Below are 72,089 nucleotides of genomic sequence, written 5' to 3'. Positions count from 1 at the left end.
CTGCAGCGATTTGCACTGTCCAACACCACCCTCGGTGTGCAGGGACAGTGGAAGTTTTTTTTTTTTTTTTTTTCCCCTCAGCGCTGTAGCTCATTGGGCTGCCCTAGAAGGCTCCCTGATAGCTGCATTGCTGTGTGTACGCCGCTGTGCAAACCAACTGCTTTTTTCAAAGCACAAATCCTCTTGTTCCTTCCTTTCTGCACAGCTATCTTTTTTGTTTGTCCACACTTTTTATTTCATTTGTGCATCAGTCCACTCCTTATTGCTGCCTGCCATACCTGGCTGAGATTACTGCAGGCAGGGAGATAGTAGCTGCCTGCCATACCTGGCTGAGATTACTGCAGGCAGGGAGATAGTAATTGTAGGACATTCCCTGTTTTTTTTTTTTTTTTTTTTTGGTGGGAGATTAAGATTGGCAATTTGGCATTTCTGCTAGAGTGCCATCCCTGTGTGTGCCATCTCTCTCACATAGTGGGCCATAGAAAGCCTTTTCATTTTTCTGTATTTTTTTTTGTGGGGTGTATAAATTCTCCCTGATAAAAATACAGTGGGAGATTAATATTGGCCTTTGGGCTTGTGTGCCAGTCCTGAGTGTGCCATCTCTCTCACAAATAGTGGGCCATAGAAAGCCTATTTTATTTTTTTTGGGGTTTTATAAATTCTCCCTGAAAAAAAGGGAGATTAATATTGGCCTCTGGGCTTGTGTGCCAGTCCTGAGCGTGCCATCTGTGCCAGCCCTGAGCGTGCCATCTCTCTCACAAATAGTGGGCCATAGAAAGCCTATTTATTTTTTTTTTTGGTTTTATAAATTCTCCCTGAAAAAAAGGGAGATTAATATTGGCCTCTGGGCTTGTGTGCCAGTCCTGAGCGTGCCATCTGTGCCAGCCCTGAGCGTGCCATCTCTCTCACAAATAGTGGGCCATAGAAAGCCTATTTAATTTTTTTTTTGTTTTATAAATTTTCCCTGAAAAAAGGGAGATTAATATTGGCCTCTGGGCTTGTGTGCCAGTTGTGAGCGTGCCATCTGTGCCAGTCCTGAGCGTGCCATCTCTCTCACAAATAGTGGGCCATAGAAAGCCTATTTAAATATTTTTTTGGTTTTATAAATTCTCCCAGAAAAAAAGGGAGATTAATATTGGCCTCTGGGCTTCTGTGCCAGTCCTGAGCGTGCCATCTGTGCCAGTCCTGAGCGTCCCATCTCTCTCACAAATAGTGGGCCATAGAAAGCCTATTTTATTTTTTTTTTGGGTTTTAGAAATTCTCCCTGGAAAAAAAAAGGGAGATTAATATTGCCCTTTGGGCTTGTGTGCCAGTACTAAGCGTTCCATCTCTCTCTCTCTCTCTCTCTCAGTCAGTGGGCCATAGAACGCCTATTTTTGGTTTTATTTGTTTTATAAATTCTCCCTGAAAAAATCATTTTATTTTATTTGGTTTCTAAATTCTTCCTGATAAAATCTTTTTTTTTTTATTATTTTTTTTTCTAAAGTCTCCCTGAAAAAAAAAAAAAAAAACAGTGGGAGATTAATATTGGCCTTTCTGCTTGTGTGCCAGTCTTGACTCCTGGGTGTGCCATCTCTCTCTCTCTCTCTCTCTCTCTCTCTCTCTCTCTCTCTCCAATTGTGGTCCATAGAAAGCCTATATTTTTTTTCCTTGATTTGGGTTCTAAAATCTACCAGAGAAAATAACTACATCAATCATTGGTAGAAAAATATTGGCCTCTGGGTTTGTGTGCCACTCCTGACTCCTGTGTGCGTCATCTCTCAGTCAGTGGGCCATAGAACGCCTATTTTTGTTTTTATTTGTTTTATAAATTCTCCCTGAAAAAATCATTTTATTTTATTTGGTTTCTAAATTCTTCCTGATAAAATCATATTTTTTTTATTATTTTTTTTTCTAAAGTCTCCCTGAAAAAAAAAAAAAAAAACAGTGGGAGATTAATATTGGCCTTTCTGCTTGTGTGCCAGTCTTGACTCCTGGGTGTGCCATCTCTCTCTCTCTCTCTCTCTCTCTCCAATTGTGGTCCATAGAAAGCCTACATTTTTTTTCCTTGATTTGGGTTCCAAAATCTACCAGAGAAAATAACTCCATCAATCATTGGTAGAAAAATATTGGCCTCTGGGCTTGTGTGCCACTCCTGATTCCTGTGTGCGTCATCTCTCACTCAGTGGCCCATAGAAAGCATATAGTTTGTTACATTTGTTTTCTAAATTCTCCCTGCAAAAATCTTTTTTTTTTTTTTGGGGGGGTTTCTAAAGTGTTCCTGAAAAAAATAAAAATAAAAAAAAAATAATAGTGTGACATTAATATTAACATTTGTGCTTCAGTGACAGTCCTGCGTGTGGGGCATCTCTCTAATTTGCAGCCACCAAAAAAAGAGTGTGTAACATTGGGCCTGATTTTCGCTGTGGTCTCACCAACCTGTAAAGGGGTAGCTAAATCATACTGAAGTTATAGCTCACCGTGTAAGTTGTGTGACTGCAACAAATAACGTTAGTTTGGTTACGTTTTTAAAACAATGAGGAAGTCTAGTGGAAGAGGTCGTGGCCGGGGGCGTTCATTGTCAGCTGGTAATGAGGGTAGTGGTAGTGGTGGAGCATCAGGTGGTCGTGGGGGAAAAAATATTGCACCTAAGTCTGGAGCTGTGGAGCCAGGTTCGTCGTCCGGCTACACAAGGCCTCGAACGCTCCCTTTTCTGGGATTAGGAAAACCGCTTTTAAAGCCGGAGCAGCAAGAGCAAGTTTTGGCTTATCTTGCTGACTCAGCCTCTAGCTCTTTTGCCTCATCTCGTGAAACTGGTAAAAGTAAAAGCAGCGCGTCGTTAGTGGATGTTCACGGTCAGGGACAAGTCACTTCCTTGTCCTCTTCAGCAAAAACAACAACAGAGAAGAATGCAGCAGGCGACACAACGGGTTACTCCATGGAGCTCTTTACACATACCGTCCCTGGCTTAGAAAGTGAAGCAGTTAACAGTCCATGCCCATTACAAATTGAATCTGACATGGAGTGCACTGACGCACAGCCACAGCCAGACTACTATGCTGGTCCTTTGACTCAGACCACAACATTGCCCTCGCAGGGTGCTGATCAAGAATCAGACCCTGATGAGACTATGTTGCCCCATCACGAACGCTATACCACCGAACGACACGGTGACACAGACGAAGTTGCGCAGGAGGTACAAGAAGAGTTATTAGATGACCCAGTTCTTGACCCCGATTGGCAGCCATTGGGGGAACAGGGTGCAGGCGGCAGCAGTTCTGAAGCAGAGGAGGAGGAGGGGCCGCAGCAGGCATCAACATCGCCACAGGTTCCATCTGCCGGGCCCGTATCTTGCCCAAAACGCGTGGCAAAGCCAAAACCTGGTGGAGGACAGCGTGGCCATCCGGTTAAAGCTCAGTCTGCAATGCCTGAAAAGGTATCCGATGCTAGAAAGAGTGCAGTCTGGCATTTTTTTAAACAACATCCAATTGATCAGCGCAAAGTCATCTGTCAAAAATGTTCTACTTCCTTAAGCAGAGGTCAGAATCTGAAAAGTCTCAATACTAGTTGCATGCATAGACATTTAACCACCATGCATTTGAAAGCTTGGACTAACTACCAAACGTCCCTTAAGGTTGTTGCACCCTCGGCCAATGAAGCTAGTCATCAACGCAACATCCCTTCCGGCAGTGTAGGACCACCATTTAGCGCACCACCTGCTGTATCTGTGCAGGTATCTTTGCCAGGCCAAAGCAGTCAGGGTCAGGGAATCACCAGTTTCGTAGTAGGAAACACTGCATCTAGGGCACCGGCGGCAACAATACCATCTCCCACCGTCTCTCAGTCTGCCATGTCCACCGGCACCCCCGCTAGTTCCACGATCTTTAGCTCTCCAGTCCAGCTCACCCTACATGAGACTATGGTTAGAAAAAGGAAATACTTAGCCTCGCATCCGCGTACACAGGGTTTGAACGCCCACATAGCTAGACTAATCTCGTTAGAGATGATGCCCTACCGGTTAGTTGAAAGCGAAGCTTTCAAAGACCTGATGGACTACGCTGTACCACGCTACGAGCTACCCAGTCGACACTTTTTTCCAGAAAAGCCATCCCAGCCCTCCACCAGCATGTTAAAGAGCGCATCGTCCATGCACTCAGGCAATCTGTGAGCACAAAGGTGCACCTGACAACAGATGCATGGACCAGTAGGCATGGCCAGGGACGTTACGTGTCCATCACGGCACACTGGGTAAATGTGGTGGATTCAGGGTCCACAGGGGACAGCAAGTTTGGGACAGTTCTGCCTAGCCCACGGTCTAGTAAACAGTTGTCTGTAGCCGTTCGCACCCCCTCCTCCTCCTCCTCCTCCTCCTCGTCCTCCTGCAGAAGCAAGAGCTCGTCCACAGACCGCAGTCGCACAAACACTCCATCCGCACCTGCCACTGTTGCACACCAGGTCTCCCATTATGGGGCAGCTACTGGCATACGTCAGCAGGCTGTATTGGCTATGAAGTGTTTGGGCGACAATAGACACACCGCGGAAGTTCTGTCCGAGTTCTTGCAGCAAGAAACGCAGTCGTGGCTGGGCACTGTAGATCTTGAGGCAGGCAAGGTAGTGAGTGATAACGGAAGGAATTTCATGGCTGCCATCTCCCTTTCCCAACTGAAACACATTCCTTGCCTGGCTCACACCTTAAACCTGGTGGTGCAGTGCTTCCTGAAAAGTTATCCGGGGTTATCCGACCTGCTCCTCAAAGTGCGTGGACTTTGCGCACATATCCGCCGTTCGCCTGTACACTCCAGCCGTATGCAGACCTATCAGCGTTCTTTGAACCTTCCCCAGCATCGCCTAATCATAGACGTTGCAACAAGGTGGAACTCAACACTGCACATGCTTCAGAGACTGTGCGAACAGAGGCGGGCTGTTATGTTTTTGTGGGAGGATACACATACACGGGCAGGCAGTAGGATGGCAGACATGGAGTTGTCAGGTGTGCAGTGGTCGAAGATTCAAGACATGTGTCAAGTCCTTCAGTGTTTTGAGGAATGCACACGGCTGGTTAGTGCAGACAACGCCATAATAAGCATGAGCATCCCCCTAATGCGTCTGCTGATGCAAAGTTTGACGCACATAAAGGATCAGGCGTCTGCACCAGAGGAAGAGGAAAGCCTTGATGACAGTCAGCGATTGTCTGGTCAGGGCAGTGTACATGACGAGGTACCGGGCGAAGAGGAGGTGGAGGATGAGGAGGATGATGGGGATGAGTATATTTTTAATGAGGAAGCTTTCCCGGGGGCACGGGAAATTGGTGGCGTGGCAAGGCCGGGTTCTGGTTTTTTGAGGGACACAAGTGACGTAGATTTGCCTGCAACTGCCCCTCAACCAAGCACAACCGCAGATTTGACAACGGGAACTTTGGCCCACATGGCGGATTATGCCTTGCGTATCCTCAAAAGGGACACACGCATTACAAAAATGATGAACGATGACGATTACTGGTTGGCCTGCCTCCTTGATCCTCGCTATAAAGGCAAATTGCAAAATATTATGCCACATGAGAACTTGGAACTAATATTAGCAACAAAACAATCAACTCTTGTTGACCGTTTGCTTCTGGCATTCCCTGCACACAGCGCCCGTGATCGTTCTCACACGAGCTCCAGGGGCCAGCAGACCAGAGGTGTTAGAGGGGCAGAAATCAGAAGTGGCGTTGGCCAGAGGGGTTTTCTGACCAGGTTGTGGAGTGATTTTTCTATGACCGCAGACAGGACAGGTACTGCAGCATCAATTCAAAGTGACAGGAGACAACATTTGTCCAGTATGGTTACAAACTATTTTTCATCCCTTATCGACGTTCTCCCTCAACCGTCATTCCCATTTGATTACTGGGCATCCAAATTAGACACCTGGCCAGAATTGGCAGAATATGCATTGCAGGAGCTTGCTTGCCCGGCAGCTAGTGTCCTATCAGAAAGAGTATTCAGTGCTGCAGGTTCAATACTAACAGAAAAAAGGACTCGTCTGGCTACCCAAAATGTAGATGATCTAACCTTCATTAAAATGAACCACAACTGGATTTCAAAATCTTTTGCCCCACCCTGCCCGGCTGACACCTAGCTTTCCTATGAAAAGGTCTTGCCTGTGGACTATTCTGAATGACTTTTCCAATCTCGTAATTTTCTTCACCTGATTGTCCAGCATACGACATGTTTCCACCTCACGAAATGGCCAAACTCCCCACACGGGGCCGTGCTATCGCCACTTTGCGCTTGGACCCTTGAGAGTGCTGTTTGTCTGAAGAGGTGGGTGTGGCCGCTTTTGGTCGACGGCACTGCCACTGGGTCCCTCATAGTACAATAAAGTGTCTCTGGCGGTGGTGGTGCGCACCCAACGTCAGACACACCGTTGTAATATGAGGGGCCCTGTGCCTGTAACGCCGGCCACAAGACAGTTCCCCCCCCAGCTCAAACAGTGCTCTACCACTAGCAAAATTATCTCTCACAGCTTCACCAATGTGTAGTCTAGGCGCTGACATCCTTCAATGCCTGGCACTGACAATACCATTGTTTTGACATTTTAGTTATGTTAGGCCTTCGAAGCCTGTCTGCGGTCCCTTCTTTCTACAACTACTACACTGACCAGGCCACTGCTGGCCGTGTTACCCTGGAACCAATTTAAAAGTGCCTACAGTCAGCCCAATTTTGTTATGTTAGGCCTTCGAAGACTGTCTGCCGTCACTCCTTCCACTAGACTTCCACTGACCATACACTGCTGCCCATGTACCCCTGGAACCAATTTAAAGTGCCTACAGCCAGCCCAATTTTGTTATGTTAGGCCTTCGAAGCCTGTCTGCGGTCACTCCTTCCACTAGACTTCCACTGACCAGACCACTGCTGCCCGTGTACCCCTGGAACCAATTTAAAAGTGCCTACAGCCAGCCCAAGTTTGTTATGTTAGGCCTTGGAAGCCTGTCTGCGGTCACTCCTTCCACTAGACTTCCACTGACCAGACCACTGCTGCCCGTGTACCCCTGGAACCAATTTAAAAGTGCCTACAGCCAGCCCAAGTTTGTTATGTTAGGCCTTGGAAGCCTGTCTGCGGTCACTCCTTCCACTAGACTTCCACTGACCAGACCACTGCTGCCCGTGTACCCCTGGAACCAATTTAAAATTGCCTACAGCCAGCCCAATTTTTTTATTTTAGGCCTTCGATGCCTGTCTGCGGTCCATTCTTTCAACTACTACTACACTGACCAGGTCACTGCTGCCCGTGTACCCCTGGAACCAATTTAAAATTGCCTACAGCCATGTGTTATTATTTTAGGCCTTCGATGCCTGTCTGCGGTCACTCCTTCCACTAGGCCTCCACTGACCACACCACTGCTGCCCGTGTACCCCTGGAACCAATTTAAAATTGCCTACAGCCAGCCCAATTTTTTTATTTTAGGCCTTCGATGCCTGTCTGCGGTCCATTCTTTCAACTACTACTACACTGACCAGGTCACTGCTGCCCGTGTACCCCTGGAACCAATTTAAAATTGCCTACAGCCAGCCCAATTTTTTTATTTTAGGCCTTCGATGCCTGTCTGCGGTCCATTCTTTCAACTACTACTACACTGACCAGGTCACTGCTGCCCGTGTACCCCTGGAACCAATTTAAAATTGCCTACAGCCATGTGTTATTATTTTAGGCCTTCGATGCCTGTCTGCGGTCACTCCTTCCACTAGGCCTCCACTGACCACACCACTGCTGCCCGTGTACCCCTGGAACCAATTTAAAATTGCCTACAGCCAGCCCAATTTTTTTATTTTAGGCCTTCGATGCCTGTCTGCGGTCCATTCTTTCAACTACTACTACACTGACCAGGTCACTGCTGCCCGTGTACCCCTGGAACCAATTTAAAATTGCCTACAGCCAGCCCAATTTTTTTATTTTAGGCCTTCGATGCCTGTCTGCGGTCCATTCTTTCAACTACTACTACACTGACCAGGTCACTGCTGCCCGTGTACCCCTGGAACCAATTTAAAATTGCCTACAGCCATGTGTTATTATTTTAGGCCTTCGATGCCTGTCTGCGGTCACTCCTTCCACTAGGCCTCCACTGACCACACCACTGCTGCCCGTGTACCCCTGGAACCAATTTAAAATTGCCTACAGCCAGCCCAATTTTTTTATTTTAGGCCTTCGATGCCTGTCTGCGGTCCATTCTTTCAACTACTACTACACTGACCAGGTCACTGCTGCCCGTGTACCCCTGGAACCAACATCAGAAAATATAAAAATAAGTATTTTGCTTATAAAAAAGAAAATACTGGTGAGATATCAAATGCAGACATTTTAACATTAAAAACAAACACACAACTAAAATCTGGTACAGTACTAAAAATGGCCACCAGCTACAATTACTTTCTCCTGCAAGTAGTTAACTGAAAGTTTTTTTAAATTGAAAACACACATATGGCATCCACCGAGTGTTGTCCTGTCGCGTCTTCTTTATATTATTGCCGAGAAGATGCAAAATAATGAAAATAATAAAATCATTAATTACCAAAATAATAGAGAAAGTCAACACCACATTGCAAATAAACATTCATTCCAAATAATGAAGCAGGGCGCGTCCGAGGGTGAGTATATACCTAATAAGAATCTAATCACCCTCGGACGCGCAATGCTTATTTCCAACAGCCTTCCTTCCTAAGAATCATCCCTTCCGTGGTGTAGAGAGACGTTGTGTTACACTCCAAGGTGTTCCCCAGGTTGCCTTTCCTGAGCTTCGATCTACCGGCTCTCGTTTAGTAGTTGTTGGAAACTACGCTGCATTAGGCCTTCAAATTGGGTATGGGGTGTAGAGAGATGGTGTGTTCCACTCCAAGGTGTTCCCCAGGTTGCCTTTCCTGAGCTTCGATCTTCCGGCTCTCGTTTAGTAGTTCTTGGAAACTACACTGCATTAGGCCTTCAAATTGGGTATGGGGTGTAGAGAGAGGGTGTGTTACACTCCAAGGTGTTCCCCAGGTTGCCTTTCCTGAGCTTCGATATTCCGGCTCTCGTTTAGTAGTTGTCGGAAACTACGCTGCATTAGGCCTACAAATTGGGTATGGGGTGTAGAGAGAGGGTGTGTTACACTCCAAGGTGTTCCCCAGGTTGCCTTTCCTGAGCTTCGATCTTCATGCTCTCGTTTAGTAGTTGTCGGAAACTACGCTGCATTAGGCCTACAAATTGGGTATGGGGTGTAGAGAGAGGGTTTGTTACACTCCAAGGTGTTCCCCAGGTTGCCTTTCCTGAGCTTCGATCTTCCGGCTCTCGTTTAGTAGTTGTTGGAAACTACGCTGCATTAGGCCTTCAAATTGGGTATGGGGTGTAGCGAGAGGGTGTGTTACACTCCAAGGTGTTCCCCAGGTTGCCTTTCCTGAGCTTCGATCTTCCGGCTCTCGTTTAGTAGTTCTTGGAAACTACACTGCATTAGACCTTCAAATTGGGTATGGGGTGTAGAGAGAGGGTGTGTTACACTCTAAGGTGTTCCCCAGGTTTCCTTGCCATTGCTTCGGTCTTCCGACTCTCGTTTAGTAGTTGTAGAAAAGTACACTGCATTAGGCCATACAAAATGGGTATGGGGTGGAGAGAGATGGTGTGTTACACTCCAAGGTGTTCCCCAGGTTGCCTTTCCTGAGCTTCTATCTTCAGGCTCTCATTAAATTGTGGTTAAATGGAACAACTGCATTTGGCGTACTAGTTGGTTTGGGGCCTACTATCGGTGTCTGCCACTCCTTGCTGTTCTCCTCCACTGAACAAAGCTGTGCCGCCTGTTTACTACGGTTGCCAATTTTGAACTGCATTTCGACTACTTACTGATTTGGCCCTACTCTCTGTGTCAGCCTCTCATTCCAGTTGTCCTCCACTGCAATGCCCCCTGGTTATTCCTGTGTTACCAATTTTGAACTGCATTTAGCCCACTTTCTTCTTTGGGCCTATATCTGTGTTTCCACTTCATCGTGCCCATTGCCCAGCCAGTGATAGATGAGTCTGCTGGTACATTGACCCATAACGCAACATTCCCCGTGCACGCTACACAACAACATTGTGACCCTGCTGAAAGTCAGGTTGCTCTTCCCGCATACCATACCACCTTACACGGGGACAAAGAGGAAGGTGCAGATGAAAGTGCAGGTTCCTTCATCAGGTGGGGGGAGGAATACTAGTTGGCGACGTCACTGGCACAGGGCCTCTCATAGTACGCAAAAGTGTTGCTGCCGGTGGGAGGCGCCCCCGCCGTGCAAACACACCGCTGTACTTTGAGGGGCCCTGTGCCAGTGCCAATGCCAACGAGTGGGCCCCCCCTGCTTGCTCAGGTTCACAGCACTTGCAAAGTTGAAATACTTACCTCTCCCTGCTCCACTGCCGTGACGTGGTCCAGATTTCCTGGGCCCACTAATTACTTGAACCAGCCCTACCCCCCACAACTTTAGCCAAATGACCCCCAATTTCAAATGCCTTCCAATTATTATAAGGTAAATTACGCTTGACAAGCTTCATTAAGAAGAATGGATGGTTTTGACATTAAAATGGGCACTCTAGGTGTTTTCCTGGCCCCCACTCACTGCCGACTATGCTGCCCCATTGACTTGCATTGGGTTTCGTGTTTCGGTCGATCCCGACTTTACGTCATAATCGGCCGATTTCACTCGACCCGACTTTGGACATAGTCGGGTTTCGCAAAACCCGGCTCGACTCTAAAAAGGTCAAGGTCGCTCAACTCTAGCAGAGACCTTTGTTCGTGTTCACATTACGTAATAACATGACAATGGTGCCAATTTTAAGTTTCAGCCGATGTGAAGGCATACCAGTTGGTGTTAGTGAATTCAAAAACTCAAGTGGGTATTGATCGAGGTCATCAGCTTCATCAGGATCGATGGAATCATCACTGATATATTCAGTATAGTCACTTATCAATAAATCCATGACTTGGGAATTGACTTTCTCAACGTCCTCATTTTTTGGACATAAAATTGCATGAGATGCAGCTGTATTTATACTTTCGGTGTCATTCACATCAATACAAAGATTATCTCCAAAAATTTCAATTATTATAGAGCCAGTACATACCATGTCTGGAGGAATTTCAATTACATCATCTCCAAGGTTATGTTCATTAGATAGTTCACCATTTCCCAGTTGAAGCAACCAACTGCTGTAGTGAGGATCAATGGAGCGCATGTTGTTAATAAGTGGCAGGCGAGTAAAATGTTGCCAGTGTTGTGAATATTTTATACAGCTCTCTACAACATCAGTTCTTGTCACATGAGGGATGACAGGAAGACATTGTCTAAAGTCGCCTCCAAAAACAATCACTTTACCTCCAAACGGTGTTTTTTCTTTGTGAGCTACATTTGTTGTCATGACATCACGTAAAACTCTATCAATGACATGCAATGCATATTTGCATAGCATTGTGCACTCATCAATAATAAAAAGTTTAGTGCTGTGCAAATCTTTTGCTGCATCGGTATCATTCTTAATCCTGGAAACAGATCTTTCATTCACAGGAATTGGAATCCCATAAAGAGAATGAATGGTTCGTCCACCTTGTAGCAAGTTGGCGGCAATTCCAGTAGTGGCAGCAGGTGACACAATGTCTCCTTGTCCTCTTAGCTGATGTAGGAGTAGATGATATAGGTACGTTTTTCCGCTGCCACCAGGACCATCAAGGAAAAAACACTTTGCTGTAGAATTAGTGTCTTCTAAAGCTTGAGTGATAGCATCAAAAGCAAAAAGTTGGTCCTCATTTAGAGTAGCTTTCATTTCAGCAGCTGCTGATAACTCATAATCTTTATCATACTGTGGGAGGAGGTGTTGTTTCTTGACTGGACGTGGCAAATTAAAATCAAATATAAGTTTTGCCATGAGCTTTAAGAACATGTTGGACATCTGTCATAGCATAGCCTTCACAATTGACACACTCCAGAGTGTCGGAGTGGTATGCATGGCAGTAGTCTTCTACAAAGTGTTCCTTAAATTCATCCCATAAGTCCCGAGGTTTAGCTGGAGGACCAAAAATACAAATGTAGGCAAACATGTCACGTAGCTCTGCTGGCATGTTGAGAATACTGGCATCAAGTAATGTATTTCTCCACAGACTATCATCAAATAGTAAGCCAAGAGCTAATGCCGCATCTTTGAAGGTTTCATGTGTGACTCCGTGTACAGTTTTTATGCTGTCAAAACTGGTTGCACCTTTCACATGTAACAATAACAATCTTAAATAGTAGCGTTCTTGGTCTTTCACACTGACAGTATACATTCGTCCAATCACAGAACCACCTGCTCGCTTTCTAACTTCCCAAGAACCTTCTTTCCAAACATAGTTTTCGGGAATTTCACGGTATAAATAAATATGAGCATGATTGTCGTTCTGATTAAGCTTGAAGTAGGCCATAAGTGTAGAATTTTGATGGAGCTTTTGTTTGATGTTTCCAATAGAGTCATCCTCATGAAAATAGAGTGGCTGAGAATGCGGTAGATGTACAGCAAGGCGAATGATGCTATGAGATTGTTTATGCATTGGATATGAGAATATTCGCCAAGCTGCCTCTGGTGCACTGACATATCTTGAATCCATGAATTGGTGTGTTTCATCATGTTGGATGTTAGTCTGGCAGATTTCAAGATTGGCTTTATCATGTCCTTTGTAGACGTATTTAAATAAATATTTCACAGCCTGAATGGAACCACAAACTTCGACATTTACATGGCACTTGTATTTTAATAGCAGGAACGGATTATATGGAACCACCCACGAATTATCAATCATGTTAGAATGGTGTTGAAAAGATGGGCCAAAGTGTCTGCGGTAAGTAGGATAGGCGTCCTTAGCTATGATGGTTCTTGGTTGCAAATCTTTAGGGAAACCTTTTGTACACTTCCCCAGATCCATACAGGGAGAATTTGGGTTGTGTTCTCCACACGGACCATGAATCATATGTTGGAGAACAATTTTATGGAGCTGAGGGTAGTGGGTAGGATTGGGAATTTCAGCCCACACTGTATTGTCTATGTCCTCCTCAGTCCTTAATTTGGAGTTGCTGTCCAGAATAATCAAAATGTGAGCGTGTGGAAGGTCACGTTTTTGAAATTCAATTACATGAACCATAGCGCAAACTTTCCCAAATAATCCATTGTTAATGTCTTTTAAGAGTGCTTCCAGTTTTATTTTGAAAACACGTGCCACCAAATCAGGTCTATGTTCCACACGCTGCCAAGGTTCCAAATTCTCAGTAATCTCATTCCATTTCGGATTACAGGTCATGGTGATGAATAGATCAGGACGACCATATTTAGTCACAATAGCCATGGCATCCTGGTACCGCTGCTGCATATTCCTGGGACTGCCTTCAAACGAAGATGGTAAAATGACCGTTTTTCCAATGGGGATGCCCTTCTCAATGGATTTTTTCTGGAGATGTTCCTGGAGTACACAATAATCCTCTACTTTCAAATCCTTTTGGTGTTGACGGATATAATTTAGGCGATTTGCCTCGATTTTCACATAAGCATCCACTAAGTACTGCTGAGTGAGTTTGCCACCATTCAGGAGTGGATTAAACTGATTACGGACAGACAGCACATAGCAGTAATATTGCAGTTGTGTAACTCTACGTGGACTTTGCCCTTGTTGCTTGAGGCCATCATGCCAGCCCTGGTCTCCGTAAGGGAAAAATAAAGGATAGAGTAAAGCATCTAATTTACTGTGTAGAATGCTGACCTGTTGTGTTCTTGGCGCCAAAGGATTTTTGGGGTCCGGTTGTAAATGTATTAAAATATCACGATTAAATGGTGGCTCTCCATTGTCATTTTCAAATACGACAGCAACTTCATTGACAGTTGGATTATTATATCGGCGAGGGTCTTGATTCTGATCTTGTTTAAGGGCCATGATGATATTTGGCATGAGAGTGCCATTAGCTTCAGCTTTAAGATGTTCTTCTTGTTCCACATCTCGTAACATTTTGTAGGCAGCAACATAGGGATTCACATTGTCTAACTGAAGAGCAATTATACTCATCAAAGTGGGATGACATTTTTGATTTTGTTCACAGTTTAAACGTTGTTCATTCGCGGTAGCGGTATCCAAAATATACAGTTGGGCATAAGCTGGAACTTGATCATCACTGGGATGTAGAGTTCCAGTACGATGATATATTTGTCCATGTATACGGAAACAGTAAGGGCCATGTCCAGGTGGAGGGGATATATTGGCACCCATGGAGGCGAAAGCAAATGAGCTGTTAATACTACGAATATTTTCCATGAGATTCTTACTGAACTCACTCTCCCCTGTCAGCAATCGTTTAAAGACCTCGGGATATTGGGGTATAGGTATATGCACTTTACTCTTGTGACAACACAGAGTAAAATTTTTATCTGCTGGTATCTCAGCATTAAAATTTAATGCTTCACAATGTTCACATAAATAGTTCATAGGACCACAGGAGTGTTCTACTATGGTACTGTCATCATTAGTAAAACCTGTAGGATGTTAAGGTACAGGTTGTGATAACGGAGCATTGGAATGTTTCTGTAAGCCAACATATATAAAGCGTGGACCTGGTAGAGGATCTTCACTGTCCACAGATTCAATCACTGAGGAGTTGGAAGGTGTATCGTGGTCAGAGTTTATTAATATGGAGGTGCAAGCGTTTTTTTTTGCGCCATTCACGGCGTGCACCAGCTGCATTTGGTAATGGTTTGTTTGTTGCCTTAGAAGAGTCAGGTGTGAAGCATGTCTTATAAGCAGACTTAACAGTGTGCAGGCGACGGCGTTTATCATTTGGAGTGTAAGTAGGACAGTGTTTGCGCTTACGTGCAGATTTACCAACGGTTAAAGGAGCTTCAAGCTGCACACATTCTATGAATGGAGACAAAGAAGCTGTATTGTGGGCAGAATCTATGACTGAGGACGTGGAAATATTATGTTTGCAACGTTGAGAGCGTGCAGAAGCAGCTTTATTACTTAATCGATTAGTTTTGTCCTCAAAAGACTCATTTGTAATGCGTTTATTGCAAGCAGCATTAACAGTGTCCAGGCGCTTATGTCTGTCCTCTGTAGTCTCGTTAGCACGCTGTTTGTGCTTACGTGCGGCATCGGCGGCTTTTCGCTCAGCGTCATTGGTATACTTATTATCAGACCTGATGTTACGTGCGCCATCAGCAGCTTTGGGCTCTGTGTCATTAGTATACTTAACAGTATCCAGGCGCTTGCATCTATCCTCTGTACTCTTGTTAACACGCTGTTTGCGCTTACGTGCGGCATCGGCGGCTTTTCGCTCTGCATCATTACCATACTTTATATCAGACCTGATCTTACGTGCGCCATCAGCAGCTTTGGACTCTGTGTCATTAGTATACTTAACAGTATCCAGGCGCTTGCATCTATCCTCTGTACTCTTGTTAACACGCTGTTTGCGCTTACGTCCGGCATCGGCGGCTTTTCACTCTGCATCATTACCATACTTTATATCAGACCTGATCTTATGTGAGCCATCATAAGCTTTGGACTCTGTGTCATTAGTATACTTAACAGTGTCCATGCGCTTGCATCTATCCTCTGTACTCTTGTTAGCACGCTGTTTGCGCTTACGTGCGGCATCGGCGTCTTTTTGCTCTGCATTATTAGTATACTTTCTATCAGACCTAATCTTACGTGCGCCATCAGCAGCTTTGGGCTCTGTGTCATTAGTATCCTTACTATTAGAGCTCATGTTGGCTAAGCTAAACAGCTTTAAGCGTGGTGGTGGCAAACAACAGGTTAATAAGAGGCAGTGTCAGGTAGTAGGAAAATAGCCAGTTAATAATAGGCAATAGTTCTTTGCAGGAATGCAGATATTAATAAATAGGCAGTTTTACATTGCAGAGAAATTGCTGGGCAATAATGGACAATGTCCTTATGTGGCAAATAATAGAGCAATATACCCAATGTGGCAAAGAAGAGGTTAATAAACGGCAGTCTCTCAGTATAACAGTCAGTGAATAATAGGCAGTATATGGAGAAAACACCAAACAAAAGTTCAAAATTGGTGTGAAAATGTCACTGAACCACTTCACAACTAAATATATATAGTTTTGGTAAATGGTATTATCATTTTTTTGACGAAATTCGGCAGGAGCTTGAAGAGCAACGTCACTGGGCCCGCCTCCACGCAGTAGAAACTTGCTATGAGGTAAAAATTCAAAAATCACACCAAAATGGTGGGCGGAGTGTGTCACAGTATGGCACGTTTCTGATTGGTCGCTCGCAGCAGGCGGCAACCAATCAGACACTGGACACTGTTGACGTCACTTATCTCCGGACATTAGCTCCGGACATTAGCTCCGGACATTAGCTCCGGACATTAGCTCCGGACAAAGCCACGGAAGTTGGCACAAATTGCAGGAAGTAGTATTCTAGGCAATTATATATTAGATTAATTGCAATACGGCTCAATTAAAATCGAAGAATTACAGAGAAAGTGTTGTACCACCTTTGATTAAGGACTCATGCTGACGAGAGTATAAATCGATTTTTGATAGGACGGCACATGGGCAGCACACATGATATTCAATAGGGCTGTTCAGATGCACAATTTTTCTTTCAGCCGCAATGTCCGTGAGAAAAAAATGGCAGTTTTCAATACTTTCTTCCAATACTAGGATGAGACTCACCCATTCAAGTCTAAGGCTGCTGTCACACTAGTAGTATTTGGTCAGTATTTTACATCAGTATTTGTAAGCCAAAACCAGGAGTGGGTGATAAATACAGAAGTGGTGCAAATGTTTCTATTATACTTTTCCTCTATTTGTTCCACTCCTGGTTTTGGCTACAAATACTGATGTAAAATACTGACCAAATACTGATAGTGTGACTGCAGCCTAAAGGTGTGTAAAGAAATTAGGTCTCAAACGGACCATCCACTTGGAATCTGTTTTTTTACCAACACATTTTTATTATAAACCTAGGAAACTGCATTTGATATTGTACATTTTTTTACAAAGTAAGCAAACTGTTTTCTTTTTTTCATTTTTTCCTCCATGAAAATTAGAAGAAAAATGTCAAGATGAAACTCGGACACTTTCTCATACGCTTCTTTGCAGAGTCGTTGTATAAGGAGTTCACAAAGCCCACAAACTATGGCATCTCCTGACATATAACTGTTTAAAAAAAAACAAACAAGAAAAATGCACTTATTTATAGCCATATTATCATAGGAAAGTATGTGAAATATTAGGAACTCCCTTTCATAACTCTAAACTTACAAATAAAAAACTGCTCAAAAACAGCAATTCTTCCACATTGTCCTCTTGTTGCGTTTTTTATTTTTTAATTCTAAACTACATGAGACTACAAAAAAATGAAATATTGACACAAATGAATGTAGAAATATGGAGACTAAAAGTAGATTTTGATTAGCAGAAAACGTTTAAGTATAAATGTGGTTGGCAGCGCTGCAAATCTATATCTCCATATTAACTTGACCTTCCCAAAGCAAAATAATTGTGTAATGCTGATAAACCCATTATTAAAAGCTTGATAAGTAATCATATTAAACTTTTTATGCAGCCAACCCATAGCTCATAAAGATACAGTATTAGTCAAAATATGTAAAACCTTAAGCATATGTGGACTATTTCTCCATTTTATCACTGTATGGCAGAAGGCTTGCATGAACTTCATTTGAGTTTGAAAGCTGAAACAGTATATACAAAATCATATGCTTTAGCTACAAAGTCTATAGAATGGCTTAAAGGTGACATAGTTATACCATGTTATAAACAGTACGGTAAAAGGGAAAGACAGATTGACTTCACCACATTAACCCCTTCACGCCGAGGCCAAATTTTTGCGTTTACAGGCAGGGTTTCAAAGGAGCTCCGTAATAACAAGCACATGGGTCATCAGCTGACCTCCGGCTGTCATGTCAACCATCGGCGAATGCGATCACGCCACAGGCGTGCTGATAAGTGGAGAAAATGACATGCGTGCACATTCGTGCATGTTAAATGCCATTGTCAGAGATTGACAGTAGCATTTAACAAGTTAACAATCACAGGCGGATCACTGCTCCACCCGCAACTGTTAGGGGCAGGTCCATACACGGCTCCATACATGCGCTTCCAACTTGTGCCGTACATGTACGGCGGATGTCATGAAGGGTAAAATTACTGTAAAAGCTCCATATCTCTTTGTGGGTTCCGACCTGCAGTGAGCCATAAAGAACATACGGAAAATTGGTACATCCCCTTGTAGAATGAAAGCAATTGTCTTTATTGTTCATCCATTGAAACGTTACGTCTGTTGTTTCAGTATAGACATCTCTGACATGTTTCCAGTGTTAATCATGCCCTTAGTCATAGAGATGATTTGTATGGATAAAGGCATGGTTATCGCCGGAAACACGTCAAAGATGTCTATAGTGAAACAACAGAAGTAATATTTTAATGGATGAACAATAAAGACCTTTGATTTTACTCTACAAGGAGATGTACAGTTTCTCGTTACATTCTTCATGTTGTAAATGTTACTTTATGCATGCTAAATGTGCTAATTTACATATAGTAAATGGGGAATATGCTCCTTTAAGCACGGATGTAGCTGTTCATGCTAACATAATAGTCCATTCTATATCTTTCTCAAGGTTTGTCTAACTTCCAGAGAACCATAGTCTGGTGCACCAGCCTTACTCACATTGTAGGTCTATGGGATTTGCCTTTTCTGTGATTAAAATGTCAAGTTTGATGCTAGTGTGAACAGAGCCTGAGAGTGTATTCCATAAATTACCAGTATAGTTTTTGGAGTTCTTTTAATAGAAAATCTAGGGATGTGTCTAATGTGATGTCATTCAGGAAGAGGGGTGTTCACTCTTTTATTATTTCAGAGCCTATAATTAGAGTGCCCCATAAATGTTTTATTTACAGAGAACTAAAATATTAACCCTCCCAGGTCCTGCCACAAACTATTCAAAATGCTGGAGGCTGCTGATTCAGACAAATGTCTAAACAGAGACTGAGCGGTTAGTATCCAGAAAGCAGATGTCTGTTTCTGTGCCTGGTAGCTGCTGTGATTTAACGCACGTCATTTTCGGGAGTAACTAAATGCCCATGAGGAAACATTTCAACACTACCTACAGCCATGAAGTCACCATACACTGCACATTCTCAACTTGCACAAGATCACTTCTGAAAGTGAAGGCAATTCTTACATTTATGATCTCTGTATTAATAATTGCAAATATGGATCAATTAAGTTACAATTTACTTAATAGTTCATACATGTATAATTATCAAGTACACTCGTTCCTGCTATAATTACCCCTCCCACAAAAAACTGCGACACAGTCAGTGTACCAGACAGAATATAACTCTAAAAATAATAATGCCTCATTGAAACTAATAATGCCCCCTTTGCGATACCTAGAGAGTAATAATGCCCTCTTTTTACTCCCAGGACAGTAATAATGATCTATGCACTCCTTTCAAAGTTATAATGCCCCAAGTGCCCCCTTCAAGTAATAACAACAGAGTGTTCACTTAAAGTAAAAATGCCCATGAAAAAAATAACTCCCTAAGTCCCCCCTTAAAAAGTAACAATGCTCTCTACAAACCCCAATTAAAGCTAATAATGCACCAGTTAAATAAAAAGGTACCCTGAGTGGCATAATACCACTCAGAATCAGCATATATAGTGGGGGAAATAAGTATTTGATCCCTTGCTAATTTTGTACGTTTGCCCACTGACCAGACATGATCAATCTATAATTTTAAGGGTAGGCTAATTTTAACATTGAGAGATAGAATATCAAAAATAAAATCCATAAATCACATTGTATAAATTATATAAATTTATTTGCATTTTTCAGTGAGAAATAACTATTTGATCCCCTACCAACCATTAAGAGTTCTAGCTCCTACAGACCAGTTAGACTCTCCTAATCAACTCGTTACCTGGATTACAGACAGCTGTCTCACATAGTCACCTTTATAAAAGATTCCTGTCCACAGACTCAACTAATCAGTCAAACTCTAACCTCTAAAACATGAGCAAGACCAAAGAGCTTTATAAGGATGTCAAGGACAAGATCATAGACCTGCATAAGGCTGGAATGGGCTACAAAACCATAAGTAAGAGAAGGAGACAACTGTTGGTGCAATAGTAAGAAAATGGAAGAAATACAAAATGACTGTTAATCGACATTGATCTTGGGCACCAAACCTCGTGGGGTATCCTTGATCATGAGGAAGGTGAGAGATCAGCTTAAAACTACACGGGGGAAACTTGTTAATGATCTCAAGGCAGCTGGGACCACAGTCACCAAGAAAACCAATGGCAACACATTACGCCGTAAATGTTTAAAATCCTGCAGTGCCCGCAAGGTCCCCCTGCTCAAGAAGGCACATGTGCAGGCCCATCTGAAGGCTGCCAATGAACACCTGGATGATTCTGGGAGTGATTGGGAGAAGGTGCTGTGGTCAGATGAGACAAAAATTGAGGTCTTTTGCATTAACTCAACTCGCCGTGTTTGGAGGACGAGAAATGCTGCCGATGACTCAAAGAACACTGTCCCCACTGTCAAGCATGGAGGTGGAAACCTTATGTTTTGGGGGTGTTTCTCTGCTAAGGGCACAGGACTGCTTCACTGCATCAATGGAAGAATGGATGGAGCCATGTACCGTAAAATCCTGAGTGACAACTTTCTTCCCTCCGCCAGGACATTAAAAATGGACCGTAGCTGGGTCTTCCAGCAAGACAATGACCCAAAACACACAGCTAAGGAAAAAAAGGAGTGGCTCAAAAAAGCACTTTAAGGTCATGGAGTGGTGTAGCGAATCCCCAGACCTTAATCCCATAGATAAATTCTGAAGGGAGTTGAAGCTCCGAGTTGCCAAGCGACAGCCTCAAAATCTTAATGATTTAGAGATGATCTGCAAAGAGGACTGGACCAAAATTCCTCTTAACATGTGCGCAAACCTCATCATAAACTACAAAAAATGTCTGACTGCTGTGCTTGCCAAGAAGGGTTTGGCCATTATTATGTCTTGTTTGGCAGAGGAATCAAATACTTATTTCTCACTGCAAAATGCACATAAATTTATACAACGATTTTATGGATTTTAATTTTGATATTTTATCTCTCAATGTTAAAATTAACCTACCCTTAAAATTATAGACTATTCATGTATTTGTCAGTGGGCAAGCTTACAAAAACAGCAAGGGATCAAATACCTATTTCCCCCACTGTATAGAAATTAATGGGCCCCATATCAAAAGTCCTAATTGACTCCCCCCAATACCCGAGAAAAAATATTGGTGGTATAGAGGGAGTCACAGTGCATAGATACAGTTTCAGAAGGGAATACCTCTCAATATTTGAAAGGTAGTATGAGGGACATATAGTGCGGCACTTACACAGTAGTTTTGCCTCTAAATATTCTCACCCACTAGGATTCTCCTATTGTGGTCGCCATAGAGCATGATGCTCTCAAAAATGCCCCCTCACATTCTGTGTGACTGCAGACTTATGAATTCCAAGGATTTGCAGGTTTCTGAGCTGAGACCGGAGGGTATGTATGCGTTATATATACTCTCGGCCAAAGCCGACTATTGGGCACAGCCTTGCTTCATACACTTGTTTTGAGCGAGGCCTCGCCTGACTAGTGATATGGCTGGCTGTCTAATGGGCATGGCCAACTAGAAAGCATAGTTGACTAGAGGGCATGGCCTCACTCCATGCAAGTGTATGGAGCAAGGCCACGTTCACTGGCCAGGCTCTGACTAGGAGTATGTATAACGCATACATAACCTCCGGTCCCAGCTCAAAACTGGTGAATCCCCGCAGTGCACAGTACATGAGCTGGGGGATTCATAAGTCTTCAGTCAAACAGAGTGACTGCAGACTTATTGATTTGGACCAGAAAAACACTTTAACTCAGGCTTTCAGCTAAAGCCCAAATTGGTAGAAAACTGATTATAGAAGGAGGCAACAAAGCAGAGCAATACTGAAATAATGTTCTAAGCATATTTTGTCACTTGTTTTGTTTGTTTTAAGCACTATTTACCCTCGAGTCTGCCCTGCTTATCCCCCTTTAAAAAACAACTTAAAAGAAATCAGTCAGCAGGTTGTTACCATTTAAAGGGAACCTGTTATCTGAATTTGGCGGGACTGGTTTTAGGTCATATGGGCAGAGTTTTCGGGTGTTTGATTCACCCTTTCCTTACCTGCTGGCTGCATGCTGGCTGCAATATTGGATTGAAGTTCATTCTCTGTCCTCCGTAGTAAACACCTGCGCAAGGCAATCATGCCATATTCTACTGTGCATGCGCAGTCGGAACTCTGCCCCCTCCTCCCCAGGATATAGAATGGGCAGTGGATGCGTTGAAAAACTGCCACCGCTGCCCACCTTGTGGCTAATTTTCACAACGTACGTCGGTACGTCGCGCCGACGCATTGTGACGGCCCTGTACCAACACAAGTGTGAAAGTAGCCTTAGAGATTAACATTACCAGACTAGCCCAGCAACCAAGGAGCTCTCTGTCTATGGATTTTGTACATGGAGAACCTGGTGTGGACGGGGTTAGCTTTCTCAGCTCTGCTTCATTCTAAGGCTGCCGTCACACTAGCAGTATTTGGTCAGTATTTTACCTCAGTATTTGTAAGCCAAAACCAGGAGTGGAACAATTAGAGGAAAAGTATAATAGAAACATATGCACCACTTCTGTATTTATCACCCACTCCTGGTTTTGGCTTACAAATACTGAGGTAAAATACTGACCAAATACTGCTAGTGTGACCGCAGCCTAAATCTAAAAGCTCTGATTGTGTCAGACCGGCTGCACCCAGTAATCTAAGTGATACATGGTTGGATTCAGCTTCACTTTGCCTTCAGCCTTCATCAAACTGCAATCAGATGAGGTAGCATAAACCTGCTGACAGGTTGCCTTTAATCCTTCATGACCTTTCCCTTTTTCTTATTTGCCTTTCTGCTTTTCACTCCCCTTCTTCCCAGAACTTTTATATTTTTCCACCAATATGGCCATGTTAGGGCTTGTTTTTTGCAGAACAAGTTGTACTTTTGAACATCACCATTGGTTTTACCATATCATGTACTCAAAAATGGGAAAAAAAATCCAAGTGCGGTGAAATTGCGAAAAAGTGCAATTCAACAACTTTTTTTGATTTTTTTTTACCATGCTCACCAAATGCTAAAACTGACCTGAATTTATGATTCTCCAGGTCATTACAAGTTCACTGACACCAAATATGGCTAGGTTCTCTTTTGTTTAAGTGCTGAAAAAAAAATCCATTGTTTGTTAAAAAAAATTGCCCCATTTTCCGAGACCCGTAGTGTCTCAATTTTTCATGATCTTGGGTTGGGTGAGGGCTTATTTATTTGCGCGCTGAGCTGACATTTTTATTGATGTCATTTTGGTGCAGATACAATCTTTTGCATTATTGCATTTATATGCAATGTCGTGGTGACCAAAAAAACATAATTCTGGCATTTTAACTTTTTTCTCGCTACGCCGTTTAGCGATCAGGTTAATTTTCTTTATTGATAGTTTGGGCAATTTTGAATGTGGCGGTACCAAATTCGTGTATGTTTGATTTGTTTTATTGTTTATTTTGAATGGAGCAAAAGGGGGGTGATTTAAACAGTTTTGATTTTTAAAAACTTTTTTTTAACTTTTGGCATACTTGAATAGTCCCCATGGCAGACTAGAAACTGCCATAACCCGATCGGTTCTGCTACATACAGGCAATTATCAGATCACCTGTATGTAGCAGAATTGCTGACCACCGGGCGCCACTCAAAGCAAGCCGCCAGTGACAACCATAGAGGTCTCCAGGATACCTTTGGTTGTCATGCCAACCCTTCGATGACCCGCGATCACGTGACGGGGGTCATCGATGGGCGGGTTTCTGGCCCGATAGCTTGAACCGCTCTGTGAATGCCGCTGTCAGAGTTTGAAAGCGGCATTTAATGGGTTAATAGCCGCGGGTGGATCGAGATTCCACCTGCGGCTGTTCCAGGTAGATGTCAGCTGTTCAAAACAACTGACATGTGCTGGGAAAGATGTGGGCTCACATCAAAGGGGGAGACAGACATGCACAGTACTAGGACTGTCGCAAAGAGGTTAAACTCAAACAATGCTGTTACTATAAAAATCACATTGAAATAATTTAACACAAAAGAACATGAATAAAAATCCACCATGAGGGTGAAATGACTGAAACATGATAATTAGAAATCAAACCATAATTGAAAATATAAACAAAAAGTCAGCCATGATTTTTTCTTAAAAGACACATGGGTGAAAATGTATTACACCAAATTAATGTAATGATAGATGCAAGAAAGCTAGAGAAAGCAGTATACTTTAAAGCGAATATATACAGTAGTTCCTGTTTTAGTTTCTGAACATTCCTGCATCAGTTTCGATAAGGCTCCAAGTAGAAACAGAATCTCCCAAAAAGGATTCATTCACCTGTCTGTGTATCATATAGTGACTGTCATCATGTTTACGTCTGGTGTTTTTTCTATTCCTGCCCCCCCCCAAAAAAAAAAAAATAAGAGGTGCCTGTTTTTGATTAAATTCATGGTTCAAATGCCATTCAAGTGAATGGGTTCATGAAAAAAAGAGGATAGCACTCAGATGTGATATGTGTGGCATCGAAAATGCTGTCCATTTCTTTAATTTTTCCTTGGAATTTTTTTTTTTTTTTTTTTTGCATACAAAAGAAACAGATGTCTGAATGAAATGTATGAAAATTGGATGCAGCACATGGGCACAAACAATGAAAATAAAAAATCTCAATGAGGCTTAAGGCTCACCAGAAGAAACAAGAGTACTTGGAGGAATCTCACGCAAACACGGAGAGAACATGCAAACTCCTTACAGATGCTGTCCTTGGTGGGATTTGAACCAAGGACCCCAGTGCAGTGCTAGCTACTGGCCATATTGTGGCCTCATGGACATACAACTGTATGCACATATTGTACACATCAAGACATTGCTTAGCACATTAAAAGTACTGTTCTGTACACACATACATTTGCACAAGATAATTGAAACTTTGTTTAGGACTTCCTTCTCTTCTATTGAACCACAACATAATTCACTTGCCACTTTGTCATTAGCCAAGTAGCTGTTCCAAGCTGATTTGCCATTTAACAGTCTGAAAAAGTGCTAATTGAGGAAAATAATAATTCAATGCACAATTATGTGCCCCAGCACACCACTGAGTCTTTTCAGTCTCGTGGAACGTATATTTTTCTTCCCATTCAAATTGCTCATGCAATGCATGGTTTATAAAGCATACCTGGTGGTAAATTGTCTTTTTGCACACACACACACACACGCACGCACGCACGCACGCACGCACGCACAATTTAGGTTTTGTTTCCAACTTTTTGGTAACCATGTGCCTTCAAATCTGTATAGAATTCCTCCCAGTAAATCTAAATTACATAAATAATGTAAAATTCGAAGCCATCAAGCTTGAGGGTGGGGTGGGTACAACTCATAACAAATCCACATAAGTAATATAGATTTCAATAACAAGGGAGTAGCTCCAATAATCTCTTCATGGAACACTTTGTTGGAATAAATAAAATTAAAAACTATTGGAGACATGGAGTTCTGAAATTCTGTATATATGAATATAAATGATTACTAAAAATTGTTTTTAATAATTTTACTCTAGAATGATAATTACATGTTTTGTCCTTTTGTTACATAAAATGATCATATGAATATCAACATTATACATCCATTCTGGTATGAATTTTCAAAATGTGTGCACCAACCTCAATCAGTCTAGGACCTCTGTTTAGTTTTGTTTACAGTTTTCATTGTAAATTCAGCTAACAGATCTACTACATTATTTCAAATATATTTTATTATCATTATGCAAAGATGCTTCCTATTAGGAAAACAATTTGCCCTTTGTAAGACATTCTTATATTACATCAACAATAGAGGCATTTTCATGACTGCTTATCGCCAAGATTGGTCCTTCTCTCTCATGACATCATAATCCCACCATACCAAATTCTCCATAAACCAAAACTTATTACTGAACAAATTAACACATGACCATTTTTTCTTTGGATAAATTGGCCACAGTGGCCGTTTATTAGGGGGCCTGTCAGGGAGTCACAAAAACATTGAACTTTAGGAAGGCAAAGTTTGAACAGCTTAGAGATGCCCTTAATCTGGTAGACTGGGACAATATCCTCAGAAATGAGAATACAGATAATAAATGGGAAATGTTTAAGAACATCCTAAATAGGCAGTGTAAGCGGTTTATACCTTGTGGGAATAAAAGGACTAGAAATAGGAACAACCCAATGTGGCTAAACAAAGAAGTAAGGCAGGCAATTAACAGTAAAAAGAAAGCATTTGCACTACTAAAGCAGGATGGCACCACTGAAGCTCTAAAAAACTATAGGGAGAAAAATACTTTATCTAAAAAACTAATTAAAGCTGCCAAAAAGGAAACAGAGAAGCACATTGCTAAGGAGAGTAAAACTAATCCCAAACTGTTCTTCAACTATATCAATAGTAAAAGAATAAAAACTGAAAATGTAGGCCCCTTAAAAAATAGTGAGGAAAGAATGGTTGTAGATGACGAGGAAAAAGCTAACATATTAAACACCTTCTTCTCCACGGTATTCACGGTGGAAAATGAAATGCTAGGTGAAATCCCAAGAAACAATGAAAACCCTATATTAAGAGTCACCAATCTAACCCAAGAAGAGGTGCAAAACCGGCTAAATAAGATTAAAATAGATAAATCTCCAGGTCCGGATGGCATACACCCACGAGTACTAAGAGAACTAAGTAATGTAATAGATAAACCATTATTTCTTATTTTTAGTGACTCTATAGCGACAGGGTCTGTTCCGCAGGATTGGCGCATAGCAAATGTGGTGCCAATATTCAAAAAGGGCTCTAAAAGTGAACCTGGAAATTATAGGCCAGTAAGTCTAACCTCTATTGTTGGTAAAATATTTGAAGGGTTTCTGAGGGATGTTATTCTGGATTATCTCAATGAGAATAACTGTTTAACTCCATATCAGCATGGGTTTATGAGAAATCGCTCCTGTCAAACCAATCTAATCAGTTTTTATGAAGAGGTAAGCTATAGGCTGGACCACGGTGAGTCATTGGACGTGGTATATCTCGATTTTTCCAAAGCGTTTGATACCGTGCCGCACAAGAGGTTGGTACACAAAATGAGAATGCTTGGTCTGGGGGAAAATGTGTGTAAATGGGTTAGTAACTGGCTAAGTGATAGAAAGCAGAGGGTGGTTATAAATGGTATAGTCTCTAACTGGGTCGCTGTGACCAGTGGGGTACCGCAGGGGTCAGTATTGGGACCTGTTCTCTTCAACATATTCATTAATGATCTGGTAGAAGGTTTACACAGTAAAATATCGATATTTGCAGATGATACAAAACTATGTAAAGCAGTTAATAGTTTCTTTTTTCCCTGCTAATGCCACATGTACTGTTCCTAACCACACATTTTTCTTTATACCCACACCCTCCTCAGCCTAAGGCCGGCGTCACACTCAGCATATAAAAATATGGTCCGTAATTTACGGCTGTAATACGCAGAAAAGTCCCCAAAATAGTGATCCGTATCTCCTCCGTAGGCAGGGTGTGTCAGCGTATTTTGCGCATGGCATCCTCCGTATGTAATCCGTATGGCATCCGTACTGCGAGATTTTCTCGCAGGCTTGCAAAACCGACATACGGACATACAATGGATTCATGTGCTCCCAAAAACATAAAAACATATGTACTGTCTATATATATATATATTAATATTTCATCCAGCACGAGATAGCTTCAAAGCCGGTAATTCAATTGCCGACTTTTGCTATCTCCTTCCTAAACCCGACATGATATGAGACATGGTTTACATACAGTAAACCATCTCATATCCCCATTTTTTTTGCATATTCCACACTACTAATGTTAGTAGTGTGTATGTGCAAAATTTGGGCTGTCTAGCTATTAAATTAAAGGGTTAAATGGCGGAAAAAATTGGCGTGGGCTCCCGCGCAATTTTCTCCGCCAGAGTAGTAAAGCCAGTGACTGAGGGCAGATATTAATAGCCTGGAGAGGGTCCATGGTTATTGGCCCCCCCTGGCTAAAAACACCTGCCCCCAGCCACCCCAGAAAAGGCACATCTGGAAGATGCGCCTATTCTGGCACTTGGCCACTCTCTTCCCATTCCCGTGTAGCGGTGGGATATGGGGTAATGAAGGGTTAATGTCACCTTTCTATTGTAAGGTGACATTAAGCCAGATTAATAATGGAGAGGCGTCAATTATGACACCTATCCATTATTAATCCAATAGCATGAAATGGTTAAAAAAACACACACACTATATTGCAAAGTATTTTAATGAAATAAACACACAAGTTGTTGTAATATTTTATTCCACTCTCAATCCACCTGAAGATCCTCGATCTGTAACAAATTAAAAATAATAAACCAACAATATCTCATACCTTCCGTCGATATGTCCCACGATGTAAATCCATCTGAAGGGGTTAAATTATTTTACAGGCAGGGGCTCTGCTATAATGCAGCTGTGCTCCTGCCTGTAAAACCCCAGCGAATGAATGGAATGTAGGTCAATGACCTGTAGTTACCTTCATTCGCAGTGATGCGCCCTCTGCTGGATATCCTCATATGACCTCGAGTGTGGGAACTTTTCTGAATATTTTCTCAGCCTCAGAGAAGGCTTCAGATACCAACCTTACAGCACATGAGTGAAGGACCTTCCCGCATGTCAGCACTGGACACAGGTTTCCTTTTCTTTGATATTAAGGTAAACACATCTTGTTAATCACAGTCCTGTATGGAGAACCTTGTTTATGACATTTCCCAGTATTTTAACTATTTATGGCTTCATATAGGTGAACTTGGCGCAAATATCACATATAGTTTTCTTTGAATAAATAATAAAATTTGTTCATGACGCCACCTGTGGTATTCAGACAGGGATGACCAATGCTGCTTAATGGGGTCCACTGGGGTAACTGCAGCAGGGATGGTATGGCTTCCCACAGGTGAAGCTGAGTCCCCAGGGCTCCCGATGTAGTAGGTAAAGATTGAAGATGGTGTGGTGCCAGAAAGAATTAGAGCTCCCAAGATTGCAGTCTTTTTACCTTTACTGGTAGTATGCAGCCACAGTCCAAGGTGCGGATCACAGGTGATGGTTAGGTCCGGCCAGCTTGGAAGCGATTCGGAATCCCCCTAGCCAGGTGGGGTTGAAAGCCTTCCTTACTGCACTGTGTTGTAGTCCCTTGCTGCCTAAGGCTTCACACAAGGTCCTCACTTTCTCTCTGTCCCTTTAAGTAGGACACTACCTGCATGACAGGCAACTCAAGACTTTTTACAGGTGTCTCTGGTTGTGACTCTGGGCTCTGTATGCTGCTGTGCCTTTGGGTGTTAATGGTGGACAGGTGACTTGAAATCTCCTGCCCACCGGTTTCTGCTGTGGGGCATACAGTTACCCCCACAACCTTGGAATTCCAAGCTCCGGTATTCTGCACTTCAGCATGGAGGGAGCTCAGTCGCAGCTCCCCTCCAGCTCTTCACTTCTCCTGTGCTCCTTCCTCCTTCACACTTTCCTACAGACTGCTCTGTCTTTCCTTCCTAGGAGCTGCAGAACCTCATGTCTGCACAGCCCCGTCTCTCCTCTCAGACAGACCCTCTCTGTTCCTGTCTCTGACAGACAGAACTCCTAACTCCTCCTCCAGCCAGAATATATAGGGAAGCCACCCACAAACTGGATCAGAGCTCCCCCTTCTGGCCTGGAGTCAGAACAGTGTTGTATGGGCATGTAACCTGTTAAAGGGATCTCCCTCACTATGCTGATACCCTACATTTGATAGAAAATTATGGCAGGGCTCGGAAAAAATTAATTCTGGAGCAAAATTTTGGCTGGGATAGAATCCGGATGCCATTTCACATTTGAAGAGCCCTGACATGCCAAAACACCAAAAACCTCAGCAAGTTACCCCGTTTTGGAAATTATATCTCTTGAGAAATTCATCTAGAGGTGCACTGAAATTTTTTAACCCTTGTGCGATTCACAAAAGTATAAGTTGGCTGTCGATGGAAAATTACCATTTTTTTTTCCTAAAATGTTGCTTTAACACCAAGTTATTAAGTTTCAAAAGGGATAATATTAGAACATTTGTTACGCAATCTCTCCTGAGTACGCTAATATCTCATATGTGGTTAAAAACTACTTTTGAGGTAAGTGGAGAGCTCAGAATGGAAGGAGCACCATATAGGAGTGTTTGGTGGACTGAGTGTTGGAATGGTTTGAGGATGTCATGTCACATTGGCAGAGACTCTTAGGTGCCATTACAGCAGAAAACCCATAATTATTCCATTTTACAAACTATACCTCTCAATGAATTCACCTAAGGGTGGACTGAGCAAATTGACAACACATGTGTTTCATTAGATGGTTAAGAAAGAATAATAAAATTTTTAACAATAAAATGTTGTTTTAGCCACAAGTTTTTAATTTTTATAAGGGCTAGTAGGAAAAATAGAAGTCTCAACTTGTTGTGGAATTTTTCATGATCGCGCCATTGCCCGATATGTAAAAGGGAACTACTTTTCAGGCACAGTGTGAAGCTCAGAAGTGAAGGAGCACCATATTATAGTGCAGATTTGGCTGTTATGGTTTGCAGGTGCCATGACCCAATGGAAGAGCCCCTGAGGTGTCAGAACAGCAGAACCCCCCATAAGTGACCCCATTTTACAAACTATATTAATTATTTCATCTAAATGTGCAGTGATCATATTGACACCACAGGTGGATCACTGCATTTTATACCATAAGGCTGTGAAGAAAAAATGATTACGTTTTTACCACAAAAAATGTTGTTTTAGCCCCAGATTTTACATTTTCACATTGGTAAATGAGTAAAACTGGCAACAACATTTGTCACAGAAATTCTGCTGAATGTGACAATACCCCATATGTGGGTTGCCATGGCAAAGATCTGGTTCACACGATAATGTCACAGGTCACCGATTTTTGGGGAGAGGGAGTTCCCTCCAAACTCCCAGTCTTCTAAATGCTGCAATCAATATCAATCACATTTAGGGTGTTAAATAGCTTGAGGTGGTGCATGCACGGCTCTTGACAGTCACAGCCGAGTCTCGGCTTTAACAAGCAGAGCTCCTGTCAGGAAACACCATGATGTACCCATATGTCAAAAGTAGGGAACCCCTATCTGACCATGACATTTGGGTACCTCAAAGGTCATTAAGAAGTTAATCCATTTTTCAAATTGATGATGTTTAATGTACTGTCGTTGGTTTCACTGCCCACATTTCTGTTCCTGGGCATAAAATAAAACACCATAGACAAACTGGAGATTTTGTCACTGTAGGGTAGTGGACTGTCTTATCCTGTTCCTGCTGCTGAAGACAACAGACACGCAATGTGAATACCTTTGTTCGGTTTTATATGTAACAGTAAAATGTGTCTAATGTAATGAACTATAGTAATGTACAGCGTTAATTCATAATGTGAATATAGCATATGATTAGCTCAGGATGGCATAAGATATATAAGAAGGATAATAGGTTTAGCATGTAAGATAGGTAGTGGTTAAGGATAGAATTTGCACTGACAGAGTAGACAGCGAACCCCTGAGACTGAAGGAATCGGCGTGCTTGGCGTAGTCTAGGATGGACAGGTTTGCTGAACTGAAGAGGAGTTGTACTAAGGAGGAAGGAAGTGCATATTGCTGTGAAGGGTTAAGGATTCATTCAGGAGGCAGACACTGGAAAAAAGTTTATGTGAATACAGGGTCCTTGCTGGCCCTATATGCTGTGGCCCGGAGACCGCCTCAGTTCTCTCAATGAGGACGACTACGAACAAGGGTGCTATGCAGTCATGATTCCAGCAATCCCTCCAGAAGGGGGAGAAGAGCCTGCAACCAGGGCTCCAACGACTTCTAGCCTCGCCCTTTCCAGCACCACTGAGAGAACCCGAAAGAACAGTGGGAAATCAGGGTCCAGCAGCGTGTCCTCCATTACCTGTACCAAGGGTCCAGACTTGACTGAGGTGGCCAGTGCTCTTGCCACCGTGATTGTCTCTCAGGGTCCCCACTCAACTACCTATGTTGAGCAGGCTGGGGGAAAAGGAAACCCTGGCTTAAAGTGAAAGTGAGAAAATCGGGCCCAAAAAGAAGGTTGAGCTGTGCCTATTGCACTAAAAAGAGAAACCACTTAGGAACTATTCTGCGTTCAAAAGGGCTGGAGGCCCTAAAACTAAACAAGAACCTACAGATGTTGGCCAGGATGGCAAAAGAGTTTTGTCTGTTTTTTTACCCCCCTCCCAGTTTGTTTAATGCATGTTGCATACCCCCTGCTGGTTTACGGGACTGCGAACCCCTAAGGGTCTCAAACCCTTTCTGCCTTATGGACTGTGTAATTGAAGGGAGTAAAGTTCACAAAAAGGAATGGGAGGAAACGGACAACTCAAAGATTCAAGTTGAGTCAGGACTGTATGAACTGTGCTCCAGAACTGCTGGAACTACTGATGTGTTGGCCGATGGGATTGTGATTAAATGGAACTTAGACATGTGGTGTCAGGATCCCCAAACTGGCAAATCATGCGGATCCATGAAGGAACTGCATTATGCCCATGGTCTGTTGGGCAAGTGTTAATGTGTAGGCCTAAAGGTAATTGTTTTTCTGTAACATGGATAAACATTGGTCTGTGGTAGTGTTGAGCATTCCGATACCGCAAGTATCGGGTATCGGCCGCCCATGTGACCGGCACGCGACCAATCAGAAGCCGTGACGTCATTCGCAGGTCCTCAATTCCTAGAATTAGGAGTTTAGTGAATGAGAATGACGTCGCGGCTTCTGATTGGTCACGTGCCGCCCATGTGACCGGCATGCGACTAATCTGAAGCCGCGACGTCATTCTCATTCACAAAAACTCCTAATTCTAGGAATTAAGGACCTGCGAATGACGTCGCAGCTTCTGATTGGTCGCGTGCTGGTCACATGGGCGGCACGCGACCAATCAGAAGCCGGGACGTCATTCGCAGGTCCTAAAGGCGCGCATTTTAAACACAGAAGCCTCCCTGTTAGCAACGTGATGTCCAGGGGCCGCCAGAGAGGTGAGCATATCAATATTTTTTATTTTAATTCTTTATTTTACACATCCCTATGGATCCCAGGGCCTGAAGGAGAGTTTCCTCTCCTTCAGACCCTGGGAACCATGAGAATACCTTCCGATACTTGATGTCCCATTGACTTGTATTGGTATCGGATATCGGTATCGGCGATATCCGATACCGATACTTTCAAGTATCGGACGGTATCGCTCAACACTAGTCTGTGGTTATTATTATTATTATTGTTATTATTATTTATTGTTATAGCGCCATTTATTCCATGGCGCCTTACATGTAAGGAGGGGTATACATAATAAAAACAAGTACAATAATCTTAAACAATACAAGTCATAACTGGTACAGGAGGAGAGAGGACCCTGCCCGCGAAGGCTCACAATCTACAAGGGATGGGTGAGAATACAGTAGGCAAGGGTAGAGCTGGTCATGCAGCAGTTTGGTCGATCGGTGGTTACTGCAGGTTATAGGCTTGCCAGAAGAAGTAGGTCTTCAGGTTCTTTTTGAAGGTTTCGATGGTAGGTGAGAGTCTGATATGTTGGGGTAGAGAGTTCCAGAATAGGGGTGATACGCGAGAGAAATCTTGTATACGATTGTGGGAAGAGGAGATAAGAGGGGAGACCGGGTTCTGACCGAGAGAATGCCTACTTAACATTTCTTGAAGGAGAAGAATGTGGTATGTGACCAATAACTTGTGCTCTATGATGTCTCACCAGAAATGGACACACTATACTTCAGAAGAGAGGAGACTAATGGTTTAGATGTTTTATGTGATTGTTATATGCTGGGTGTTGTCTTCCAGGTCCAAGAATTGTTGACCAAGTTTAAAAAGGAGAGGAATGTAGGGATACGGATTGTCTTATTCTGTTCCTGCCCATGAAGACTCCTGACGTGCCAAGTGAATACCGAATGGTGATGTTAGCATGTAAGATAGGAAATTGTTAGGGCTAGAACTAGCCCAGTGGGTGGGAACTAGTGCTGACAAAAGGGAGAAACTTCCTGGATAGAAGTAGAGATGACAGAACCTTTGAAGGTTTGGTTCAGTTCAGTTCAATTCACCAAACATGTAGAAGTTCGCCGAACGTATGCAATCCCCATTAGATTCAATGGGAGGCCAAACCAACCGTAGTCAGCCATGGGCCATGCATGAGGTATCATGTTCTGAGCCAGCATTTACAGCTTTGAATTTAAGTTTCAATGAGGACCTGGTGATTAAGGGAGCAGTATAAGCCTTATTAGCTGGGAGCCATGATATCTCATGCAACACCTGCAATTTTTATTTTTATTCTTTCTTCAGCCACACTCACATGGCACAGATATCAGTTTCATACAGCACTATTGGTAGAACAATGTAAGGAAAGTAATACAAGTAGTTGACTGATCAATTAACCCACAGTAGAACCTTTTATAATGGCACAGAAGCAGTCAACCATGGGCCATGCATGAGGTATCAGGTTCTGGCCCAGCATTTACAGCTTTAAATTGAAGTTTCAATGAGGACCTTGTGGTTAAGGGAGCAGTGTATGCCTTCTTAGCAGGGAGCCCTGATATCTCATGCAACACCTGCAATTTTTATTTATTCTTTCTTCAGCCACACTCAGATGGCACAAACATCAGTTTCATACAGTAATATTGGTAGAAAAAATGTAACGAAAATAACACAGGTAGTTGGCTGAAAGTAAGTGCAGGCCTGCCTGTCTTGGAGCCCTACTTACACAGGCAAACCACCAGATGGAAACCCAACTTGGAGTCTCCACATTTAAAAAAAATATTGTCATAGACCACTAAAGTGGCATCAATTTCCACAGAGTAGAAACAGTATAATAGACCTTGGCACACCTTTTACTACATGTAAACCAACAGATGGAGTTCCAACTTGGAGTCTCCTCATTTCAGTAGCAACAGCAGGTACAGAAACCACCACAAAGGTGGCACAAGCTGCAATAATGTGAGATCAATGCATGACACTAAAAACTGCATGATCGCCTAATCTGCCCAGTCGGCGACTGGGGTGCATAAGTCATTAGAGATCCATGACTTGTTCATTTTGAAATTAGGTGGTCTCCACTTTCAGGGGACAGACGAATGCGCTTATTTGTCAGGACACCACTTCAGCGCCGAAGACACGTTATGAGAGAACGCTGGCTGTAGATCATGACAAAACCTCCAATTCAGGACAGGCGAGCTCAGGCCACTCTTTCATTTTTGAAGGCCAAAATGCAAAAGGGTCCAACCCCTGAGGGCATTGATATTGAGCTCCAAATACTCCTGCACCATCCTCTCCAGTCGTTTACAACTTGTCAGACTTGTGCTCTGTTCTGCTTGTGTATGGGCTGGTCTAAAAAATGTGTGAAATGACTCACACTGCTGCTAATGTTTTTGTGGTGATTTCTTGACATTCCCAGGTTGGACATCTAGAACTGGGATGCACACCATGTGCCTCACTGCTGTCTTGGGGAAAATCAGTCTTATGATTGTCTGCAAGTGTATTTCGATACTCAAGCATGCATCCATCCCTTTCCAGGGGGAAAGCATCTGGCTAAATTTACTCTTGTACCTTGGATCTAACAGAGTGGCAACCCAGTAATCAGCACTATTTCTAACCCTGCCGGGGCTGTATGCGGGCCTGCCAGGGCTGTATGCGGGCTGCCGGGGCTGTATGCGGGCCTGCCGGGGCTGTATGCGGGCCTGCCGGGGCTGTATGCAGCGTGCCGGGTCTCTGTGCGGTGTGCTGGGTCTCTGTGTGGCATGCCGGGTCTCTGTGCGGCGTGCGGGGTCTCTGTGCGTGTGTGCAGGCATCATTCGATGGGACTACAAGTCCCATCGGATGATGCCTGCTACACTGACAGTGATTGACACATTAGCCAATGATGGGACAGTAGTAGTCCCATAATCCGGCTAATGTGTTGAATGAAAAAAAAAACACATACATACTCCATACATACTCCATACATACTACATACAGTACATACATATAGATACAGTACATTAAACATAGAGTTCATACTCACCATTACTTGTCACTTTGTTCCCCGAAGCCAGTGTAAACCTCTTAAAAAAGATTAAAATAACAAACAACCAATATACTCCCCGTCCGCAGAAATCCAGGAGAGTCCCACGACGAACTCCAGTGGAGAACAGCAGCAACAGCTGTTGCGACCGCTCTCCTGGGGCTCCAGAAACATAATGACAGGAGGAAGGTATTCCTCCACCGCTGTTAAAAAAAGTCACTAGTCTCACTTATGCCATTGCTGGGTGAGAAATTTTCCCATGCAGCAATTGCCATAAAGTGACACTTTGAACTTTAGTAACCTCAGTGATGCACTGCAGGAGCCATTGTCTCCTGTCAGTGTGTCACTGAGGGTCCTATAGAGCAGTAACATCACTCGATGTTACTGTTCCATAGGGGAGATCGTCGTGGAATACTCGTTATTAATTGGACTACGGCGGACAGGTAGTATACGGTTTATTATTTTATGTTTTTTGCAGGCGCTGAAGTATGGTAAGTATGGTTAAATGAAGAATATTAAAATACTTTTTTCCTAATGTGTGCGTGTTTTATTAACCCTTTCTTACTATTGGATTAATAATGGATAGGCGTCTTATTGACGCCTCTCCGTTATTAACCCGGCTTAATGTCACCTTACAATAGCAAGGTGACATTAACCCCTTATTACCCCATATTCCACAGCTACACGGGAGTGGGAAGAGAGGGGCTAAGTGCCGGAATTGGCGCATCTTACAGATGCGCCATTTCTGGGGCGGCTGCGGACTGGTATTTGTAGCCGGGGGGCCAATATCCATGGCCCATCTCTAGGCTATGAATATAAGCCCGCAGCTGTCTGCGTAGCCATTCTGGCTAGAAAATGTAGGGGGACCCCACGTCATTTTTTTGGGGGTCCCCCTATTATAATAGCCAGTAAAGGCTACGCAGACAGCTGCGGGCTGATGTTCATAGCAGGCTACAAATATTGGCCCCTGGCCGTCGGCTTTCCCCCTCTGGCGCAGAAAATTGCTCGGGAGCCCACGCTGTTATTTTCGATTTTTTTTTTAAATTAACCGCTCTTTAAGGCCTCTTTCATAATTGTGTCGGTACGGGTCCGTTGCTATGCGTCGGGCCGACGTACCGACGCACGTTATGAAATTTGTGCACGACATGGGCAGCGGATGCAGTTTTTCAATGCATCCGCTGCCCATTCTGAAGTCCGGGGAGGAGGGGGCGGAATTTCGGCTGCGCATGCGCGGTAGAAAATGGCAGACGCGACGGCCAAAAAAACGTTCACTTGAACGTTTTTTCGTGCCGACGGTCTGCCAAAACACGACTGATCCGATGCACGATGGACGTGACGTGTGGCCATTAGGGTTGAGCGAAACGGGTCGTTCATTTTCAAAAGTCGCCGACTTTTGGCAAAGTCGGGTTTCATGAAACCCGATCCGACCCCTGTGCGGGGTCGGCCATGCGGTACGCGACTTTCGTGCCAAAGTCGCGTTTCAATGACGCGAAAAGCGCCATTTCTCAGCCAATGAAGGTAAACGCAGAGTGTGGGCAGCGTGATGACATAGGTCCTGGTCCCCACCATCTTAGAGAAGGGCATTGCAGTGATTGGCTTGCTGTCTGCGGCGTCACAGGGGCTATAAAGGGGAGTTCCCGCCGACCGCCATGTTACTGCTGCTGATCTGAGCTTAGGGAGAGGTTGCTGCCGCTTCGTCAGAAGCAGGGATAGCGTTAGGCAGGGTCCATTAACCACCAAACCGCTTGTGCTGTAGCGATTTCCACTGCCCAACACCACCTTCGGTGTGCAGGGACAGTGGAAGCTACATTTTTTTTTTTCCCCTCAGCGCTGTAGCTCATTGGGCTGCCCTAGAAGGCTCCCTGATAGCTGCATTGCTGTGTGTACGCCGCTGTGCAAACCAACTGCTTTTTTCAAAGCACAAATCCTCTTGTTCCTTCCTTTCTGCACAGCTATCTTTTTGGTTTGTACACACTTTTTATTTAATTTGTGCATCAGTCCACTCCTTATTGCTGCCTGCCATACCTGGCTGAGATTACTGCAGGGAGATAGTAATTGAAGGACACTCCCTGTTTTTTTTTTTTTTTTTGTGGGAGATTAAGATTGACATTTCTGCTAGAGTGCCATCCCTGTCTGTTTCATCTCTCACTCAGTGGGCCATAGAAAGCCTATTTATTTTTTTGCTTGATTTGGGTTATAAAATCTACCTGAAAAAATCACTACATCAATCAGTGGGAGAAAAATATTGGCCTCAGGGCTTGTGTGCCACTCTTGACTCCTGTGTGCATCATCACTCACTCAGTGGGCCATAGAAAGCCTATTTATTTTTTTGCTTGATTTTGGTTCTAAAATCTACCTGAAAAAATCACTACATCAATCAGTGGGAGAAAAATATTGGCCTCTGGGCTTGTGTGCCACTCCTGACTCCTGTGTGCGTCATCTCTCACTCAGTGGGCCATAAAAAGCCTTTTTTTGTTTTATTTGTTTTCTAAATTCTCCCTGAAAAAATCATTTTATTTTATTTGGTTTCTAAATTCTTCCTGAAAAAATCATTTTATTCTATTTTTTTTTTTTCCTAAAGTCTCCCTGAAAAAAAAAAAAAAAAAAACCAAATCAGTGGGAGATTAATATTGCCCTTTCTGCTTGTGTGCCAGTCTTGACTCCTGGGTGTGCCATCTCTCTCTCTCTCTCCAATTGTGGGCCATAGAAAGCCTATTATTTTTTTAGCTTGATTTGGGTTCCAAAATCTACCTGAAAAAATCACTACATCAATCAGTGGGAGATAAATATTGGCCTCTGGGCTTGTGTGCCACTCCTGACTCCTGTGTGCGTCATCTCTCACTCAGTGGGCCATAGAAAGCCTTTTTTTGTTTTATTTGTTTTCTAAATTCTCCCTGAAAAAATCATTTTATTTTATTTGGTTTCTAAATTCTTCCTGAAAAAATCATTTTATTCTATTTTTTTTTCCTAAAGTCTCCCTGAAAAAAAAACAAACAAAAACAAATCAGTGGGAGATTAATATTGCCCTTTCTGCTTGTGTGCCAGTCTTGACTCCTGGGTGTGCCATCTCTCTCTCTCTCTCCAATTGTGGGCCATAGAAAGCCTATTATTTTTTTAGCTTGATTTGGGTTCCAAAATCTACCTGAAAAAATCACTACATCAATCAGTGGGAGATAAATATTGGCCTCTGGGCTTGTGTGCCACTCCTGACTCCTGTGTGCGTCATCTCTCACTCAGTGGGCCATAGAAAGCCTTTTTTTGTTTTATTTGTTTTCTAAATTCTCCCTTAAAAAATCATTTTATTTTCTTTGGTTTCTAAATTCTTCCTGAAAAAATCATTTTATTCTATTTTTTTTTTTTCCTAAAGTCTCCCTGGAAAAAAAAAAAAAAAACAAATCAGTGGGAGATTAATATTGCCCTTTCTGCTTGTGTGCCAGTCTTGACTCCTGGGTGTGCCATCTCTCTCTCTCTCTCCAATTGTGGGCCATAGAAAGCCTATTATTTTTTTAGCTTGATTTGGGTTCCAAAATCTACCTGAAAAAATCACTACATCAATCAGTGGGAGATAAATATTGGCCTCTGGGCTTGTGTGCCACTCCTGACTCCTGTGTGCGTCATCTCTCACTCAGTGGGCCATAGAAAGCCTTTTTTTGTTTTATTTGTTTTCTAAATTCTCCCTGAAAAAATCATTTTATTTTATTTGGTTTCTAAATTCTTCCTGAAAAAATCATTTTATTCTATTTTTTTTTTCCTAAAGTCTCCCTGAAAAAACAAAAAAAACAAAAACAAATCAGTGGGAGATTAATATTGCCCTTTCTGCTTGTGTGCCAGTCTTGACTCCTGGGTGTGCCATCTCTCTCTCTCTCTCTCTCCAATTGTGGGCCATAGAAAGCCTATTATTTTTTTTAGCTTGATTTGGGTTCCAAAATCTACCTGAAAAAATCACTACATCAATCAGTGGGAGATAAATATTGGCCTCTGGGCTTGTGTGCCACTCCTGACTCCTGTGTGCGTCATCTCTCACTCAGTGGGCCATAGAAAGCCTTTTTTTGTTTTATTTGTTTTCTAAATTCTCCCTGAAAAAATCATTTTATTTTCTTTGGTTTCTAAATTCTTCCTGAAAAAATCATTTTATTCTAATTTTTTTTTTTCTAAAGTCTCCCTGAAAAAAAAAAAAAAATCAAATCAGTGGGAGATTAATATTTACATTTGTGCTTCAGTGACAGTCCTGCGTGTGTGGCATCTCTCTCATTTGTTGCCACCAACAACAGAGTGTGTAACATTGTGCCTGATTTTCGTTGTGGTCTCACTCACCTGTAAAGGGGTAGCTAAATCATACTGAAGTTATAGCTCACCGTGTAATTTGTGTGACAGCAACAAATACCGTTAGTTTGTTTACATTTTTAAAACAATGAGGAAGTATGGTGGAAGAGGTCGTGGCCGGGGGCGTTCATTGTCAGCTGGTAATGAGGGTAGTGGTAGTGGTGGAGCATCAGCTGGTCGTGGGAAAAAAAATATTGCACCTAAGTCTGGAGCTGTGGAGCCAGGTTCGTCGTCTGGCTACACAAGGCCTCGAACGCTCCCTTTTCTGGGAGTAGGAAAACCGCTTTTAAAGCCGGAGCAGCAAGAGCAAGTTTTGGCTTATCTTGCTGACTCAGCCTCTAGCTCTTTTGCCTCCTCTCGTGAAACTGGTAAATGTCAAAGCAGCGCGTCGTTAGTGGATGTTCACGGTCAGGGACAAGTCGCTTCCTTGTCCTCTTCAGCAAAAACAACAACAGAGAAGAATGCAGCAGGCGACACAACGGGTTACTCCATGGAGCTCTTTACACATACCGTCCCTGGCTTAGAAAGTGAAGCAGTTAACAGTCCATGCCCATTACAAGTTGAATCTGACATGGAGTGCACTGATGCACAGCCACAGCCAGAATACTATGCTGGTCCTTTGACTCAAACCACAACATTGCCCTCGCAGGGTGCTGATCAAGAATCAGACCCTGATGAGACTATGTTGCCCCATCACGAACGCTATACCACCGACCGACACGGTGACACAGACGAAGTTGCACACGAGCTACAAGAAGAGGTAATAGATGACCCAGTTCTTGACCCCGATTGGCAGCCATTGGGGGAACAGGGTGCAGGCGGCAGCAGTTCTGAAGCGGAGGAGGAGGGGCCGCAGCAGGCATCAACATCGCAACAGGTTCCATCTGCCGGGCCCGTATCTTGCCCAAAACGCGTGGCAAAGCTAAAACCTGTTGGAGGACAGCGTGGCCATCCGGTTAAAGCTCAGTCTGCAATGCCTGAAAAGGTATCCGATGCTAGAAAGAGTGCAGTCTGGCATTTTTTTAAACAACATCCAATTGATCAGCGCAAAGTCATCTGTCAAAAATGTTCAACTACCTTAAGCAGAGGACAGAATCTGAAAAGTCTCAATACAAGTTGCATGCATAGACATTTAACCACCATGCATTTGCAAGCCTGGACTAACTACCAAACATCCCTTAAGGTTGTAGCACCCTCGGCCAATGAAGCTAGTCAGCAACGCAACATCCCTTCCGGCAGTATAGGGCCACCATTTTCCGCACCACCTGCAGTATCTGTGCAGGTTTCTTTGCCAGGCCAAAGCCGTCAGGGTCAGGGAATCACCAGTTTCGTAGTAGGAAACACTGCATCTAGGGCACCGGTGACAACAATACCATCTCCCACCGTCTCTCAGTCTGCCATGTCCACCGGCACCCCCGCTAGTTCCACGATCTCCAGCTCTCCAGTCCAGCTCACCCTACATGAGACTATGGTTAGAAAAAGGAAGTACTTAGCCTCGCATCCGCGTACACAGGGTTTGAACGCACACATAGCTAGACTAATCTCGTTAGAGATGATGCCCTACCGGTTAGTTGAAAGCGAAGCTTTCAAAGCCCTGATGGACTACGCTGTACCACGCTACGAGCTACCCAGTCGACACTTTTTTTCCAGAAAAGCCATCCCAGCCCTCCACCAGCATGTTAAAGAGCGCATCGTCCATGCACTCAGGCAATCTGTGAGCACAATGGTGCACCTGACAACAGATGCATGGACCAGTAGGCATGGCCAGGGACGTTACGTGTCCATCACGGCACACTGGGTAAATGTGGTGGATGCAGGGTCCACAGGGGACAGCAAGTTTGGGACAGTTCTGCCTAGCCCACGGTCTAGGAAACAATTGGCTGTAGCCGTTCGCACCCCCTCCTCCTCCTCTTCGTCCTCCTGCAGAAGCGAGAGCTCGTCCACAGACCGCAGTCGCACAACCACTCCATCCGCAGCTGCCACTGTTGCACACCAGGTCTCCCATTATGGGGCAGCTACTGGCAAACGTCAGCAGGCTGTATTGGCTATGAAGTGTTTGGGCGACAACAGACACACCGCGGAAGTTCTGTCCGAGTTCTTGCAGAAAGAAACGCAGTCGTGGCTGGGCACTGTAGATCTTGAGGCAGGCAAGGTAGTGAGTGATAACAGAAGGAATTTCATGGCTGCCATCTCCCTTTCCCAACTGAAACACATTCCTTGCCTGGCTCACACCTTAAACCTGGTGGTGCAGTGCTTCCTGAAAAGTTATCCGGGGTTATCCGACCTGCTCCTCAAAGTGCGTGGACTTTGCTCACATATCCGCCGTTCGCCCGTACACTCCAGCCGTATGCAGACCTATCAGCGTTCTTTGAACCTTCCCCAGAATCGCCTAATCATAGACGTTGCAACAAGGTGGAACTCAACACTGCACATGCTTCAGAGACTGTGTGAACAGAGGCGGGCTGTTATGTTTTTGTGGGAGGATACACATACACGGGCAGGCAGTAGGATGGCAGACATGGAGTTGTCAGGTGTGCAGTGGTCGAAGATTCAAGACATGTGTCAAGTCCTTCAGTGTTTTGAGGAATGCACACGGCTGGTTAGTGCAGACAACGCCATAATAAGCATGAGCATCCCCCTAATGCGTCTGCTGATGCAAAGTTTGACGCACATAAAGGATCAGGCGTCTGCAGCTGAGGAAGAGGAAAGCCTTGATGACAGTCAGCCATTGTCTGGCCAGGGCAGTGTACAGGACGAGGTAGCGGGCGAAGAGGAGGAGGAGGACGAGGAGGATGATGGGGATGATTATATTTTTAATGAGGAAGCTTTTCCGGGGCCACTGGAAATTGGTGGCGCGGCAAGGCCGGGTTCTGGTTTTTTGAGGGACACAAGTGACGTGGATTTGCCTGAAACTGCCCCTCAACCAAGCACAACCGCAGATTTGAGAACTGGAACTTTGGCCCACATGGCGGATTATGCCTTACGTATCCTCAAAAGGGACACACGCATAACTAAAATGATGAATGATGACGATTACTGGTTGGCCTGCCTCCTTGATCCTCGCTATAAAGGCAAATTGCAAAATATAATGCCACATGAGAACTTGGAACTAATATTAGCAACCAAACAATCAACTCTTGTTGACCGTTTGCTTCTGGCATTCCCTGCACACAGCGCCCATGATCGTTCTCACACGAGCTGCAGGGGCCAGCAGACCAGAGGAGTTAGAGGGGCAGAAATCAGAAGTGGCGTTGGCCAGAGGGGTTTTCTGACCAGGTTGTGGAGTGATTTTGCTATGACCGCAGACAGGACAGGTACTGCAGCATCAATTCAAAGTGACAGGAGACAACATTTGTCCAGTATGGTTACAAACTATTTTTCATCCCTTATCGATGTTCTCCCTCAACCGTCATTCCCATTTGATTACTGGGCATCAAAATTAGACACCTGGCCAGAATTGGCAGAATATGCATTGCAGGAGCTTGCTTGCCCGGCAGCTAGTGTCCTATCAGAAAGAGTATTCAGTGCTGAAGGTTCAATACTAACAGAAAAAAGGACTCGTCTGGCTACCCAAAATGTAGATGATCTAACCTTCATTAAAATGAACCACAACTGGATTTCGAAATCTTTTGCCCCACCTTGCCCGGCTGACACCTAGCTTTCCTATGAAAAGGTCTTGCCTGTGGACTATTCTGAATGCCTTTTCCAATCTCGTAATTTTCTGCACCTGATTGTCCAGCATACGACATGTTTACACCTCACTAAATGGCCAAACTCCCCACACGGGGCCGTGGTATCGACACTTGGCGACAGCACCCGTGAGAGTGCAGTTTGTCTGAAGAGGTGGGTGAGCCCGCTTTTGGTCGACGGCACTGCCACTGGGTCCCTCCTAGTACAATAAAGTGTCTCTGGCGGTGGTGGTGCGCACCCAACGTCAGACACACCGTTGTAATATGAGGGGCCCTGGGCCTGTACCGCCGGCCACAAGACAGTTTCCCCCCACCCCAGCTCAAACAGTGCTCTACCACTTGCAAAAATATCTCACAGCTCCACCAATGTTTAGTCTATGCGCTGACATCCTTCAATGCCTGCCACTGACAATACCATTGTATTGACATTTTTGTTATGTTAGGCCTTCGATGCCTGTCTGTGGTCACTCCTTCCACTAGGCCTCCACTGACCACACCACTGCTGCCCGTGTACCCCTGTAACCAATTTAAAATTGCCTACAGCCATGTGTTATTATTTTAGGCCTTCGATGCCTGTCTGCGGTGACTCCTTCCACTAGGCCTCCACTGACCACACCACTGCTGCCCGTGTACCCCTGGAACCAATTTAAAATTGCCTACAGCCATGTGTTATTATTTTAGGCCTTCGATGCCTGTCTGCGGTCACTCCTTCCACTAGGCCTCCACTGACCACACCACTGCTGCCCGTGTACCCCTGTAACCAATTTAAAATTGCCTACAGCCATGTGTTATTATTTTAGGCCTTCGATGCCTGTCTGCGGTGACTCCTTCCACTAGGCCTCCACTGACCACACCACTGCTGCCCGTGTACCCATGGAACCAATTTAAAATTGCCTACAGCCATGTGTTATCATTTTAGGCCTTCGATGCCTGTCTGCGGTCACTCCTTCCACTAGGCCTCCACTGACCACACCACTGCTGCCCGTGTACCCCTGGAACCAATTTAAAATTGCCTACAGCCATGTGTTATTATTTTAGGCCTTCGATGCCTGTCTGCGGTCACTCCTTCCACTAGGCCTCCACTGACCACACCACTGCTGCCCGTGTACCCCTGGAACCAATTTAAAATTGCCTACAGCCATGTGTTATTATTTTAGGCCTTCGATGCCTGTCTGCGGTCACTCCTTCCACTAGGCCTCCACTGACCACACCACTGCTGCCCGTGTACCCCTGGAACCAATTTAAAATTGCCTACAGCCATGTGTTATTATTTTAGGCCTTCGATGCCTGTCTGCGGTCACTCCTTCAACTAGGCCTCCACTGACCACACCACTGCTGCCCGTGTACCCCTGGAACCAATTTAAAATTGCCTACAGCCATGTGTTATTATTTTAGGCCTTCGATGCCTGTCTGCGGTCACTCCTTCCACTAGGCCTCCACTGACCACACCACTGCTGCCCGTGTACCCCTGGAACCAATTTAAAATTGCCTACAGCCATGTGTTATTATTTTAGGCTTTCGATGCCTGTCTGCGGTCACTCCTTCCACTAGGCCTCCACTGACCACACCACTGCTGCCCGTGTACCCCTGTAACCAATTTAAAATTGCCTACAGCCATGTGTTATTATTTTAGGCCTTCGATGCCTGTCTGTGGTCACTCCTTCCACTAGGCCTCCACTGACCACACCACTGCTGCCCGTGTACCCCTGGAACCAATTTAAAATTGCCTACAGCCATGTGTTATTATTTTAGGCCTTCGATGCCTGTCTGCGGTCACTCCTTCCACTAGGCCTCCACTGACCACACCACTGCTGCCCGTGTACCCCTGGAACCAATTTAAAATTGCCTACAGCCATGTGTTATTATTTTAGGCCTTCGATGCCTGTCTGCGGTCACTCCTTCCACTAGGCCTACACTGACCACACCACTGCTGCCCGTGTACCCCTGGAACCAACATCAGAAAATATAAAAATAAGTATTTTGCTTATAAATAAGAAAATACTGGAGAGATATCAAATGCAGACATTTTAACATTAAAAACAAACACATACAACAAAAATCTGGTACAGTACTAAAAATGGCCACCAGCTACAATAACTTTCTCCTGCAAGTAGTTAACTGAAAGGTTTTTTCAATTTTAAACACAGATATGGCATCCACCGAGTGTTGTCCTGTCGCGTCTTCTTTATATTATTGCCAAGAAGATGCAAAACAATGAAAATAATAAAATCATTATTTACCAAAAAAATAGAGTAAGTCAAAACCACATTGCAAATAAACATTCATTACAAATAAAGAAGCAGGGCGCGTCCGAGGGTGAGTATATACCTAATAAGAATATAATCACCCTCGGACGCGCCCTGCTTCTTTCCGACAGCCTTCCTTCCTAAGAATCAGCCCTTCCGTGGTGTAGAGAGAGGGTTTGTTACACTCCAAGGTGTTCCCCAGGTTGCCTTTCCTGAGCTTCGATCTTCCGGCTCTCGTTTAGTAGTTGTTGGAAACTACGCTGCATTAGGCCTACAAATTGGGTATGGGGTGTAGAGAGATGGTGTGTTCCACTGTAGAGAGATGGTGTGTTCCACTCCAAGGTGTTCCCCAGGTTTCCTCTCCATTGCTTCGATCTTCCGGCTCTCGTTTAGTAGTTGTTGGAAACTACGCTGCATTAGGCCTACAAATTGGGTATGGGGTGTAGAGAGATGGTGTGTTACACTCCAAGGTGTTCCCCAGGTTTCCTCTCCATTGCTTCGATCTTCCGGCTCTCGTTTAGTAGTTGTTGGAAACTACGCTGCATTAGGCCTACAAATTGGGTATGGGGTGTAGAGAGATGGTGTGTTACACTCCAAGGTGTTCCCCAGGTTTCCTCTCCATTGCTTCGATCTTCCGGCTCTCGTTTAGTAGTTGTTGGAAACTACGCTGCATTGGGCCTACAAATTGGGTATGGGGTGTAGAGAGATGGTGTGTTCCACTCCAAGGTGTTCCCCAGGTTGCCTTTCCTGAGCTTCGATCTTCCGGCTCTCGTTTAGTAGTTGTTGGAAACTACGCTGCATTAGGCCTACAAATTGGGTATGGGGTGTAGAGAGATGGTGTGTTCCACTGTAGAGAGATGGTGTGTTCCACTCCAAGGTGTTCCCCAGGTTTCCTCTCCATTGCTTCGATCTTCCGGCTCTCGTTTAGTAGTTGTTGGAAACTACGCTGCATTAGGCCTACAAATTGGGTATGGGGTGTAGAGAGATGGTGTGTTACACTCCAAGGTGTTCCCCAGGTTTCCTCTCCATTGCTTCGATCTTCCGGCTCTCGTTTAGTAGTTGTTGGAAACTACGCTGCATTAGGCCTACAAATTGGGTATGGGGTGTAGAGAGATGGTGTGTTACACTCCAAGGTGTTCCCCAGGTTTCCTCTCCATTGCTTCGATCTTCCGGCTCTCGTTTAGTAGTTGTTGGAAACTACGCTGCATTGGGCCTACAAATTGGGTATGGGGTGTAGAGAGATGGTGTGTTCCACTCCAAGGTGTTCTCCAGGTTGCCTTTCCTGAGCTTCGATCTTCCGGCTCTCGTTTAGTAGTTGTTGGAAACTACGCTGCATTAGGCCTACAAATTGGGTATGGGGTGTAGAGAGATGGTGTGTTACACTCCAAGGTGTTCCCCAGGTTTCCTCTCCATTGCTTCGATCTTCCAGCTCTCGTTTAGTAGTTGTTGGAAACTACGCTGCATTGGGCCTACAAATTGGGTATGGGGTGTAGAGAGATGGTGTGTTCCACTCCAAGGTGTTCTCCAGGTTGCCTTTCCTGAGCTTCGATCTTCCGGCTCTCGTTTAGTAGTTGTTGGAAACTACGCTGCATTAGGCCTACAAATTGGGTATGGGGTGTAGAGAGATGGTGTGTTACACTCCAAGGTGTTCCCCAGGTTTCCTCTCCATTGCTTCGATCTTCCGGCTCTCGTTTAGTAGTTGTTGGAAACTACGCTGCATTAGGCCTACAAATTGGGTATGGGGTGTAGAGAGATGGTGTGTTCCACTGTAGAGAGATGGTGTGTTCCACTCCAAGGTGTTCCCCAGGTTTCCTCGCCAATGCTTCGATCATCATGCTCTCGTTTAGTAGTTGTTGGAAACTACGCTGCATTAGGCCTACAAATTGGGTATGGGGTGTAGAGAGATGGTGTGTTACACTCCAAGGTGTTCCCCAGGTTTCCTCTCCATTGCTTCGATCTTCCGGCTCTCGTTTAGTAGTTGTTGGAAACTACGCTGCATTAGGCCTACAAATTGGGTATGGGGTGTAGAGAGATGGTGTGTTACACTCCAAGGTGTTCCCCAGGTTTCCTCTCCATTGCTTCGATCTTCCGGCTCTCGTTTAGTAGTTGTTGGAAACTACGCTGCATTGGGCCTACAAATTGGGTATGGGGTGTAGAGAGACGGTGTGTTCCACTCCAAGGTGTTCTCCAGGTTGCCTTTCCTGAGCTTCGATCTTCCGGCTCTCGTTTAGTAGTTGTTGGAAACTACGCTGCATTAGGCCTACAAATTGGGTATGGGGTGTAGAGAGATGGTGTGTTACACTCCAAGGTGTTCCCCAGGTTTCCTCTCCATTGCTTCGATCTTCCGGCTCTCGTTTAGTAGTTGTTGGAAACTACGCTGCATTAGGCCTACAAATTGGGTATGGGGTGTAGAGAGATGGTGTCTTCCACTGTAGAGAGATGGTGTGTTCCACTCCAAGGTGTTCCCCAGGTTTCCTCGCCAATGCTTCGATCATCATGCTCTCGTTTAGTAGTTGTTGGAAACTACGCTGCATTAGGCCTACAAATTGGGTATGGGGTGTAGAGAGATGGTGTGTTCCACTCCAAGGTGTTCTCCAGGTTGCCTTTCCTGAACTTCTATCTTCAGGCTCTCATTAAATTGTGGTTAAACGGAACAACTGCATTTGGCGTACTAGTTGGTTTGGGGCCTACTATCGGTGTCTGCCGCTCCTTGATGTTCTCCTGGTTTCCTGTCCTGAAATTCCGTTTTCAGGCGCTCGTTAAGTAGTTGTTAATGTTAGACTGCATTTGGCCTACTAGTTGGGTTGGGGCCTACTATCGGTGTCTGCCACTCCTTGCTGTTCTCCTCCACTGAACAAAGCTGTGCCGCCTGTTTACTACTGTTGCCAATTTTGAACTGCATTTCGACTACTTACTGATTTGGGCCTACTCTCTGTGTCAGCCTCTCATTCCAGTTGTCCTCCACTGCAATGCCCCCTGATTAGTCCTGTGTTACCAATTTTGAACTGCATTTAGCCCACTTTATTCTTTGGGCCTATATCTCCTCATCCTGCCCATTGCCCAGCCAGTGATAGATGAGTCTGCTGGTACATTGACCCATAACGCAACATTTCCCGTGCACGCTACACTGCAAGATTGTGACCCTGCTGAAAGTCAGGTCCCCCTTCCCGCATACCATACCACCTTACACGGGGACAAACAGGAAGGTGCAGATGAAAGTGCAGGTTCCTTCATCAGGTGGGGGGAGGAATACTAGTTGGCGACGTCACTGGCACAGGGCCTCTCATGGTACGCAAAAGTGTTGCTGCCGGTGGGAGGCGCCCCCGCCGTGCAAACACACCGCTGTACTTTGAGGGGCCCTGTGCCAGTGCCAATGCCAACGAGTGGGCCCCCCCTGCTTGCTCAGGTTCACAGCACTTGCAAAGTTGAAATACTTACCTCTCCCTGCTCCACTGCCGTGACGTGGTCCAGATTTCCTGGGCCCACTAATTACTTGAACCAGCCCTACCCACCACAACTTTAGCCAAATGACCCCCAATTTCAAATGCCTTCCAATTATTATAAGGTAAATTACGCTTGACAAGCTTCATTAAGAAGAATGGATGGTTTTGACATTAAAATGGGCACTCTAGGTGTTTTCCTGGCCCCCACTCACTGCCGACTATGCTGCCCCATTGACTTGCATTGGGTTTCGTGTTTCGGTCAATCCCGACTTTACGTCATAATCGGCCGATTTCACTCGACCCGACTTTTGAGATAGTCGGGTTTCGCGAAACCCGGCTCGACTCTAAAAAGGTCAAGGTCGCTCAACTCTAGTGGCCATCCTTCGCGATCCGTCGCTAATACAAGTCTGTGGGTAAAAAATGCATCCTGCAAGCACATTTGCAGGATCTGTTTTTTTCCGCCGGATCCGTTTTTTCTCATAGAGTTGTATTAGTGCCGGATTGCGCCTGATGGCCACACGTTTCATCCATTTTTTTGCATGATCTGTCAAAAAAGCTGTTTCCGGCAGAAGGAAAACACATACAGAGGAACGGTTTTTCTGTCCTGAGAAAAAACGCACAGTGATGGATCCAGCAAAAAATGGATGAAACTGAAATGTGAAATGATGAATCCGGCCTCCGAATCTGTTTTTTCATGCATGTTTCCATTCAAATCATGCAGATTTTCCGTTTATTTATTTATTTCCAAAAACTGCACCAAAAACCGGCACCAAAAACTGCATCAAAAACTGCATTAAAAAAAAATCTGTTTTTTAAGCAGGTAATGATGCATTTTTTGGTGCAGTTTTTGATGCGGTTTTTGGTGCAGTTTTTGATGCTGTTTGTGATGCAGTTTTTGATGCGGTTTTTGATGCAGGTTTTTGGTGCTGCTTTTGATGCTTTTTTGATGCAGTTTTTGATGCAGTTTTTTATGCAGTTTTTGGTGCAGTTTTTGATGCAGGTTTTTGATGCTGTTTTTGATGCGGTTTTGATGCAGATTTTTTATGCTGTTTTGATGCAGTTTTTAATGCAGGCTTTTGGTGCTGTTTTTGAGGCAGTGTTCATGCAGTTTTTGATACTGTTTTTGATGTGGAATGATGAATCTGACCTCCGAATCCGTTTTTTCATGCATGTTTACATTCAAGTCATGCACATTTTCCATTTATGTATTTATTTATTTCCAAAAACTGCATCAAAACTGCACCAAAAACCTGCACCAAAAACTGCATCAAAAACCACATCAAAACTGCATCACAAACAGCACCAAAAACCTGCATCAAAAACTGCATCAAAAACAGCACCAAAAACCTGCATCAAAAACAGCACCAAAAACCGCACCAAAATCTGCATCAAAAACAGCACCAAAAACCTGCATCAAAAACAGCACCAAAAACCTGCATCAAAAACTGCACCAAAAACTGCATCAAAAACTGCATCAAAACCAGCACAAAAAACTGCATCAAAAGCTGCACCAAAAACTGCATTTAAAACAGCATCAAAAACAGCACCAAAAACCTGCATCAAAAACTGCACCAAAAAAAGGCATAAGGCCATGTTCACACTTTGCGGCATCCCTCTGCGGGTTCTCCCGCAGTGGATTTGATAAATCTGCAGGGCAAAACAACTGCGGTTCTCCCTGCAGATTTATCGCGGTTTGCTCCGCGGTTTCTGCTGCGGGTTTCCGCCTATACTATTGATGCTGCATATGCAGCAATATGCAGCATCAATAGTAATGTTAAAAATAATAAAAATTAGTTATACTCACCCTCTGATGTCCGGATCTCCTCGACGCTGCACCCGGCGGTCCGGTTCCAAAGATGCTGTGCGAGAAGGACCCTTCGTGACGTCACGGTCATGTGACCGCGACGTCACCGCGGGTCCTGGTCGCACAGCAACTCTGACCGGACGGCCGCGTGCAGCTCTGAGACTTCAGAGGGTGAGTATAACATGATTTTTTATTTTTATTCTTTTTTTCACCCCAAATATGGTTCCCAGTGCCTGGAGGAGAGTCTCCTCTCCTCCACCCCGGGTAGGAACCGCACATTAGTCGCTTACTTCCCACAACGTGGGCACAGCCCCATGCGGGAAGTAAGCGGTTCAATGCATTCCTATGGGTGCAGAATCGCATGAAAAAATAGATTTGGAGGCCGGATTCAGCAATTCACATCTCAGTTTCATCCGTTTTTTGCTGGATCCGTCGCTGTGCGTTTTTTCTCAGGACAGGAAAACCGTTCCTCTGTATGTGTTTTCCGTCCGCCGGAAACAGCTTTTTTGACGGATCATGCAAAAAATGGATGAAACGTGTTGCCATCAGGCGCAATCCGGCGCTAATACAACTTTATGAGAAAAAAACAGATCCGGCGGAAAAAAACGGATCCTGCAAATGTGCTTGCAGAATGCATTTTTTACCCATAGACTTGCATTAGCGACAGATCGCGACGGAGAGCCACACGTTGTGTCCGTCGTGCAACGGATCCGTCGTGTTTTGGCGGACCGTCGGCACGAAAAAAGTTCAAGTGAAGGTTTTTTTGGCCATCGCGTCCACCATTTTCTACCACGCATGCGTGGCCGAAACTCCGTCCCCTCCTCCCCGGACTTCAAAATGGGCAGCGGATGCGTTGAAAAACTGCATCCGCTGCCCACGTCGTGCACAAATTTCACAACGTGCGTCGGTACGTCGGCCCGACGCATAGCGACGGACCCGTACCGACACAGGTATGAAAAAGGCCTTAAAGAGCGGTTAATTTAAAAAAAATTGGGAAAAAACTACGTGGGCTCCCGCGCAATTTTCTGCACCAGAGAGGGAAAGCCGACGGCCGGGGGCCAATATTTGTAGCCTGCTATGAATATCAGCCCGGAACTGTCTGCATAGCCTTTACTGGCTATTAAAATAGGGGGCCCCCTCCCAAAAAAAATGACGTGGGGTCCCCCTTTATTTTATAGCCAGAAAGGCTACGCAGACAGCTGCGGGCTGATATTCATAGCCTATAGAGGGGCCATGGATATTGCCCCTTCCCCGGCTACAAATACCAGTCCGCAGCCGCCCCAGAAATTGCGCATCTGTGAGATGCGCCAAATCCGGCACTTAGCCCCTCTCTTCCCACTCCCGTATAGCGGTGGAATATGGGGTAATAAGGGGTTAATGTCACCTTGCTATTGTAAGGTGACATTAAGCCGGGTTAATAACGGAGAGGCGTCAATAACACGCCTATTTATTATTAATCCAATAGTAAGAAAGGGTTAATAAAACACACACACATTAGGAAAAAAGAATTTTAATATTCTTCATTTAACCATACTTACCATACTTCAGCGCCTGCAAAAAACGTAAAATAATAAACCGTATACTAACTGTCCGCCGTAGTCCAATTAATAACGAAGGTCCCACGATGATCTCCTCTATAGAACAGTGACATCGGGTGATGTCACTGCTCTATAGGACCCTCAGTGACACACTGACAGGAGACAATGGCTCCTGCAGTGCATCACTTAGGTTACTAAAGTTCAAAGTCTTACTTTATGGCAATTGCTTCGTGGGAATATTTCTCACCCAGCAATGCCATAAGTGAGACTAGCGACTATTTTTTTTACAGCGGCGGAGGAATACAGTGCGAAAGGATACCTTCCACCCGTCATTGTGTTTCTGGAGCCCCTGGAGAGCGGTCGCAACAGCTGTTGCTGCTGTTCTCCACGGGAGATCGTCGTGGGACACTCGTGGATTTCTGCGGACAAGGAGTATATTGGTTGTTTGTTATTTTAATCTTTTTTCAGGTTGACACTGGCTTCGGGGAACATAGTGACAAGTAATGGTGAGTATGAACTCTATGTTTAATGTACTATATGTCTATATGTATTTACTGTATGGAGTATGTATGGAGTATGTATGGAGTATGAATGTGTTTTTTTTTCATTCAACACATTAGCCGGATGATGGGACTACTACTGTCCCATCATTGGCTAATGTGTCAATCACTGTCAGTGTAGCAGGCATCGTCCGATGGGACTCGTAGTCCCATCGGACGATGCCTGCACACCCTCACAGAGCCCCGGCACGCCGCACAGAGACCCGGCAAGCCTCACAGAGACCCCGCATGCCACAAAGAGACCCCGCATGCTGCACAGAGACCCCGCACGCCGCACAGAGAGCCGGAACGCCGCACAGAGACCCGGCACGCCGCACAGAGACCCCGCACACCGCACAGAGAGCCGGAACGCCGCACAGAGACCCGGCACACCGCACAGAGACCCAGCACGCCACACAGAGACCCGGCAGGCCTGTGTAGAGCCCCAGCAGGCCAGCATAGAGCCCCGGCAGGCCCGAATACAGCCCCGGCAGGCCCGTACAGACCCCCGGCAGCCCGCATAGAGCCCCGACAGGCACACACAGACCCCTCATGTCACGCACAGACCCCGCCCGCACACACACCCACACAGTCTCCGCCCACGCACCGCCCAAACTCCATTATAGTGCATAATTGCCCTATAGGAACTTCCAATTCCGGTATCCGATCGGAACTCGGTATCGGAATTCCGATACAGTGAATATCGGCCGATACCTGATATTTGCAGTATCGGAATGCTCAACACTAGTGAAGAGGTCCATCATCTGTGTCCACTCTGCAAGCGTGAATTGCACCATGTCCATACTGCGCTAGCTATGCAAAAGGACATACTGCACTAGGGCTCGTCGCTGCCGCTACAGGCACTGCAACATGTGCAGAGTGGAATTCCATCATGTTGGAACATTGCAAATTATATGTTTAACCGGTATGCTGAAAGACCTCTATAGCAATGCAAGTCGATGACTTGTGGGGTATTATCATCGGAAGTGAGCACACAGCGACTGTTCTTTCTGCAGCAGCGCATCCAGGCCTTGATTGTGGCGTATAAATTGCTGTACCATCAGGTTGAGGAAGTGAGCCATACAAGGCATATGTGTGAAGTTGCTCCGGCATAGGGCCGCCATCAGGTTTGCAATGTTATTGCACATGGCCTTCCTTGTCTCCAGGTGCATTGGAGACAGCTATTGCTCTAACTCAGCCTGGATAGCTGTCCACAACTCTTGAGCTGTGTGACTGTGATCTCCATGGCATATTAATTTGAACACTGCCTGATTGCGGTAATCTAAGGCTGCGCAGTACGGAGGTGTGGGGGATTCTATCTGCACTGTTGGAACACATGTCTGACTAAGCGAGTGGTTGAGGACACAGGTGGAGACCCTAGAAGTGATGGAGGAGCCAGAAGCAGTGGAGGAACTGTTAGATACAGAGGTTTTTCTCGCAAGACTTGGAGATTCACAAACTTGTAGAGCAGCCCTTTTACCGCCTGCACCCACAGCCACCAGAGTCACCTATTGCCCAATTATATAATGCCAATGCCATGTTTGCTCATTCAGGTGTCAGTGGTAAAATGCACCCTGGCAGACAGTGATTTTTTTTAGGGAATAGGTGATGTAGTCTGCAACATGCTGGTATAGAGCAGGCACAGCTTTCTTAGAGAAGTAAAGGAGACTGGGCAACTGGTACTGAGGGACAATTAGAGATTGTGGTGTTCAAGCTCTTAGCTTAGGCATATGCAGAAGTAGACATTCTTTTACATGACCACAACTACGGGCTGGCTGCTGTGCTAAGAGAAAGTGGAATATGGAGAATAAAATAAATTACTGGATTGTGAGTGAGGTGCAGACAAAATTTTTATGGTGGACTGAGAAAGATGTGTTGTGCTAGGTAACACAAAAACATAAGTTTTGTCCACTTCAGCAACAGCTGATGGGCTCTCATTCACCACAACTGTAGGGGGTAAACGAGTGGAGTTTCTGCAGCTGGAGATCTGTGTGAGAAGACTTGTGATGGTGGAGGAAGAAGCAGCAGATGTGATTGATGGGACATCCGGGAGTTGGCGAGACACTCCAGTACACATTTTATCGTAGTGAAATTCCCACACTAAGGCATGTTGATCGGTCATGTGCCGGTTCATGCGTGTAGTTGTCTAATTATTGCAATTTTTGCCTCTCCTTATTTTTGTTTTGCAAATTTGGCAGATAACGTGTGTTGGATTATCCTTTGCAGTCTCAAGAGAGGCCCAGGCTAGGCAACCCTTGCCTCCCCTGTGAACTGCACACTCACGACCGATGCTTTCTACAGCCAGAGTTGGGGTGAGAATGCATTGCTTGTCCTGGTTGCATCAATTCGTGTCTGTGTGGTAATCCGCAATGTATCCTCCTCATCTTCATCGTCCTCCACTTCCTCTGCTGAGCTGTTTAGCTGCGTACCTTGGGGTTCACACCAAGTAGGAACCACAACCTCATCATCATCCTCTCTGTTCTCACACTCCTCACCTTGAGATTCACCCTCCTCCTCTTCCTGCCCTGACACCATAGTACAGTCCACGTGGACCTCTGGTATTTGAATCTCATCAGGATCACCTCTATGCTTGGGGGTTAACATCTAGTGATGAGGGTCAGGATTGTGTTCTGACTGTACTTCCTCATTAGTACATTAAAAAATATATATGGTAATTTAACAAGTAGCCAATAGTGCTTGCAGTGAAGCCAAACAAATTGAAGTGGCACCACCACAGGGCTGGCAGGACTAAACTTATATAACAATAGTTATAAATTGCAGTGTACCCACATAATAATAGCAGGTTCAAAACAGAAAGAAGGACACTAATGATACATCTTATTATATCAGATCAATTAGACCAAATGGCGTGCCAATGTTACATAGCTATATATCGCTGTTCCACAGTACTGCACTGACATTGTACACAGAGTAAAGCTCTACGCACGTTTCAGCAGCATGCCTTTGTCAGGGGGAGTGGAATCATGACCAAACCATGCTCCTTTTAAACCAGAGGTGACCAATCATATTAAATCCCACCCCTAGCCATGTGACTATACCCAATAGGAAATGAACAGACAGGATGACAGTATTTGCAGTTAAATTCCGAAGCACTGCCTGGAAGAAGGTTGATAAGTACCTACTCATTAGCTATGCTGTGGCGCACCGGATCAAGTGAGGCCGATGAGTGCGTCATGACAGGCGGCGAGATCGGGCCGCGGACCACGCGAGACCGCGTGAGCGGAGGTCCGACTCAGCAACCTGCCCACCGCCAGTGATAGATGCCGGATACAAACCACAACTATGAGCATTAGAACTATGCAGTGAAATAACAACATATATATAAACGCCACCAAAAGGACGATCACAAGACCGTACTAAAGTGCTACAGTGCCATTATAAAAAAATAAAAGAGAAAAGAAAAGAAAAAAGAGAGTAGGCGGTTTCAACGTATATCAATTAAAGCGTTCATAATATAAATATTAATAAGATGTCATGAAAATAAATGTGTACATGTAGTTCATCCATATATCTCACACATGGATAGAGCATAGACATAGTAAAGGAATAAAATTAAAAACAAGAGAAAAAAGTAAAAAATAAAAAATAAATGGAAAGCAGATAAATATGTGCAAATCACCCCAATATATCAAAACGAAAATGTTCCCACATACCCCATACTGGTTATACCACATATAGATCACATAAATTACACTGTAATCTATATAGCTACCACAGAAGAAAAATACATGGTTATATCAAAAGAATACACATAATGAACACTGGCCTAAATCTATATCTTCACTGGTCTTCCAATCATCTATTCACATTGGAATGTAAGTTCATAAATATAAAGTTAAGCCAACAGTAGCCCAAATGTCAACTACTCTTTTTAAAAGAGCCAGAGTCTTATCCTGTTCGGTTAAGATGATCTCTAAACGAACACAATACGGGTATGGTCTTCAAGTCTGCTGCAAAACTACAACCAGCCGTCCATTCTTCTTATGAGGCCACCAGGTATTATCCTGTTCAATTGTTGGTAACTTCTCCACACAAAATCATATGTATGCATCATCATCATCATCATCTTGTTCTCGAAGAAAGGGGGGGTAAAGGGAGAAAGGGAAAGGGAGATGATCATTTAATCTCCAAGGTCATACTAAGGAGCATAGAAAAATAGCACAAATTAGTAACGAATAAATTTACACAAATTTAAAACCACTGAAAACAAACATATATACAGAAAGATGCTGAAAAAACCTTTTTGCACGGGGTCAGGATTTAAATGAAAGGAGCAAAACTTTAGCATTCATTAAGCCATCTGGTTGTAGGGTACGTAGTGTCCAAATCCATTTGGCCTCCCTTTATGCCAAACTACGGCTGAGGTTACCCCCACGGAGATTAGACTGGATATGATCAATTCCCTTAATCCGAAGGCTTGATGGGTCGCAAGAGTGATACTACTTAAAATGCCTTGGGATTGTCTTCAGCTGTTCTAATTCGTCCTCTTTTGCGGCCGCCACAATATCTCTTACATGTTCCCTCACCCTGACCTTCAAAGCCGGCGTTGTGAGTCCTATATAGATCAGGGAGCAGGGGCACGTTGCATGATGTACAACAGTCTGTGTAGAGCAATTGATGGAATGTGCAATAACAAATTTCTTCCCACTAGATGATAAGAATTCTTTAGTTTTTTCTATGTTTGGACAGGAGACACATTTACCGCATGGTACACATCCCCAAATATTAGCTGGTTTCTTACTCATACCTGAGAACGCGTGTGGTTGATTCGTCGGTGTATAATAGCTCCTCACTATATGGTCTCGTAAGCTCTCACATCATAGGGCTGCCACTGCAGGTTTAGGCGGCAAATATTTTTTTAGTGTTTTGTCTGCTAGAAGAATCAGCCAGTGTCTCTGCAATATTTCATACATTTTCTGCCATTGGGAATGGTACTGTGTCACCATCCTTGAACAGTCCATTGTTGATTTAATTGATTTTAAATACATTAACCCCTTAAGCCCCGAGGGTGGTTTGCACGTTAATGACCGGGCCAATTTTTACAATTCTGACCACTGTCCCTTTATGAGGTTATAACTCTGGAACGCTTTGACAGATCTTGGCGATTCTGACACTGTTTTCTCGTGACATATTGTACTTCATGTTAGTGGTAAAATTTATTTGATATAACTTGCGTTTATTTGAGAAAAAAACGGAAATTTGGCAAAAATTTTGAAAATTTCGCAATTTTCCAACTTTGAATTTTTATACCCTTAAATCACAGAGATATGTCATGCAAAATACTTAATAAGTAACATTTCCCACATGTCTAATTTACATCAGCACAATTTTGGAACCAAAATTTTTTTTTGTTAGGGACTTATAAGGGTTAAAAGTTGACCAGCATTTTCTCATTTTTACAACACCATTTTTTTTTAGGGACCACATCTCATTTGAAGTCATTTTGAGGGGTCTATATGATAGAAAATACCCAAGTGCGACACCATTCTAAAAACTGCACCCCTCAAGGTACTCAAAACCACATTCAAGAAGTTTATTAACCCTTCAGGTGTTTTACAGGAATTTTTGGAATGTTTAAATAAAAATGAACATTTAACTTTTTTTCACACAAAATTTATTCAGCTCCAATTTGTTTTATTTTACCAAGGGTAACAGGAGAAAATGGACCCCAAAAGTTGTTGTACAATTTGTCCTGAGTACGCTGATACCCCATATGTGGGGATAAACCACTGTTTGGGCGCATGGCAGAGCTCGGAAGGAAAGGAGCGCCATTTGACTTTTCAATGCAAAATTGACTGGAATTGAGATGGGACGCCATGTTGCGTTTGGGGAGCCCCTGATGTGCCTAAACATTGAAACTCCCCACAAGTGACACCATTTTGGAAAGTAGACCCCTTGAGGAACTTATCTAGATTTGTGGTGAGCACTTTGACCCAACAAGTGCTTCATAGAAGTTTATAATGCAGAGCCGTAAAAATAAAAAATCATATTTTTTCACAAAAATGATCTTTTTGCCCCCAATTTTTTTATTTTCCCAAGGGTAAGAGAAGAAATTAGACCACAGAAGTTGTTGTGCAATTTGTCCTGAGTACGCTGATACCCCATATGTGGGTTTAAACCATTGTTTGGGCGCATGACAGAGCTCGGAAGGGAAGGAGCACCATTTGACTTTTCAATGCAAAATTGACTGGAATTGAGATGGGACGCCATGTTGCGTTTGGAGAGCCCCTGATGTGCCTAAACATTGAAACCACCCACAAGTGACACCATTTTGGAAATAGACCCCCTAAGGAACTTATCTAGATGTGTTTGAGAGCTTTGAGCCCCCAAGTGTTTCACTACAGTTTATAACACAAAAATGATTTTTAGCCCCCCACATTTTTATTTTCCCAAGGATAACAAGAGAACTTGGGCCCCAAAAGTTCTTGTCCAATTTGTCCTGAGTACGCTGATACACCATATGTTGGGGTAAACCCCTGTTTGGGCGCACCAGAGAGCTCGGAAGGGAAGGAGCACTGTTTTACTTTTTCAACGCAGAATTGGCTGGAATTGAGATCGGACGCCATGTCGCGTTTGGAGAGCCCTTGATGTGACTGAACAGTGGAAACTCCCCAATTCTACCTGAAACCCTAATCCAATAACACCCCTAACCCTAATCCCAACGGTAACCCTAACCACACCCCTAACCCTGACACACCCCTAATTCTAATCCCAACCCTAATCCCAACCGTAAATATAATCCAAACCCTAACCCTAACTTTAGCTCCATCCCTAACCCCAACCCTAACCCTAGCCCCAACCCTAACCCTAGCCCTAACCCTAACCCTAGCCCCAACCCTAACCCCAACCCTAGCCCCACCCCTAACCCTAACCCCAGCCCCAACCCTAGCCCCAACCCTAGCCCCAACCCTAGCCCTAACCCTAGCCCCAACCCTAGCCCTAACCCTAACCCTAACCCTAACCCTAGCCCTAACCCTAACCCTAGCCCTGATGGGAAAATGGAAATAAATACATTTTTTTAATTTTATTATTTTCCCTAACTAAGGGGGTGATGAAGGGGGTTTGATTTACTTTGATAGCGTTTTTTATATCGGATTTTTATGATTGGCAGCTGTCACACACTAAAAGACGCTTTTTTATAGCAAAAAAGTTTTTCCGTCTCCACATTTTGAGACCTATAATTTTTCCATATTTTGGTCCACAGAGTCATCTGTGGTCTTGGTTTTTGCCGGACGAGATGACGTTTTTATTGGTATTATCTTTGGACACGTGACAGTTTTTGATCACTTTTTATTCCGATTTTTGTGATGCAGAATGACCAAAAACCAGCTATTCATGAATTTCTTTTGGGGGAGGCGTTTATACCATTCCACGTTTGGTAAAATTGAAAAAGCAGTTTTATTCTTCGGGTCAGTACGATTACAGCGATATGTCATTTATATCATTTTTTTAATGTTTTGGCGCTTTTATACGATGAAAGCTATTTTATAGAAAAAATAATTATTTTGGCATCGCTTTATTCTCAGGACTATAACTTTTTATTTTTTTGCTTATTATGCTTTGTGGTGGCTCGTTTTTTGCGGGACAAGATGACGTTTTCAGCGGTACCATGGTTATTTACAGCCGTCTTTTTGATTGCGTGTTATTCCACTTTTTGTTCGGCGGTGTTCACTGAAGGAGTTAACTAGTGGGACAGTTTTATAGGTTGGGTCGTTACGGACGCGGCGATACTAAATATGTGTACTTTTAGTGTTTGTTTGTTTTTATTTTAGATAAAGAAATGTATTTATGGTAATAATATATTTTTTTTATTTATTTATTTAGTAATTTTTTTTTTTTTTTTACACATGTGGAAATTTTTTGTTTTACTTTTTTACTTTGTCCCAGGGGGGACATCACAGATCGCCGATCTTACAGTTTGCACAGCACTCTGTAAGATCGGCGATCTCACTCACATTGCTGTATGCTTACCAGCACCTGCAGTCGACCTGGAAGTACTCCCTGCAGGACCCGGATGCAGCCCCGCGGCCATTTTGGATCCGGGGCCTGCAGGGAGAAGACGCTCGGTACAAGGTGAGCACATCACCTTGTACCGATCGTCTCAGCGAAGCACGCAGGGAGCCCCCTCTCTGCGCAATGCTTCCCTGCACCGCCGGCACACCGCGATCATGTTTGATCGCGGTGTGGCAGGGGTTAATGTGCCGGGAGCGGTCCGTGACCGCTCCTGGCACATAGTCCGGGATGTCAGCTGCGATAGTCAGCTGAAACCCGGCCGCGATCGGCCGCGCTCCCCCCGGAAGCGCGGCCGATCGCTATGACGTACTATCCCGTCGGTGGGAATTAAGGCCCACCCCACCTCGATGGGATAGTACGTCTGTGAGGAAACTGTATAAAATAAGTAGTAGTTTCTCTGCCTGTTAGCACCATAGCTGAGGGATTTTTGGCACTTCTGACCATGGTTCCAAAAACACATGGCAGACCCTGGGCTCAAACCCCCCCCCCCTTCCCATTACTTCAGAGTTTAGCTTTCCTTCTCAGAGAGTGTGGGGGGTTTAGGAGAGCCAAGGTATTTACGACCGGCATTTCCTGCTGTGTAAGCTCTTGTCCAGCTATAAGTGAACTAGAAGTTTCCAGAAATGCATGGAAGTTCTTTGTTCTGTTTTTGTAAGATATTATGCCGACCTTTTACATTACGAACCCAAAAATATATATTCTTAATCTCACTCGGTGGACCTACCCATCCCTCGAAACACGGGCTTCTAACTCCATCTGGTAAAGAAGTAGGGTTTTCTCTGTAAATATGTATCCCAGATAGGACATATTTGATCTCATTAGAATGCCCACGTGAATCCGAGATGAATGCTGGGTTTGTTATGACTATGACATGTTTTGTAGCGGAGTTACTGAAATTAGATATAGATTAGGATAATATGAGTTAACTGAAGAGGTAGGAGGGACGAGGTGATCCAACCCCTTTCTGGGATGTCACAGGCTGAAGCTATAACTGTCTGCCACGATCCCCAGCTTAGTCTTTTTTCTTGCTTGCTTGCTTGCTTCTTCTTCTGGAAAGCCCTGCACACGTCCAAAGAGCTGGGACGTATGGTTGCCTGCCATGCCATGAACTGAGATCATGTGAGTGTTATCTTTTCTCATTTAATCCCTGTTTATTTTATAATTACCCTTGTACATATTTGCAATTGTCTCATTTGTAACCTCTTTGTAGAATATTTTGATAAAGCACTGCCTAAATTTTGTGGGGTATATTATTTCATGCCAGTTCTTTCTCCATGCTCTAAAAACCGTACCCTAAGTCTCTTGAAGGGAAATACGCTACTGTGTTGGGTTAGCTTCGGACCCGTTTAATCGAAGCTGGTGGTAGTGATACCGTGCAGACTTTTGGGTTATGTTGTAGCGACTGCGGCTTTGATAATTATTGTTCCTGCCTGAGTGGAAGTAGTTTATCGCGTCGCTGCAGCGTGCCCAGTAGCCAGTACATAGCAGGCAACATGTCTGGCGACCAATTACCCAGGGTGCAGTACCTAATCTGACCTGAGAGTAAGGGGGGCGCCAGAGAGCTGCAAGTGTTAAGTGGAACTGGAAGCGGGATAAACATAAATCCCTGCAGTTCGTGGTATATTGAAAAGCAGTGGGATACCTAAAATAAGCCCCTGCTGGAAACTAAGAGGTCAATAGCCTTGTGTGTGTTTTCTCATCACATTGTTAGCAGTGGAGGGATAACTAAGATAAGCCCCCCTGCACATGTGATAGCCGTCTGTTGGCCCAAAGTCACCCCGAACCGTGACGTAGGGGTGACGGTCACGGTTTGAATCGTGACAAATTGGTGGCAGCGGTCAGGGGATTCCTGACAACGTCATATGGGATTAAGGGGTTAAAGGGAACCTGTCACCCCCCCAGGCGTTTTTAACTAAAAGAGCCACCTTGTGCAGCAGTAATGCTGCATTCTGACAAGGTGGCTCTTTTAGTTCTGGGTGCTGTAACTGCCGAAATAATCAGTTTTGTAATTTGTCCTAAATACCTGTCTTCAGTCCTGGAGGCAGGCCTTTCCCCCCTGCTGCAGACGCCACACAGCCGTCACTCAAATCTTCTTGGCGACGGGCGCCGCCTCCTCGCCGCTCTTTTGAAATGAACCGGCGCAGGCGCAGTGAGTGCTGCCCATCTGTCCTCATACAAGTAGAGGAGCTGCGGAGACACCATCACGTGTTTCTCAACGCAGGCAGTGAATAGCCAGGCCTTTCCCTGGGAAGGAACAACCAAGGAAAGGGCAGCATCCAATAAAGGAAAACATCCAATAAAGGAAAACCACCTATGCCAAGCATGGTATCCATCCACAGACAGCTGTTTCGGGGTTTTTGCCCCTCATCAGTGTGGAGTAGGAAACTGGCTATCAGGAGCAGTGCCTAGTAGAAAGTCTATAAAGGCACGGATGATTGACCTCGTGGAGACCAAAACATCCAACACCGCGGAGACACCATCACGTGTTTCTCAACGCAGTGATCCAGAACACTGCCCCCAAATATGCAAATGCAAGTAGAGGAGCTGCGGAGACACCATCACGTGTTTCTCAATGCAGGCAGTGAATAGCCAGGCCTTTCCCCGGGAAGGAACAACCAAGGGAAGGGCAGCATCCAATAAAGGAAAACATCCAATAAAGGAAAACCACCTATGCCAAGCATGGTATCCATCCACAGACAGCTGTTTAGGGGGTTTTTGCCCCTCATCAGTGTGGAGTAGGAAACTGGCTATCAGGAGCAGTGCCTAGTAGAAAGTCTATAAAGGCACGGATGATTGACCTCCTGGAGACGAAAACATCCAACACCGCGGAGACACCATCACGTGTTTCTCAACGCAGTGATCCAGAACACTGCCCCCAAATATGCAAATGCAAGTAGAGGAGCTGCGGAGACACCATCACGTGTTTCTCAACGCAAGCAGTGAATAGCCAGGCCTTTCCCCGGGAAGGAACAACCAAGGGAAGGGCAGCATCCAATAAAGGAAAACATCCAATAAAGGAAAACCACCTATGCCAAGCATGGTATCCATCCACAGACAGCTGTTTCCGGGGTTTTTGCCCCTCATCAGTGTGGAGTAGGGAACTGGCTATCAGGAGCAGTGCCTAGTAGAAAGTCTATAAAGGCACGGATGATTGACCTCGTGGAGACCAAAACATCCAACACCGCGGAGACACCATCACGTGTTTCTCAACGCAGTGATCCAGAACACTGCCCCCAAATATGCAAATGCAAGTAGAGGAGCTGCGGAGACACCATCACGTGTTTCTCAACGCAGGCAGTGAATAGCCAGGCCTTTCCCCGGGAAGGAACAACCAAGGGAAGGGCAGCATCCAATAAAGGAAAACATCCAATAAAGGAAAACCACCTATGCCAAGCATGGTATCCATCCACAGACAGCTGTTTCGGGGTTTTTGCCCCTCATCAGTGTGGAGTAGGAAACTGGCTATCAGGAGCAGTGCCTAGTAGAAAGTCTATAAAGGCACGGATGATTGACCATCTGTCCTCATATGCAGTCTCGCTGATTGCGCCTGTGCGGACGCCCTGCCTGTGAATCCCAGCCCAGTAGTATGAATAAATAAGAAGACACTGCGGGGCTGGGATTCACAGGCAGGGTGTCCACACAGGCGCAGTAGCTGGACTGCATATGAGGACAGACGGGCAGCGCTCACTGCGCCTGCCCAAGGCAGGAGAAAAGAGCGCAGGCGCCGGCTCATTTCAAAACAGCGGTAAGGAGGCGGCGCCAAGAAGATTTGAGTGATGGCTGTGAGGCGTCTGCAGCAGGGGGGAAAGGCCTGCCTCCTTGACTGAAGAAAAGGTATTTAGGACAAATCAGAAAACTGATTATTTCGGCAGTTACAGCACCCAGAACTAAAAGAGCCACCTTGTCAGAATGCAGCATTACTGCTGCACAAGGTTGCTCTTTTAGTTAAAAATGCCTGGGGGGGTGGCAGGTTCCCTTTAAGTCATGGTGGTTAGCATTCCTTGCTCTATTGTAGGCATATTTGATAGATCGCCTGCTGTAGCCGCGTTCATAAAACCTCCTCTTTTGTTCAGTCGCACGTAACTCAAGTCAGAATCTGTTGAACATATTCTTCTAATTCTCAAAAACTGGCTAACAGGAACAGACATGTGTTGGGTGAGACAAGGTTGCATGTAGAATTGCATTCACAGACATTTTTTTCTGGAAAATATCTGTCTGTAATAGACCGGAGGTGTCTTTTTTAATCATGACATCCAGAAATTCAATTTGTTTAGTGTGATATTTATATGTCAATCTTATGTTATGGTCATTATTGTTCAAATCATGGAAAAGCTTCTCTAGGTCTACTGGTGTCCCCTGCCAGATGAGAAAAATGTCATCGATGTACCGGGTCCCGGTCGACGAGCACCGATACGTCAAGAGCAAGTGCCTCTCCCACAGCCCCAGGAACAGATTTACATAGGAGGGCACACAAGCCGCTCCCATGGCTGTTTCCTGGAGCTGCAGGTAGAAGGAACCATTAAAAATAAAAAAAATTATGGGTTAAGAGGAAGTCTAGAAGTTGTAGAGGAAACATCGTCTCTTCCTGGGAAAACTTTGTCATAGAAAGATAATGTCTAGCAGCCTTTAATCCATCATGATGCCGAATGCTTGTGTAGAGGGACTCCACATCACATGTGACGAGGAGCATGTCCTCATCAATGTGTATGGAGTCCACTCTACGCAAAAACTCGGAGGTGTCTTGTAGAAAGGATGGAATCATCTCAACCAATGGTTTTAAAAATGAATCAATGTATTTACCCACATTTTCAGTTAGTCCCCCAATCCCAGAAATTATGGACCTACCTGGAGGATTTCTGATGTCATTATGGGCCATTGGTAATAGGTATAGTGTTGGAACTGATGGATCCTTTGTCCAAAGAAGGTTGCGTATCTCCTGGGTGATAATATCCTTGTCCAAAGCCATTTGAATAATCTTTCCCAGATGTTCCCTGTATGAAGACATAGGATTATAGGTAAGTTTCTTGTAGCATGATGGTTCTCTTAGTTGGCGATACGCTTCGGATTCGTACAGTCTACATAGCCACACCACGATATTCCCCCTTTGTCATCAGGCTTGAACATTCTTGCGTGGTTTGAGGCCCGATCTCGGCACCTCGCCGCCTGTCATGATGCACTCATCGGCCTCACTTGATCCAGATGTGTCGGCGCTACATGCGCCACAGCGTGGCCAATGAGTAGGTACTTATCAACCTTCTTCCAGGCAGCGCTTCGGAATTTGACTACAAATCTTGTCTGTTCACTTCTTATTTGGCATGGTCACATGGTTAAGGGTGGGATTTAATATGATTGGTCTCCTCTGGTTTAAAAGGAGCATGGTTTGGTCATGATGCCACTCCTCCTGACAAAGACACACTGCTGAAACGCGCGTAGGGGCAGTGGCACCGTCACCTGGGCAGTGGTAAGTTCCATCCACCTTTAGTTTGAGCTTTACTCTGTGTACAATGTCAGTGCAGTACTGTGGACCAGCGATGTATAGCTATGTAACATGGGCACACCATTTGGTCTAATTGATCTGATATAATAAGATGTATCATTAGTGTCCTTCTTTCTGTTTTGGACCTGCTATTATTGTGTGGGTACACTGCACTATATAACTATTGTTATGTAAGTTTAGTCCTGCCAGCCCTGTGGTGGTGCCACTTCAATTTGTTTGGCTCAACTGTAAGCACTATTGGCTACTTATTAAATTACATACATATTTTTTTAATGTACTAGTAAAAAATTTTTCCTATCTTGTTACAAATACGCTTCTGTCTATATGCTTGTGTGAATTTAGCGTTGAACAGCTTTTCCATATTATCAGAATGGCCCTTCTGTAGTTCCCAGAAGTCAGTTGGACGTTTGGAAATTTGTGACACTGTGGAAAACAAGGATGATTGGGGTGCCACCTCTGAGGATTGTACTTTGTGAGATGTTTAGGTGGAGAAAGAGAAGAATAGACCCCTTGATGCAGCGCTTGCCATCCACTGGAACATATGCTCTTTCTGAGCCTCATCTAAAAGGTGTACCCCTGTGCGAATGACAAATAAAGGGAGTCGAGTAGCCCATCCAGATGTTGTCAGTGGTCGTCTTCAGATAGGGCGAGATGGTCTTTGTTCAGCTGGGCTTTCATTAACATTAACAACTAACCCTTGTGCACATCGAACACCAAGTCAATTCTCCTTCCACCACAACCTCGCCTTTTCCCACTCATGTTGTTAGTAGCCTTCCCCTATTGTAACCTGCTGTTTCATAACCTTAGGCCTACAGTAGTCAGTCACCTTTCACTAAATGAACAATCACTATTTATTTTCTTAGATAGTGTGCCTGAACAACACTTTTATCCGATTTTTAAGTGGAAATATGGCCTTCTGATTCGTCACTGAAGCAGTTTTGTCACAAACGATTTGGATTAGCTAATTGTGCCTCCTGGCTGAACACCAATATTAGGCCTAACGATTTTTAAGTGGAAATCTAGCCTTCTGATTAGTCACTGAAATACAGTTTTATCACAAACGATTTAGATTAACTAATTGGGCTGCATCCCGATATTAGGCCTAATGATTTTTAAAGGGAACCTGTCACGCCCAAAATCTAGGGTGAGCTAAGCCCACCAGCATCAGGGGCTTATCTGTTGTGAATTCTGTTGTCGGGCTCCCTCCTGTGGTCATATATGGTACTTCGGCTGGTTCTGTCCATGGACTTCCTCTGGTGGCTGTGAGTGTTTCTGAGTTTCCTTCCACAGGTGACGAGGTTAATTCGTTAGCTGGCTGCTCTATTTAACTCCACTTAGATCTTTGCTCCATGCCACCTGTCAATGTTCCAGTATTGGTCTAGTTCACTCCTGGATCGTTCTTGTGACCTGACTTTCCAGCAGAAGCTAAGTTCCTGCTTGTTTTTATTTGGTTTGCTATTTTTCTGTCCAGCTTGCTATTTTTATTGTTGTCTTGCTTGCTGGAAGCTCTGGGACGCAGAGGGAGCGCCTCCGCACCGTGAGTCGGTGCGGAGGGTCTTTTTGTGCCCTCTGCGTGGTCTTTTTGTAGGTTTTTGTGCTGACCGCAAAGCAACCTTTCCTATCCTCAGTCTGTTCAGTAAGTCGGGCCTCGCTTTGCTAAATCTATTTCATCTCTGTGTTTGTATTTTCATCTTTACTCACAGTCATTATATGTGGGGGGCTGCCTATTCCTTTGGGGAATTTCTCTGAGGCAAGGTAGGCTTTATTTTTCTATCTTCAGGGCTAGCTAGTTCCTTAGGCTGTGCCGAGTTGCATAGGGAGCGTTAGGAGCAATCCACGGCTATTTCTAGTGTGTGTGATAGGATTAGGGATTGCGGTCAGTAGAGTTCCCACGTCCCAGAGCTCGTCCTTTATTATCAGTAACTATCAGGTCTTTCCGTGTGCTCTTAACCACCAGGTCCATTATTGTCCTGACAACCAGGTCATAATAGTACAGGTGGCCCAAAGTACTAATGCATCTCAATAGAGGGATAAGAGAAGTTCTGAGACCATTTTTTTTTCTTTGCAGTGTGTTTTGTCTCTCTTTTCCCCTTTACCTCTGGGTGGTTCAGGACACAGGTGTAAACATGGACATTCAAGGTCTGTACTCTTTGATGGATAATCTCACTACAAGGGTACAAAACATTCAAGATTTTGTGGTTCAGAATCCGATGTCAGAGCCTAGGATTCCAATTCCTGATTTGTTTTTTGGTGATAGATCTAAGTTCTTGAATTTCAAAAATAATTGTAAATTGTTTCTTGCCTTGAAACCTCACTCCTCAGGTGACCCTGTTCAACAAGTAAAGATCATTATTTCTTTGTTACGTGGTGACCCTCAAGACTGGGCATTTTCCCTTGTGCCAGGAGATCCGGCATTGCGTGATGTTGATGCGTTTTTCCTGGTGCTTGGATTGCTTTATGACGAACCTAATTCAGTGGATCAGGCAGAGAAAATCTTGCTGGCTCTGTGTCAGGGTCAGGATGAAGCGGAGATATATTGTCAGAAGTTTAGAAAGTGGTCTGTGCTCACTCAATGGAATGAATGTGCCCTGGCAGCAATCTTCAAAAAGGGTCTCTCTGAAGCTCTTAAGGATGTCATGGTGGGATTTCCCATGCCTGCTGGTCTGAATGAGTCTATGTCTTTGGCCATTCAGATCGATCGATGCTTGCGTGAGCGTAAAGCTGTGCACCATTTGGCGGTACTATCTGAGCATGGGCCTGAACCTATGCAATGTGATAGGACTTTGACCGGAGCTGAACGGCGAGAGCACAGACGTCGGAATGGGCTATGTTTTTACTGTGGTGATTCCACTCATGCTATCTCCGATTGTCCTAAGCGCACTAAACGGTTCGCTAGGTCTGCCACCATTGGTACGGTACAGTCTAAATTTCTATTGTCCGTTACTCTGATTTGCTCTTTGTCATCCTATTCTGTTATGGCATTTGTGGATTCAGGCGCTGCCCTGAATTTGATGGACTTGGAGTATGCTAGGCGCTGTGGCTTTTTCTTGGAGCCCTTGCAGTATCCTATTCCATTGAGAGGAATTGATGCTACGCCTTTGGCCAAGAATAAGCCTCAGTACTGGACCCAATTGACCATGTGCATGGCTCCTGCACATCAGGAGGATATCCGCTTTCTGGTGTTGCATAATCTCCATGATGTGGTCGTTTTGGGGTTGCCATGGCTACAGGTTCATAATCCAGTATTGGACTGGAAATCTATGTTTGTGTCTAGGTGAGGTTACCAGGGGGTACATGGTGATGTTCCATTTTTGTCTATTTCGTCTTCCACTCCTTCTGAAGTTCCAGAGTTTTTGTCGGATTATCGGGATGTATTTGATGAGCCCAAAGCCAGTGCCCTACCTCCTCATAGGGATTGCGATTGTGCAATTAATTTGATTCCTGGTAGTAAGTTTCCTAAGGGCCGATTGTTCAATTTATCTGTGCCAGAACACGCCGCTATGTGGAGTTATATAAAGGAATCCTTGGAGAAAGGCCATATTCGCCCGTCGTCATCACCGTTAGGAGCAGGGTTCTTTTTTGTGGCCAAGAAGGATGGTTCTTTGAGACCTTGTATTGATTACCGCCTTCTTAATAAAATTACAGTCAAATTTTAGTATCCTTTGCCGTTGCTGTCTGATTTGTTTGCTCGTATTAAAGGGGCTAGTTGGTTCACCAAGATAGATCTTCGTGGGGCGTATAATCTTCTGTGTATTAAACAAGGCAATGAATGGAAAACAGCATTTAATACGCCCGAGGGCCATTTTGAGTACCTGGTTATGCCATTCGGGCTTTCCAATGCTCCATCAGTATTTCAGTCCTTTATGCATGACATCTTCCGAGAGTACCTGGATAAATTCCTGATTGTGTATTTGGATGATATTTTGGTCTTTTCGGATGATTGGGAGTCTCATGTGAAGCAGGTCAGAATGGTGTTCCAGGTCCTTCATGCGAATTCCTTGTTTGTGAAGGGGTCAAAGTGTCTCTTTGGAGTTCAGAAGGTTTCATTTTTGGGTTTCATTTTTTCCCCTTCTACTATCGAGATGGACCCTGTTAAAGTCCAGGCCATTTACGATTGGACTCAGCCGACATCTGTGAGGAGCCTGCAAAAGTTCCGGGGCTTTGCTAATTTTTATCGGCGCTTCATCGCTAATTTTTCTAGTGTTGCTAAACCGTTGACTGATTTGACCAAGAAGGGTGCTGATGTGGTCAATTGGTCTTCTGCGGCTGTGGAAGCTTTTCAGGAGTTGAAGCGTCGTTTTTCTTCTGCCCCTGTGTTGTGACAGCCAGATGTTTCGCTCCCGTTTCAGGTCGAGGTTGATGCTTCTGAGATTGGAGCAGGGGCTGTTTTGTCGCAAAGAAGTTCTGATGGCTCGGTGATGAAGCCATGTGCTTTCTTTTCTAGAAAGTTTTCGCCTGCTGAGCGCAATTATGATGTTGGTAATCGAGAGTTGTTGGCCATGAAGTGGGCATTCGAGGAGTGGCGTCATTAGCTTGAAGGAGCCAAGCATCGCGTGGTGGTCTTGACAGATCACAAAAATTTGACTTATCTTGAGTCTGCCAAACGGTTGAATCCGAGACAGGCTCGATGGTCGTTATTTTTCTCCTGTTTTGATTTTGTGGTTTCGTACCTTCCGGGATCTAAGAATGTGAAGGCTGATGCCCTGTCAAGGAGTTTTGTGCCTGACTCTCCGGGTGTTCCTGAGCCGGCGGGTATTCTCAAAGAG

Source organism: Ranitomeya imitator, chromosome 3 (genome assembly GCF_032444005.1).
Source record: "Ranitomeya imitator isolate aRanImi1 chromosome 3, aRanImi1.pri, whole genome shotgun sequence".
Lineage (NCBI taxonomy): Eukaryota > Metazoa > Chordata > Amphibia > Anura > Dendrobatidae > Ranitomeya > Ranitomeya imitator.
This window is presented reverse-complemented; position numbering follows the sequence as displayed.